General features: G+C 36.2%; 2 protein-coding genes across 6 annotated transcripts in view; one reads left to right on the top strand and one right to left on the bottom strand.

The window, feature by feature from the left end:
* Positions 1-20713, bottom strand: part of larp1 (La ribonucleoprotein 1, translational regulator) — a 107099-nt gene extending 86386 nt beyond the window's left edge. For 3 of the 4 annotated variants that reach the window (XM_062049100.1, XM_062049099.1, XM_062049101.1), the window contains exon 1: positions 20098-20713. In XM_062049100.1, coding sequence (XP_061905084.1) covers positions 20098-20389 — 292 coding nt within the window. In that variant the 5' untranslated portion in view covers positions 20390-20713. The remainder of the gene's footprint in view (positions 1-20097) is intronic. The other variant, XM_062049098.1, reaches the window with a different exon arrangement.
* A 12048-nt stretch (positions 20714-32761) lies between these two features.
* On the top strand, positions 32762-63890 carry LOC133651133 (15-hydroxyprostaglandin dehydrogenase [NAD(+)]-like). 2 transcript variants are annotated; one of them, XM_062049095.1, is made up of 7 exons: positions 32762-34054; positions 41001-41124; positions 54333-54439; positions 54526-54618; positions 61331-61407; positions 61482-61639; positions 63422-63890. In XM_062049095.1, the coding sequence occupies exons 1-6, from the start codon at positions 33962-33964 to the stop codon at positions 61636-61638; spliced, it is 651 nt and encodes a 216-aa protein (XP_061905079.1). In that variant the 5' UTR covers positions 32762-33961; the 3' UTR covers position 61639; positions 63422-63890. The 2 variants fall into 2 exon arrangements, with proteins under 2 accessions (XP_061905079.1, XP_061905078.1); XM_062049094.1 differs by having other exon boundaries at positions 32766-34054; positions 54526-54622.
* Positions 63891-72089: the final 8199 nt, after the last annotated feature.

Below are 72089 nucleotides of genomic sequence, written 5' to 3'. Positions count from 1 at the left end.
TGTGTTTGCCATAAAGAGAACAATTTTCTTTGACAAAAAGAGCAGAAAACGAACAAACAAAAAAACAACATAAAAAAAAAAAAAAAAACTAGGAATTGACGAATAGATCTGAAGTTCATGTAGACTGGAGATTTAAGCGTTAAATAAATAATGTATGTATGCCCTGGCACACGATTATCATACTTTCATGACCGAAGCAAAACACTTTTTACACTTTTATACTGAAATAAATAAACCTACAACCTATTAAATAAAAATATAGAAAAAAATACTGGCAGCGGTAAAGTTTAGATCCATGAAGGAAAGAAGAAAGTGAATGAATGTTTTATAACTGAATACATTTACATATGCATACAAATTTGTTTTCTTTTGTATATATTTTTTTATGAATTAAGTAACATTTATGACAACCTTTTTCTTAACACAATATAGAATGTGAGATCTAACAGGATAATGCATACATTTATCATTGGTTTTCAAAACGCTTACAATCAATCAATCAATCAATCAATGTTTATTTATATAGCCCTAAATCACAAGTGTCTCAAAGGGCTGTACAAGCCACAACGACATCCTCGGTACAGAGCCCACATACGGGCAAGGAAAACTCACCCCAGTGGGACGTCAATGTGGATGACTATGAGAAACCTTGGAGAGGACCGCATATGTGGGTAACCCCCCCCCAAAAAGAGGGACCCCAAAAATTTACTGTGGGACCCCATTTTTATGACTTGATTGTGATGACCCATTTTGAAAATTTCTAGCGCCAACATTGCAGACAATATACTTTGTTGGCAGAAGAAACAATGTTCTGGCTTCTTATGAGCCATATTATTTTTGAGTCTTTGTATACATTTACCTTCTTCCATTTTGATTTGTAAAGGTTTTAAAGTGTTTATTAATAATTAAGGCAAAAACGCGTGTTGCATGTCTGATTGATGTGACATCACTTCCTGTTGTAGACGCCTTTGTGTCATATTTCTCCAAGTATAGATATGTGGTAAGAGAGCACAGTCTGTAGGTTCAATGTACACAATTGAATATTTTAGTTGTTTAGTCAGTAATGTGGTTGTACAACTTTAGATTGTGGTATGTGGTTCAACAGGGAAAGTGAAGTGAAGTGAAGTGAATTACATTTATATAGCGCTTTTTCTCAAGTGACTCAAAGCGCTTTACATAGTGAAACCCAATATCTAAGTTACATTCAAACCAGTGTGGGTGGCACTGGGAGCAGGTGGGTAAAGTGTCTTGCCCAAGGACACAACGGCAGTGACTAGGATGGCGGAAGCGGGGATCGAACCTGCAACCCTCAAGTTGCTGGCACGGCCGCTCTACCAACCGAGCTATACCGCCCCACAAAGACAATGCTCTTGTATAATGTTAGCATTCTAGCTACCTCGCCAGCCATTAGCTTGCTGACTTTTTTTCTCCAGTAAATGAGCAGTATCATTGGTCTACGAGTTTATCGAAGGGTGGTTATCAATCACGGTTTTACGATTGTTTTAATTTAAAACGGTAATATTAACTGTTGGGAGTTTTACCGCGGTTTATCATTAATACTGTTAACAGGGCTGGGCGATATATCGAATATACTCGATATATCGCAGGTTTGTTTCTGTGCCATATAGAAATTGACCATATCGTGATATTCGAGTGTACGTTCTCACGCAGTTGCTTTTAGCTGCGGGCATTACACTACAGGCTCTTCTCACTCTTTCTTGTCTATGCTTCTCACAGTGACATAAAACAAGCGCACCTTCTTACATACGTCACATACGTATACGCCCTCACGGAGCAGAGAGGTAGCAGCATGGATAACGTTAGCTGTGGTGCGAGTGGTAATACAAGAGAAAGAAGGTGCGAATCTGGTAACAAATGAAGGAAGAATTAATTCCCAAGAAAAACAGCAGGGGGTCCAACGTCTGGCGGTGGTTTGGCTTCAAGCGGGAATATGTCGAACAGACAACCGTAATTTGTCAAGTGTGGGGCAAAAGCGTTGCTACAAAAAGTAGAATTACTGCTAATATGTAGCATCATTTGAAAAGTCACCCGCTAGAGAATGAAGAGTGCTTGAAACTCCGCATGTCAACATCTCCGGTCGGTGCCACACCAACAACATGCCAAGGCAACCATTTCCACATCAACATCGTATGAAAAAACTAGTCAACAACAGAAGGAGATAATGTCCGCAGGAACCTACCACATAGCGAAGGACATACACTATTTGATTTCCTATTATGCAGCTCATTTTTATTTGACACTTATTGAAATATCTTGTGTGACATCATGCACAAAAGTGCACTTTATTTGTTTTAAAACATTGTAGTGTGTACAAAAAAAGTGTACTTTAATTTAGTGTTGTTTTGATATGTCATCTTAGTGACATCATGCACAAAAGTGCACTAATAGCTTGTTTTTAAATGTCTCTGACAATCTTGCACTTTCTGTTTTGAAATGACATGAATGTTTTTGCCACTGCTTAATAACATACAGTTTTGGTCAATTGACTTAGTTGTGATTTCCCTCTCTGCATGAAAGTTTTAATGAGCATATATTAATGCAGTATGAACAAGAATGTTTTAATGTAGACACATAGAATCCTCATACTGCTGTGATTATATGCATCAAGTGTTCATTCAAGACTAAGGCAAAATATCGAGATATATATCGTGTATCGTGACATGGCCTAAAAATATTGCGGAATTAAAAAGAGGCCATATCGCCCAGCCCTAACTGTTAATCATTACATCCTAACTTCAAAAAGACTCAAACACGGCAGAGATTGGATGGTTTGGTGAGCTCATTGAGAACTACAGACGACCTGTGTACAAGTTTCTTGTGCTCCGTTCCTTTCCTAGCGGAAAAAAAAGACGTGTATTTCACTGAGCAGGCAGTGTAAATGACGATTGTGAGATTCTAGTGAGAAGTGAAGAAAGGAGGGGGAGCCTGTCCGCAAAACCCAAATATGGAGGGAACAGTCGATGAGCAACTGCAGATGGTGGAGTCACACGATCACGTGACCATACCACAGACGTTGTTAGTTTTCAGCTGCAAAGTGTGACTGCAGTGTATCCCCTATGTCACGGGTGTCAAACTCAAGGCCCGGGGGCCAGATGTGGTCCGCCACTCCGTTTTATTTGGCCCTAAAACGTCTGGAAATAATATGTATCAAAGTACTGTAACTTTTCTTACTAAATGTATTCTTTCTGTTTTTGGAGGGGAAAAAAAAATATGCGTAACTAAATATTGTCTAGTTTATGCAAAAATATAATATCGAACTTTCAAACAATTTAAAAAAAAATAGAAATAAATACCAATAATGATTTCAAAGCAAGATATCCATCAAATTGTGCAATGTAAAAGTAGCAATAGATTTCATGGTAAAAATGTGAATTGTGGTTTTTACAGCATTTTTCTCTAAATGAAAAAAACTTTTTTTTACTGTAATAAACTGTGGTGCCGTTTTGGCATTTACAGTAATACACCGAAAAAATTTACAGTTGTTGATTTGGGGTTGGAAAAAAAAAAAACAATTGAGGTTTTTATTATTTTACAGTAAAATAACTACTTTTCGGACTATAAGTCGCAGTTTTTTTTCATAGTTTGGCCGGGGCTGCGACTTATAGTCAGGAGCGACTTATGTGTGAAATTATTAACACATTACCGTAAAATATCAAATAATATTATTTAGCTCATTCACGTAAGAGACTAGACGTATAAGATTTCATGGGATTTAGGAGTGACAGATTGTTTGGTAAACGTATAGCATGTTCTATATGTTATAGTTATTTGAATGACTTACCATAATATGTTACGTTAACATACCAGGCACGTTCTCAGTTGGTTATTTATGCCTCGTATAACGTACACTTATTCAGCCTGTTGTTCACTATTCTTTATTTATTTTAAATTGTCTTTCAAATGTCTATTCTTGGTGTTGGCTTTTATCAAATAAATTTCCCCCAAAAATGCGACTTATACTCCAGTGCGACTTATATATGTTTATCCCTTCTTTATTATGCATTTTCGGCCGGTGCGACTTATACTCCGGAGCGACTTATACTCCGGAGCGACTTATAGACCGAAAAATACGGTAAGTAAAATTCTGGCAACTGAGCTGCCTTTTTTCTTTACCATAAAAACAGCAGTATTGTTTTTCCATTTACAGTAATATACACTACATTTTAAGGTGAAATTAATGCAACTTACCATTTTTTTTTTTTTCATTTTAGTTTTGAAAAAAATCTACCAATAAAATGCATAAAAAATTGAGTAATAATAGCATTCATTGTTAGAAGCGGCCCTCTGGGGCCACACATAACTGCGATGTGGCCCTGCGACTTTGACACCTCTGCCCTTTTCAAACTGCCACATCATTTTATACAGCCCATGAAAGCCTCTTTCTTACTAAATGTATTTCTTTTTTGTGTTTTGACTAAATAAAAATAAAAGTACTTGGGATGTAACAGTATCAAAATCTCACGGTACGTTATCAGGGTATTAAGGCCACGGTACGATATTATTTTGGTAAATGGTCGTCTTGGGAAACGCTCGAGAAAAAAGTGGTGCGCTTTGCTTTGCAGAAAGCAGATTTTCTTACCTCCGCCAAAGAGGTGATGTTTTCACCAGGGTTTCTTTGTTAGCAACATAACTCAAACAAACAAGGTTTGATACAATTTTCAAAAAACATCCAAAACACAATTCGTATTATCTACTACGAACATTCACTTGCTGCTCAGGGTGATTAGATGCCAGGATTTTGTTGTTTACGTGCAGCGCAGATGTAGTTTATTTTAAAACCCCTAAAGCAAGTTTGTTTGATACAGTCTCACCATTATTGTGAAAACTTTGAAACCGCAATACTGCGGTATCTACAATACTGTTACAAAACCTAAAATGAAACTGCCTGCAATTGCATAGCTTTTAAACGTTATTATCCAACACTGCCACAATTTGTTACGTTCTGGTGTATTTCTAGATCCGGGGATGCAGAGACGGCAGGCAGGTGCATGGAAAACGCAGAAAACACAAAAAAACCCCAAAGACATGCAGCTATGATGTGAAAAAAAAAAAAGCAAACAGGTGTGAAGTGCAACTCCGCCCACAGAACAGAGCTGGCATAGAAATCATCCTGATTGCCAATCAGGGACATGTGCGAGCCAGTGTCCAGACCAGAGGAGTGGTAGTAAATAGAAGCAAACAGGAAGTGGAAACAAAAATGAAAAGAGCGCTGGACAAGAAATTATATAAAATACAAGAAACTAAGTATTACCAATGATATTATATTATCATACATTACAAACATTCTTTCTTGTTAAAGTAAAAATAAATACTTGAATACCTGCTTAACTTATGATTTCAAAGCAAGTTATCGGTTTAACTGAATATATTTTACAGTAAAAAAAAACTGGCAGCTCAGTCGGCAGAATTTTACCGTAAAAAACATCTTTCCATGTAAAAACTAGAGATGTCCGATAATATCGGACTGCCGATATTATCGGCCGATAAATGCTTTAAAATGTGATATCGGAAATTATCGGTATCGGTTTCAAAAAGTAAAATTTATGGCTTTTTAAAACACTGCTGTACGGAGTGGTACACGGACGTAGGGAGAAGTACAGAGCGCCAATAAACCTTAAAGGCACTGCCTTCGCGTGCCGGCCCAGTCACATAACTTCTACGGCTTTTCACACACACAACTGAATGCAAGGCATACTTGGTCAACAGCCATACAGGTCACACTGAGGGTGGCCGTATAAACAACTTTCACGCTGTTACAAATATGCGCCACACTGTGAACCCGCACCAAACAAGAATGACAAACACATTTTGGGAGAACATCCGCACCGTAACACAACATAAACCCAACAGAACAAATACCCAGAACCCCTTGCAGCACTAACTCTTCCGGGACACTACAATATACACCCCCGCTATATATCGGTATCGGTTGATTTCGGAATCGGTAATCAAGAGTTGGACAATATCGGATATCAGCAAAAAAGCCATTATCGGACATCGCTAGTAAAAACCAAAGTACATTTAACGCTAAATTCTGGCGTTTTTTACCACTACATCCGCTTCAGTGTTTCCCACACATTCATTTATTTGTGGCGGCCCGCCACGAAAGAATTAAGGCCGCCACAAAAAAAATATATATATATATTTTATTTTTTGGGTCCTGTCAAGCTTCTCAGGCAAATCATATAGTTGATGTAGATGCCCATATCGGCTGTTCAGATTTACTTTACAAAAGAGAAGTGTAGGATCAAGATTTTTGGAGCTCTATGTTCAGACGTTTGATGAAGCTTTGTGTCTATCTACCACCACTACTGTTTTCTGTTTATTAGTTACTGACTGTGGCAGGACACCTCTGCCTCTGTTTCACTTTATGTTGCTGGTAAATAATATGGTTGTAGTAGTAGGCTAAAGTTAAATGATTTAGTATGCAGTAATTAAAGGGGCAGAGCTTTAAGACACATTTTAGCTTTTATATTTTTATAAGATATATTTTTTGTAAGAACCACAATGAATAAATATATTTCAGTGAATAACTTATTGTTCAAATCTGTATATAAATATGTACATAAAGTGTTGTAATTATATTGTAAAATGGATGGATGGATGGACGTTTAAAACAAAACTGTTATTATTAATTAGTAAGTATACATTTTTTGAGCCTTTTTAGAGAAAATCATATCAGTGTAGTAAATTATGCAAATTACTCGATGATGTCATGGTGACCACGTCCATAGCCACGCCCCCACTGCCACAAGTATCATGGCAGTTTATGGGAAACACTGCGCTTCTTTTTTTTTTTTTTTTTACAGTATGTAAAATAAATGTATAGTAATAAAATGCATCAGTAATTGTGTGGTCAAATCCTGAGGTGAATCAATTTGAAACATTTATATTTGTTTATATTTCACTTTCAAGCCAAAACTGTGACGAGACACCAGTTTGACCACCTTGATTGATTGATTGAGACTTTTATTAGTAGGTTGCACAGTGAAGTACATATTCCGTACAATTGACCACTAAATGGTAACACCCGAATAAGTTTTTCAACTTGTTTAAGTCGGGGTCCACTTAAATTGATTCATGATACAGATATATACTATCAGATATACTATCATCATAATACAGTCATAATAACTGAGAACTGCAGTGGACATTTGTAGGGACGGCAAATAAACTGAGGCCATTCAGTTTAAAAGTACAAGGTACACAACCTGCCACATTTCCAAAAAGGCCGCACATTGAACAGACTGAAGAGGACGACGGTGTTTGTAGAGCGACACACTAGCACGCTATTTATTGACAATGACTCACTAATCCAATCAGCTCGGAGGTCTTTCAAAACAACAACAACCCCCGTGCAAGCTCTTCTCAAGGTTTTCACTGCACTAGGAAAAACCTGTTTTGAGACCTTAATGAAGTCTCGGGCCCTGGAAGCTCAACGGCATCGATACAGAGACCCACTGGACATGTCGTCAGTGGGAGCGGTCCACACCCTCTCGAGCTCTATCACTGGGTGCAGACGCGACCCCGGGCCAGATAAAGCAGTCCGAGCCGGATCACTCGGAAGACAAGAGCTCATCTCAAACAGCTGATGGTGGGTGTGTCGGGTGTGCATGCTGAGGTGGAGCAGAGGACATTTTTACTCTGGAATGAAAGTGTCTGGTCGCAGGAATGCACCCACAGGGTTACAGTTAAATATTTATATACAAAAACATGTTTAAATGTTAATAAAGTATAATAATGCAATACAATTGTTGTTGTACTTGCCATTAACACAGGAGTGACACCATTTCGGGAACCTTTACAAGTTGTACCAATGAAAACAGACGAATGTGTACACTACCAAACCGGTTTGGTTTAAATGCATTGCTATGTTTGGAAATTTTGAAGGGGGACTGGAATTTTGCCTTTTGTTCACAATCATTATGAGAGACAATTTCTTAGGATTCTAAAGTTCAGAACAATATGTTAAATGTTCAATATTTACCGTATTTTGGTCATTTTATGCATTACCGGAACGTCTTTCCACAGCGCATTTATTTGCGTTTCCAAAGCGGCGCACTTCCTACTTACGAAAGCAAACGCGAGTGTATTCTAATCACGGCAGACTTGGTAATAAACAACGAAGACGACTATTTTTGGACAAATGAGGATTCACAACCTTATCTTTTTGAAGCTGAATATACGGAGGATGAAATGTGAGTGAAACTTTGGAGCATACGGAAGCCGAGTGAGTGATGAGGTCGGCGTGACTTGACAGTGTAAATGTGGAACTTGGAGCCAAGCTATACCAACATAAATGGATTGCTTACCCAAAGTCAACTTGAAAAAACTTCCCCAGCCAGCTGGACCAGACAGACAACTGTCCATGGAGTGAGTCACAATAACATTTCTCATGATACATGCATCACACTGTCGAGCTCGCTGTGTACACACAAAACATGAAACGTGAGCTAACACTTCCCAGACATTGTAATATGACGGTTCATGTTTTTAAGTCAGTACAGATTGGTGTCCTATCGCATTGTGTTGTGTATTACAAACTCAAAAGACATTTAAGCAATATCTGCTGTAAAACACTTCCATCTACACTTCCTAAACTTTATTTAAAGTGTTTCAAGCTAGCTTAGCAGCTCGCTTAGCGTGTAGCATGTCGTCTTGTCTGCTCTTGCTCGTTTTTACTCAGCGTGTAAACATGTTTAGCATCGTCCTCCAGTGATAATGAAACATGTAAGAAATGTAGTTTATTTTCAGCAATGGAAAATGGAGTTGATGATTATTAATTTACGGGACTACAACATTAGCTGCTAGTCACCTGTCAGCTGGGGGACCAAAATTAAAAGGTCCACTGGAAAGGCAGGGCTCTAATGTAACCATGGCAACTGCGGCAAAAGCTGCGACCGCCCTGTCATTTGCCGCCGTAATGCCCTAAAAAATGTACCACCATCCGCGGAAAGAACATGCCGTGACCGCCCATGACTTTTTACTTGTTAATGGACGAGGGATGTAACAATAAACGGTACAATGATCATTTGCAATAAAATTTCCGACGGTTAGTAATAAGTAAAAAATTTTAATTACCGAAACCCCGTCATTTATTAATGCATTTTAGGCAACACCCAGTCAGGCGCATGCGCACTAGCGTCGTTTGGCTTTATAATCATGGCGGACCAACGACACAGACTTTGCTCGGGAGATTTCCCCTCGGAGTAAACAGAGCCAAGCGCTTGGTTTAACGTAATTTCCCCTCGCTTCCCGGCGTGCGGTTAAGAGCGCACTGCTGTGTTTGGATGGCGACAGGTGTGGACAATATTGGAGACGGACGCACTTGTCCCCACACTTAAAGTATAAAGCGAAGTAGAAAACTATTTGATGCTACTTCTATTTTGTAAATACAGCGTCCATCAGCTGCTGTGACTGAGAGTTAATGATGCAGACGAAGTGTCGTGAACATAGTCACAACTTGTTTATAAAGTCCTTACTTTGTTTACTGGGATGTTCACTCCTTTAACTGCAAACTGTATCAGTGGTCAAATAACATCAATACTAGCTCAAATGTTTTGTCATCTCATCGAATTGAACGGAGGCTGTGAAGATTGTGTATTCAATGTGTGAGGTGTCACTCCTCTTGATTTTTGTTGACCAAACTGTTGTACTGAACCAAGAGAAAAACAAAGCTTGTTTATTACAATTCATATTCATTAGCCAAACTGCTTTGTGTTTCATTTTGATATCTAAAAGTAAACAGGTTTTTTTTTACATTACTTGTGTTTTTTTCATGACAAAGGTGTTACTTCAAAAAACATTCATGTTGACCTTAAAAAGTTAAAATTCGAGGCCTGGAAAGGTATCAATCGGTATTGGCCGATCACGTACATTTTCACAGAAACCGTCTGATACTGATTGGTGGCATAACCATTATAGCACCTCTGGAAATGTTTGTCACCACAGAAAATAACTCTCTTCAATGTGATGACCTAATGCGTACCTGTGTAGCACTGTGACTGATTATAGAAAATGCTGATCTCCTCATGGCAGAATTCACCCAGGCCTTGTCTTGTGTTCCACTTTTAGAAAATAAGATATATATCTAATCTTTGTATTTAGGGCTTATCGGACAAGTAGTGCTCCCGAGTTAAGTGTAGGTCACATTTTCACAAAAAGCATCTTTGTATGTTGGACTTATTTATTTCTCCAGGCTATTCTTCCATTTTACATTGATGTTGAAATACTGTACATTTCCACTCTTTAGACTGCTCTTATCCGCGACTGGATTTCTTCCAAGGACACACAGAGTACACACTGGTGATAAGAGTTAAACACAACCTTTCGCAAAGATTCAACTCCCAAACTTGTGTTGGTCTTTATAGTATTTTTTTAAACGCAACATTAGGGTTTTCTTTGGCGGCTAATCCTTTCCATATGTTGTCCCACTGACAAAACAGTTGCTTCGACTACATCTGTCCATTTGGGACACCGCTTATGTGGTGACGGGTGGTTGTGAGAACATGTGGTGTATTCAGCTGACACCAGGTCAATTCATATCACCATGACCTAATTAATCCGGGTGGCTTTCTACCTGAAATATATTCACTTGAAATGGGCTTGGCGACAAAATAATATCAATACATATTAGGGCTGGGGGATATGGATGAAAAAGTATACCTCGATATCTTTTTACTTACCAACTCGATATTCGATATATATCTCGATATATTTTCGGTGAAAGTATACATATAAAGATATTAATTTTTGAGCGATATTTAGTGAAATTGAAGTGAATGACAACTGTACTGTAAGCTGTCAGTGGCACTTTTATTAACCCAGTTAGTCTATATGGGTATTAACAGCACAGAAAAACTGTTTAAGTCAGAATCACATAACATAAATAAAATAGAAAAATAGTATTCCTATGTAAAATAAATAACATAGCCGTGCAAATAATACAACATTTATCAAACTCATAAAAAAATACATTTGCAGGCAGGCACTTTTTGATTTCCCTTACTGGTTCGATGACCCGCCCTATCTTGCCTCTGATTGGCCTGTCCCTAACCAATCGTGACTCATCATAGTAAACAACCAACCAACCAATCATGGATGTTCTTATATATGCAAGCACGTCTTGGAAGGAGGAAGGGGAGGGGTTTAGTAGCTCATGGAGGGGGAGCGGGGGAGAACAAGGAACACAACAAATAAGCGGCGTTTGGTCATTTTAACGTGAAATCAATTATATCGATATTATGATATTTTCTTAATTCATATCTTGTATGAAAATATACTGATATATCTTACAAACTCGATATATCGCCCAGCCCTAATACATATCGCGATAGAGACGTAGTCGATATCTGTAAAAAAATGTGTTCAATAAAACCATTCCATTTTTTTTTATATCGGAAGAAACGAAGTTGCCAGGCAAGGTTGTTTGCATGAACAAAAGCACTCGCGCTCTGGTAAATCAGTTAACAGTATCGACGATCAGGTTTGGTTGCACCATGTCGTTGACTTGCGGTTGATTCTTTGCGTGGAGTGAGAGGAGAAACTCAAACTAAGTGCTGCACAGAGCGAAGAACAGGATGGTCAGGATGGTTTTTTTGGATGTTTTAAAAACGAAAACGCAGTCAGACCAATGTGGTCTGTAAATGATGCAAGACCGGCAATACCACATCAACTTAGCCGCGCTCACCCTTTAGAGCATAGCAGTAACTTCCTGGCACTAAACCTGCAGAAAGTACTTATTCTCAGATTTATCTGTTGACATTTACACACTTTCACTATTTTCTTACATTTTATTAAGCATTTCTTAGACTTTCCTAATTTTTGCACCTTTACTTTAAGAGATTATTGTTAAGTGTTGGAATTTTGTATACATTGAGTGTTTTCCATGCTTGTGATGACATTTCCTTTCCTTTATTTGCCTTGATAGCTGAGGGGATTTTAATCAGTGGAAGGATACCATTTAAATAAATATATTTACATTTAATATATATTTTTCTCCTGGTCCTTATTTTTAATAGGCCATAAAAATAATAATTATTGATATCGACCGATATAAAACACTTATAACGTGATACAGTTTTCTGCCATATCGCCCAGCCCTAACATGAAACCACATACACCGTAAAATCCTACGTTCTGGCCAATTGTTTGCATGACGATATAATTTTTGGTCCTTTGGGACATGCTTAAAAAATTTGCTACTAAGGAAGACATTTTTGAAAGTTGTTGCATTTCTATTTCCATATGAATAAAACAATGGTGAAAGTCAGCTTTTTAGCGTACAAATTCCTTGAATAAAGTGTAACTGTAATACACGGCCACCATTTTACTTGCCATAGTATTAATTTACATATCACATGTTCACTAAAGAGGATAATTTTTAAAGGACATTATGGTCACTGCAGTCTCTATACAACACAACATTACCAACTACTGGCCTGGCATGCATATTAATCAATCAATCAATGTTTATTTATATAGCCCTAAATCACAAGTGTCTCAAAGGGCTTACAACTTTTCAGTTGTATTCTTGTGAATTTGTTTTAAAACCTAAAAGGAGGTCTCATGTTTCCCACTTGTTTTTGTGAACTTTTTGTATCTGCACTGCACCCACATAATTTCCCCATTGTGGGATGACTAAAGTCTATCATATCTCACCAGTCATTCTGAGGACAAGGGGTGTAGAAAAAAAATGGATGTTTCAGTGTTAGTAAAGGGTCACAAAACATGTACTGTATGATCTGCTTCGACAACCGTATTGACAACAATAAAACATGCTAATGTTGGATCAATTCAATAGGTCCTTTTCCACCGTAAGAACTTTCCCATAAGTTCCCCCTGTGTTTCCACCAAAAACTACTTCTTCAAGAACCCTATCTTAATTCCTGCATGCTAGGTGGCACTTTTGGAATGTACCCAGAACCTTTTCAGGGACGGGCTGTGCTGTACTAAGCTGATTGGTTGAACACAGTTGGGGGCGTTCCTAAGACGTATTTTTCAAACACACATTTGTTTTGTTTTATTCTTTTGTCCATGGTATGTGCTTATGGTATGCTTGTAATGTGTAATGACTTGTGATGTATGTATTCTGTTGTATTATCACCTGTTGAAAGTTTACTGTATTAACCTGCCTTAGGACAACAGATGAAATCTAGCTATTGTGCTAACTCCAGCATATTTACATTGATGTTCTATGTATGAATATGCATTGTCCTAATCCAAATAAATAAATAAAACCACCATCAGGATATACAGGGAGACTTGTTTATTTCTTGTGTATTTCTATTACAAAATACTTAACTGAGAGAAAGTAGAACCACAGGAGCTTTTGCGGGGAATCGTTGTGCCGAAGAACGCTGATCATTAAAAATATCTTGCAGTGTTAGTCGTAGTCTTTAAACTACATGCAAGTTTATTGTTGTTATTTTTACAAACTTAATTTCGATTCACGAAGCTACGAGAAGTCGACAGACTCTTTTAAACGTATTTACGATGGCGTATGAAGCCGGACTCTAGGCAACGACCTCAGCTGCTTACTACTCTGACTTCGTTGGATAAATGTGAAATATAGGAGACAGTACACAAGTGCCTCAAAAGTAAATAACATCAAATATTAACCATTTACTTTATTGCATATGGTAAAAGTAGTCAGTGACACTACATTTGTGTAGCTATTAGCCACAACCCGAGTGAACAGAACGCTAATGCTAACAAGCTAGAGTGATGCGTTCGTGTTGTCGGCGGGAGATAAACACTGACATTTATTATTTATATATTGTTATTTACAGCTGAAATGGACGCTCATGAATTCGTCATTTACCGAGAGGACAACTTTCTGACTGTTGGACATTGCGGACAAAAATCCAGATTTTTTTAATGAACAATTCAGTACACTTTATTTTTTAAATCATATCAATTTGTATCTTATTGCTTTATATTTCATTTACTTAGACTTAAGTGAAATAACTGCGACTTAATGTTGTTTATTTACATGGTGAAATATGCTAAACCACTCCTCCATACGCCGTCAGCCTGATTTGTATAAACTACCCTGGAAGTGAGAAACGCTGTGGAAACACAAACCGCACACTTCCACGGAAACCTATAGTTCTAGAAACTACAACTACAAAGTTAATACAGTTTGCTTCTCTTTCCTTCCCTCCCATTTATCCGCTTTCTTTTTTTTATTCCAAGTAGGGATGTCCGATAATATCGGACTGCCGATATTATCGGCCGATAAATGCTTTAAAATGTAATATCGGATATTATCGGTTTCAAAATTATCGGTATCGGTTTCAACAAGCAAAATGTATGACTTTAAAACGCCGCTGTGTACACGGACGTAGGGAGAAGTACAGAGCGCCAATAAAGCTTAAAGGCACTGCCTTTGCACAGTACAGTACATATTCCGTACAATTGACCACTAAATGGTAACACCCGAATACATTTTTCAACTTGTTTAAGTCGGGGTCCACGTTAATCAATTCAAGGTAGAGGTCAAAACACACCCGACTCATGTAAATACAAACTTCTCCCTATCGGTGTATTACGGATATGGCAACAGCAGAAGTCAGACTGATTTGCAGGTGTGTAATTTGTGGTGAGTTTATGCACTGTGTTGGTTTTGTTGTTTGAACAAGGTGACGTTCATGCACGGTTCATTTTGTGTATGGGGAACATATTCACCATTAATTAGTTGCTTATTAACATGCAAATTAGTAACATATTGGCTCTTAAAGGCCTACTGAAAGCCACTACTACCGACCACGCAGTCTGATATTTTATATATCAATTATGAAATTTTAACATTGCAACACATGCCAATACGGCAGGGTTAACTTATAAAGTGCAATTTTAAATTTCCCGGGAAATATCCGGCTGAAAACGTCTCTGTATGATGAAGTTTGCGCATGATGTCACGGATTGTGCGGAAGTATTGGGACACCATTGTGTCCCAATACAAACAGCTCTGTTTTCATCGCAAAATTCCACAGTATTCTGGACATCTGTGTTGGTGAATCTTTTGCAATTTGTTTAATGGACAATGAAGACTGCAAAGAAGAAAGCTGTAGGTGGGATCGGTGTATTAGCGGCAGGCTACAGCAACACAACCAGGAGGACTTTGAGTTGGATAGCAGACACGCTACCGTGAGTAAGGAAGCTTTCTTCCAAACATTTGATCGCTTGCCCGTCCGTGCGTGCCGCTATGTGCATGTCACGTACGTAATTTTGGGGAAATATATGTGCTGTATGAACTTTACGGAGGTGAACGGTACTTTGGGCTGTGGGATTGAGTGTTTTGTGCGGGTGTTTGAGTTGTATTGGCGGGTTATATGGACGGGAGGGGGGAGGTGTTTGTTATGCGGATTAATTTGTGGCATATTAAATATAAGCCTGGTTGTGTTGTGGCTAATAGAGTATATATATATGTCTTGTGTTTATTTACTGTTGTAGTCATTCCCAGCTGAATATCAGGTCCCACCCGCCTCTCACAGCATCTTCCCTATCTGAATCGCTTCCACTGCCCTCTAATCCTTCACTTTCACTTTCCTCATTCACAAATCTTTCATCCTCGCTCAAATTAATGGGGTAATCGTCTCTTTCTCGGTCCGAATCGCTCACGCTGCTGGCGTCCATGATTGAAAACAATGTGCAGATGTGAGGAGCTCTTCAACCTGTGACGTCACGCTACTTCCGGTACAGGCAAGGCTTTTTTTATCAGCGACCAAAAGTTGCAAACTTTATCGTCGATGTTCTCTACTAAATCCTTTCAGCAAAAATATGGCAATATCGCGAAATGATCAAGTATGACACATAGAATGGATCTGCTATCCCTGTTTAAATTTAAAAAATTAATTTCAGTAGGCCTTTAATATTGAGTTATATAAACAAGTTAAACAGTTTACTTACAGACTTATCTTTTCCAAGGCTTGTAGGAGCTAACACAACTTGTCTACTTCTCAATTGTCTCATGAACTGAACTTACTCGCCAACCCGGAAGTGCCCAAACTAATGACGCATAGTATTTTCATATCGCCACAAAGTGTCAGTAAGAGTCTACAATCAAATGGGCATAACATTGCGTCCCACAGGGCATTTCCTGTGGGAAGGGATTCCTTCTCAGGGATTCGAATAAGGAAACAACTCTTTTTCTTTACTGTAGTGGTCTCTATAACAGGTACCTGTTCTCAAAAACGGATTTGAGTCCGAGGACTCTGTTCTTTTCTTATCGAACAACCGGGAAAACTAGTTTCGAGCATCATCTCTAATTATAAGTCACAGTTTTTTTTCATAGTTTGGCCGTGGGTGCGACATATACTCCGGAGCGACTTATGTGTGAAATTATTATTATATCGCGAAATGATCAAGCATGACACATAGAATGGATCTGCTATCCCCGTTTAAATTAAAAAAATTCATTTCAGTAGGCCTTTAAGTACTTATTAATGCCTTATTCGGCATGGCCTTATTATAACCCTAACCCTCAAACCCTGACCCTAACCAAATAACTCTATATTAAGTCTTTATTACTTAGAATATGTTCCCCTAGTGTCCAAATAACTCTAAATGAAGTCTTTGTTACTTAGAATATGTTCCCTAGTGTCCAAAAAACTCTAAATTAAGTCTGTGTTACTTAGAATATGTTCCCCATACTAAAGTGTTACCAAAAACATATAACTTTGTCTTGAATTTGGAAAAAAAACATTTTATTTTTATTATAACCCTAACCAAATAACTCTAAATTAAGTCTTTATTACTTAGAATATGTTCCCCTAGTGTCCAAATAACTCTAAATGAAGTCTTTGTTACTTAGAATATGTTCCCTAGTGTCCAAAAAACTCTAAATTAAGTCTGTGTTACTTAGAATATGTTCCCCATACTAAAGTGTTACCAAAAACATATAACTTTGTCTTGAATTTGGAAAAAAAAACATTGTATTTTTATTATAACCCTAACCCTCTAACCCTGACCCTAACCAAATAACTCTAAATTAAGTCTTTATTACTTAGAATATGTTCCCCTAGTGTCCAAATAACTCTAAATTAAGTATTTTTTACTTAAAATATGTTCCCCTAGTGTCCAAATAACTCTAAATTAAGTCTTTGTTACTTAGAATATGTTCCCCTAGTGTCCAAAAAACTCTAAATTAAGTCTGTGCTACTTAGAATATGTTCCCCATACTAAAGTGTTACCAAAAACATAACTGTCTTGAATTTGGGAAAAAAAACATTTTATTTTTATTATAACCCTAACCCTCTAACCCTGACCCTAACCAAATAACTCTAAATTAAGTCTTTGTTACTTAGAATATGTTCCCCTAGTGTTCAAATAACTCTAAATTAAGTCTTTGTTACTTAGAATATGTTCCCTAGTGTCCAAAAAACTCTAAATTAAGTCTGTGTTACTTAGAATATGCTCCCCATACTAAAGTGTTACCAAAAACATATAACTTTGTCTTGAATTTGGAAAAAAAACATTGTATTTTTATTATAACCCTAACCCTCTAACCCTGACCCTAACCAAATAACTCAAAATTAAGTCTTTATTACTTAGAATATGTTCCCCTAGTGTCCAATTAACTCTAAATGAAGTCTTTGTTACTTAGAATATGTTCCCTAGTGTCCAAAAAACTCTAAATTAAGTCTGTGCTACTTAGAATATGTTCCCCATACTAAAGTGTTACCAAAAACATATAACTGTCTTGAATTTGGAAAAAAAACATTTTATTTTTATTATAACCCTAACCCTCTAACCCTGACCCTAACCAAATATCTCTAAATTAAGTCTTTATTACTTAGAATATGTTCCCCTAGTGTCCAAATAACTCTAAATGAAGTCTTTGTTACTTAGAATATGTTCCCTAGTGTCCAAAAAACTCTAAATTAAGTCTGTGTTACTTAGAATATGTTCCCCATACTAAAGTGTTACCAAAAACATATAACTGTCTTGAATTTGGGAAAAAAAACATTTTATTTTTATTATAACCCTAACCCTCTAACCCTGACCCTAACCAAATAACTCTAAATTAAGTCTTTATTACTTAGAATATGTTCCCCTAGTGTCCAAATAACTCTAAATTAAGTCTGTGTTACTTAGAATATGTTCCCCTAGTGTCCAAATAACTCTAAATTAAGTCTGTGTTACTTAGAATATGTTTCCTAGTGTCCAAAAAACTCTAAATTAAGTCTTTGTTACTTAGAATATATGTTCCCCTAGTGTCCAAATAACTCTAAATGAAGTCTGTGTTACTTAGAATATGTTCCCTAGTGTCCAAAAAACTCTAAATTAAGTCTGTGTTACTTAGAATATGTTCCCCATACTAAAGTGTTACCAAAAACATATAACTGTCTTGAATTTGGGAAAAAAAAACATTTTATTTGTATAATAACCTAACCCTCTAACCCTGACCCTAACCAAATAACTCTAAATTAAGTCTTTATTACTTAGAATATGTTCCCCTAGTGTCCAAATAACTCTAAATGAAGTCTTTGTTACTTAGAATATATGTTCCCCTAGTGTCCAAATAACTCTAAATTAAGTCTGTGTTACTTAGAATATGTTCCCCATACTAAAGTGTTACCAAAAACATATAACTTTGTCTTGAATTTGGAAAAAAAACATTGTATTTTTATTATAACCCTAACCCTGTAACCCTGACTCTAACCAAATAACTCTAAATTAAGTCTTTATTACTTAGAATATGTTCCCCTAGTGTCCAAATAACTCTAAATGAAGTCTGTGTTACTTAGAATATGTTCCCTACTGTCCAAAAAACTCTAAATTAAGTCTGTGTTACTTAGAATATGTTCCCCATACTAAAGTGTTACCAAAAACATATAACTTTGTCTTGAATTTGGAAAAAAAAACATTTTATTTTTCACTAAATAAGGGTTCGGTGAATGCGCATATGAAACTGGTGGGGTTCGGTACCTCCAACAAGGTTAAGAACCACTGAACTAGAGGTTCCAGGAACTTAAAGTTCCTGAACTTTTGGTCGTACACACTGCTGCCGTAAGCCAGCCATGCAATTTAAATACAGCCAGCAAAATGGGGGTTGGGGGACAAATGGCTGAGAGACACGTTGTCTTTGCAACGATGACCGCCAGTCTACTTAACACCTTATTAAACAAAAATAAATATATTGCGAACAGATAACCGTTTAAATAGTGTACACTGTCGCCAGTGTTGTGTTCCCCCTCGTTAGGTTTCGCTTATGCAACAACCACCATGACTTGCACACACGCGATAGCTTAGCTAACACTAGCTAACCGGTAACACTAGGCGGCGGTTACCGAACACGCGAGAACCGGCTCGACCAACCGGTAATAAACAAAAGAAAAGTCACCAACACTGGGCGTGGGATTTTTGTTTTTTTTTGGTCGAGTGGAGCTAGCCGGGCTAAGTGCTATAGCACGCCATGCCTTTTCTCCTCTGCGGGAACACGTGGAGGGAACACGTGACGTCTCATAAATAAAACTTGCTCTTTTTTTGTTTTGTTTTTAACGGGAAACTGTCGGGTTTGGTATGGCGATGGGCGCCGCTCCCCGGAACCGGGGGTACGCGTCCACGCAACCCGGGGGGGGGGGGCACTAGGAAGGGCCCCGGCGTCGCGCTAGGCCGACGAGGCGTTAGCTATTGTTAGCATTAGCATTAGCTTGTGCGAGTTGGGGCTTTTTTGCATGGGTGTTTGTTTAATTCAATGCAAAACAGCGGCGGACAGACATTTTGTGTGTTTGAGGGTGTGTCTACTCGGGTTTAAAAATGTCTTTCCAGGGACATTTTGTAAGTCTTTTTGACGTCTGCCACCTTTGATCGTTTAAGTCACTTAAAAGTGTGCAAAATAAAAGTTCCATTTTAAACGCACAAAAAAGGGTGTGAGCATGTCTTGTGCAACGAGACACTACTGGGTTCCAGGAATAGCCTCCAGCAGGGTCCAAATATAAACCAGCATGCGGGGGGCCACAAGCCGGACCGGGCTTGACATTTTGATCGGTGCCGGTGCCTGACCCCCCCCTCCACCCCCACCCAGCCTGAGTGACAGCTGCTGGCGAACATAAAGGAAGGCTGACCCACCGTGATGTGCCTGCCCGTTCACGCTGACCACCGTCACCGCGTTCATCTTCCTCGTCCACGGGTTCACCTTGGGCGGGGGGGCCTCGGTAAACTCCTTGCTGCCTTCCGCGCTGTCCTCGCCCGGCCGGGCCTCGCTGTCAGAGCCCCCCTCGCCCGCCTCCGGATCGCGGCTCCCTCGCTCCAGCCCGGCGACGTCGTCGTCCTCCTCCGGCTCGCCGCGGATTACCTTGCCGTGCTCCTCGGCTTTAACGAGCGGGTTGCCCGGCAGGAGAGCCTCCACCTGAGCGGCCATTTCCCCCAACCAGCGTCTTCCTTTCCTTCCTTCCTCCCTCCCCCCCCGCCGCCGCTTCGGGATTACCAGTCCACCTTCCCCTCCCCGTGACCGAGTAGGTTTCTCGGGGGGAAAAAAGTGAAGCGTGTCGCTACTCCGTCGCTCTTAGACCAAAATGTTTTCAGTCTAAGACGCAGAGAGGTTCACGCTCGGTTAAAACATGTAAAAAAAAAATGGCTAAATCCGCGTCCGGAGATGTATCGAGGGGGACAACAAGCCTTCCTCAGCCACTAGCAGCAATATGGTCGCTCTGCTCCACCACGCGATACCAGGAGCGCGCACGTACGCTGGACGGGGGGGAAGGAGTCACGTACGGGCGGGAGCGCGCGTCTGCCTCACGTCATAGTAATGCTGCCTTCAGGGTCTTTAGATACAACACGACAGCGCGAACGTTCTACTATTAACAACGGTTGCATTTCAAATTATTAATTAAATCTTCACTGTACAAACATACATATACACATACTGTACATACACATTCACTGTACAAACATGCATACACAGTCCAGGGATGTCCAAAGGGCGGCCCGGGGGCCGTTTGCGGCCCGCAGCTAATTGTTTACCGGCCCGCCACACATTCTGGAAATACTATTGTAAAAATAAAAAAAGAACATTAAAAAAAATGTGGAACGAGGTGAAATCTAACGCAAAAAAGTTGCAATGTTGACACAAAAGTCTGCCTCACGTCATAGTAATGCTGCCTTCAGGGTCTTTAGATACAACACGACAGCGCGAACGTTCTACTATTAACAACGGTTGCATTTCAAATTATTAATTAAATCTTCACTGTACAAACATACATATACACATACTGTACATACACATTCACTGTACAAACATACATATACACATACTGTACATACACATTCACTGTACAAACATGCATATACACATACTGTACATACACATTCACTGTACAAACATACATATGCACATACTGTACATACACATTCACTGTACAAACATACATATGCACATACTGTACATACACATTCACTGTACAAACATACATATGCACATACTGTACATACACATTCACTGTACAAACATGCATATACACATACTGTACATACACATTCACTGTACAAACATACATATGCACATACTGTACATACACATTCACTGTACAAACATACATATGCACATACTGTACATACACATTCACTGTACAAACATGCATATACAGTCCAGGGATGTCCAAAGGGCGGCCCGGGGGCCGTTTGCAGCCCGCAGCTAATTGTTTACCGGCCCGCCACACATTCTGGAAATACTATTGTAAAAATAAAAAAAGAACATTAAAAAAAATGTGGAAAGAGGTGAAATCTAATGAGAAAAAAGTTGCAATGTTGACACAAAAGCTGCCATGCAGGCTGTTTTTTTTCCCCTTTTGTCTTTCTTTGTTTTTCTTTTTTTTGCCATTGCTCAAAAAAATAATAATAATGACAAAAAATCCATGTTGTAATGAATTATTTTCAGCGCTCCAATTACTTCAAATATTTCACTTTAAAATGTTTTATGTGGTAAATATTGCATGTATTGTGTAGTAGCATACTTGCCAACCTTGAGACCTCCAATATCGGGAGGTGGGGGGGGGGGGGGGGGGGGGGCTTGGTCGGGTGTGGGAGGGGGTTGTTTGGGGGCGGGGGGCGTGGTTATTTACAGCTAGAATTCACCAACTCGAGTATTTCATATAGATTTCGTATATATATATATATATATATATATATATATATATATATATATATATATATATATATATATATATATATATATATATATATATATATATATATATATATATATATATATATATATATAACTTGAAGTTGATATAGAGATTTACTGTAAGCGTTAAATAATTTAAAAAATGATAATAATCTGACTTATTTTTAACATTTTAATGACTGAGACCCTTTATGGTTCCCGGGACCCCTAAAGGTAAAATAAATAAAAAAATACATATATTTTGTTATGGTTTGAAAATGAAAAATATCAAAATGGCCCCCACATGCTTTAATTTTTCCGTGTGCGGCCCTCAGTGGAAAAAGTTTGGACACCCCTGATATACACATACTGTACATACACATTCACTGTACAAACATACATATACACATACTGTACATATACATTCACTGTACAAACATACATACACACATACTGTACATACACATTCACTGTACAAACATACATATACACATACTGTACATATGCATTCACTGTACAAACATACATATACACATACGGTACATATACATTCACTGTACAAACATACACATACTGTACATACACATTCACTGTACAAACATACATACACACGTACTGTACATACACATTCACTGTACAAACATACATATACACATACATGTACATACACATTCACTGTACAAACATACATATACACATACTGTACATATGAACATATACATTCACTGTACAAACATACATATACACATACTGTACATACACATTCACTGTACAAACATACATATACACATACTGTACATACACATTCACTGTACAAACATACATATATACGTACTGTACATACACATTCACTGTACAAACATACATATACACATACTGTACATATGAACATACACATTCACTGTACAAACATACATATACACGTACTGTACATACACATTCACTGTACAAACATACATATACACATGCTGTACATACACATTCACTGTACAAACATACATATACACGTACTGTACATACACATTCACTGTACAAATATACATATATACATTCACTGTACAAACATATATACACGTACTGTATATACACATTCACTGTACAAACATACATATAAACATACTGTACATACACATTCACTGTACAAACATACATATACACATACTGTACATACACATTCACTGTACACACATACATATACACATACTGTACATACACATTCACTGTACAAACATACATATACACATAGAATAGTATAGAATAGAATATAATAGCATGGACTTTATTGTCATTATATCTGCAAATAACGAGATTAAGGACTCCAATTTAAGGTGCGGTAGTGGGAACAAATATGGGGTAAAAATAAATTACACAAGAGGTAATAAAGAAAAAACTAACAATTGAAATAAACAGACTACCATCCAATAAAAATAATAAGCAACCCTGTACAATATACAAAACACTATAAAAATACAAAATACTCTACAATATACAGAACAAGTCACGGATCGGTGCGGCGACTTCAGTAATGTGGACGCTGTATCGATCCGTTGTGGTGAAGAAGGAGTTGAGCCGGAAGGCAAAGCTCTCAATTTACCGGTCGATCTACGTTCCCATCCTCACCAATGGACACGTTGGGAAGACTATGTCTCCCGGCTGGCCTGGGAACGCCTCGGGATCCCCCGGGAGGAGCTGGAGGAAGTGGCTGGGGAGAGGGAAGTCTGGGCTTCCCTGCTTAGGCTGCTTCCCCCGCGACCCGACCTCGGATAAGCGGAAGAAGATGGATGGATGGATGGATGGTATTCATTCATTTTCTTCTTTGTTTTATTTTCTTTATTACATTTTTTAAAATGTATTTATTTATCTTAAATTTTTTACTTTTATGTATTTATGAAAATGTTTTCGTTTGTCTTTTTTTTGGTATGACTTTTTAAAAAAATTAATTATTTTTTAAAAATTATTCGTTTGTCTTTAATTATCTTTTTAAAATATTTGATTTATTTTAAATTTTTTACTTATATGTATTTATTTTAGCTTCCTTTGTTCTGTTTTTTTTAAATTAAATGTTTAAAAATGTATACATTTTTAATTCTTTACTTTTATGTATTTATAAAAAAATATATATACTTTGTCTTTTTTACTGTATTACTTTTTTATAAAATGTATGTATTTTTTATTTTTTACTTTTATTTATTAGGGTAAAAGTGTATGTTTATCAATATCTGTATTATATTTTCCCTATCAAATGAATAAATAATATTAAAAAAAGCACAACATATGTCTATATTTAAATTTAAATGTCTATATTTAAATTTTTTACTTTTATGTATTTATGAAAAATTTTTCCTTTGTCTTTTTTTTGGTATGACTTTTTAAAAAAATTTAATTATTTTTTAAAAATTATTCGTTTGTCTTTAATTGTCTTTTTAAAAATATTTGATTTATTTTAAATTTTTTACTTATATGTATTTATTTTAGTTTCCTTTGTTCTGTTTTTTTAAATTAAATGTTTAAAAATGTATACATTTTTGATGCTTTACTTTTATGTATTTATAAAAAATATATATCCTTTGTCTTTTTTACTGTATTACTTTTTTATAAAATGTATGTATTTTTTATTTTTTACTTTTATTTATTAGGGTAAAAGTGTATGTTTATCAATATCTGTATTATATTTTCCCTATCAAATGAATAAATAATATTAAAAAAAAGCACAACACGTGTAATACAGTATGTAATAATCATGTTACACTCACACACACACACACACACACACGCTTTGTTGCTTCTCTTTATTAACCTGCCCACTGTACCAATCAATGGCGGCGTGTTCTTCTTTGTGCAAATCTCTGCAGCATTGTCCAACTCTTTGGCAGCATAATCGCCAGTCAAACCCAAAATGGGCCAGCGGTGGGGGCAAACGCAACATGTCAGCAGCTGGTCAGCAAGTCACAGTTGAACGCTGCTCAATGACAAATTTGCAAAGTCAGCAGGGTGGACGTGGAGAGGGGGGCTGAGGGGTCAGGGTGCTACATGTGGACCCCAATTCATGAGCAAGAATGTTAGTGGGAAAAGTTCTACTGTACTCTTTTAGCATTCGTGTCCATTTCTGGCACAACGCTTCATTTGACTTTTATTTGCGGCATATTTCTTTGACGCGTTTTTAAAAAATCATATTAACTTGGCTTTTTGTTTATTCCAATAATAAAATTAAAAATGTTATTTGTAGATTTGTTTTCATAATAATAATTATCCTAAAAATGTAATCAAACATGTTATTTGTATTTTTCTTTTTAAAACTAAATGTATTAATTTGAGCAGCGGCCCTGCGATGAGGATAGGCTCCAGCACCCCCCGCCACCCCAAGAGGGACAAGCGGTAGAAAATGGACGGCTGCACTTTTAGTGGCTGCAGCATATTGCTCTACAAAATGGAATTAAACATGATATTTACAAATATATTTTCAGCATGTTTATTTGAAAATAAAAATAATAATTTTTTTTTATGACTCCAGCATATTTCTTTTAAAAATAAAATAAAAAAGTTGAATTCTCAGATTTATTTACAGCGTAAAAAAATCAAACTATTTTTAGAACATTTATTTAAAAAAAAAAATTAAACATTGTGACGATCTGTCACTTCATTTCTGTTTGTTTCCTTGTTTCGTATTTACTTCCCAGCAGTGCTCTTATTTTGTTTCCATTTCCTGTTTGTCCCGCTGAACACTGTGGTTCTTCCCTCACCTGCTGTTGATTGGCAACCGGTCCACACCTGCTGCCAATCAGCATGTCTCTATTTATGCCTGTCTCGAGCACTCCTCAGTGCTCGAAGATTGCTTTTTGTTTGGTACTATTATATGCACGACTGCTTCATTTTCTGTTTAGTGAGTTTGAAACTCATCCTACCTGCTCTCTGTTCTCCTGGTTCCTGCATCTTGGGGTCACTAATACGGCAGCCACGCGAGTCCCTCACAAACATGTTATTTTGTAGTGCCCATTGCATGATTAACAAAAAAAAGGTTTTAATTTTAGTTGCAAAAGCAAATTTTTAGTTTTACTTCCAGCATATTTCTTTAAAAATAAGATACAACTTTTTATTTTAAGCAGTTGCAGCATATTATAAAAATATCAGTACATACGTTTTTTTTTTAAATTAAACTTATCTTTAGTGACTGAAGCATATTTAAAAAAAAAAAGGCAATACAAGTAATAATTTTAGTGTCTGCAGCATATTTCTTTGAAAACTATAATTTAACGTCTTATTTTTAGTGGTTGAGGCAATTAAAAAAAACAAAAAACATTTTAGTGGCTGCTGTATATTTAAAAAAAATTAATAAATGTTTACAAATTTATTTTCAGCATGTTTATTTGAAAATAAAAGTAATCTTTTTTTTTTTTAAAGCTGCAGCACATTTCTTTAAAAAATACAATTAAAAAGTATTATTCTTAGATTTATTTACAGTGTATTTCTTTAAAAATAAAAAAAATATAACATGTTATTTATAGATTTATTTTCAGATTTATTATTTTAAAACAAAAAATTAAACATGTTATTTTGTAGTGCCCATTTCATAATAAAAAAAACATGTTTTTGTTATTTTTAGATGCAACCGAATTTTAAAAATTTATTTTCAGCATATTTGTTTGAGAAATAAAGTTAATTTTGTAACTTTTTTTCCACAACGTATTTATTTGAAAACTAAAGTTAATTATTTTTTGTATTAAACATTTTATTTTTCCAACATATTTTACTAATAAATATAATTGATTATTTTTATTTTCAGTATATTTCTTTGAAAAAGTAAAATTAAACTTGTTATTGTTAGTTTTACTTCAGCATATTTCTTAAAAAATTAGATACAACTTTCTATTTTTAGCAGTTGTAACATATTTCATAAAAAAAACAAACAAATTAAACGTCATATGGCTGAAGCATATTTTTAAAAAAAGGCAATAAAAGTAATAATTTTTAGTAACTTCCGCATATTTCTTTAAAAACTAAATTAAAAGTCTTATTTTCAGTGGTTTAGGCACTTTCCAAAAATATATATTTTAGTGGCTGCAGCATATTTCTTAAAAAAAATTAAACATGATGTTTACAAATTTATTTTCAGCATTTGTTTATTTGAAAATAAAATATATATTTTTTATGGCTAAAGCATATTTCTTTTAAAAAAAGCATTAAAAAGTATTATTCTCAGATTTATTTACAGCGTATTTCTTAAAAAAAAAAATCAAACATGTTTTTTATAGATTTATTTTCAGAATATTTATTTAAAAAAAATAAATGAAACATTTTACTTTGTAGTGCACATTGCATAATAAAAATTTTTTTTTATTATTTTTAATTGCAACAGCCAATATTTTGATAATTTAAAAAAACTAAATTGCTTTAAAAAATGTTATTTTTAGATTAAATTGAAAAATATTAATTAGAAAATTTTACTTAAACAAGTTATTTTTAGTTCCCGCAGCATATATTTCTTTTAAAAACACAATTCATTATTTTTAGCAATAGATAAAATAAAACTTGTTGTTTTTTATTTCATTTTTAGAATATGTTTTTAAAATAAAATTTGAAGAGTTATTCTTAGTGGCCGCATCATATTTATTTCATAAAATAAACTAAACATGTTATTTTTATATTCAGCGTGTTAAAAAAAAAATTAATGAAATATGGTATTTTTTCTGTTATTTCTAGCATTTTTCTTTGAAAAATAAAATTTTACGTGGCATGCCTTATCATTGAAAATAAATAAAAAAAGTAAAAGGTTGCAAGATATTTTTTTTCTTTTGACATTCAGGAGCAATCAAATTAAAATCACAGATTATGCAACCTAAATTGAACTTGTAAACATCATATTTAATATAGTAATAATCAGAAAATATTTAATATTTGGAATAAAATACAAACCTAAATAACCGCACAAATTTCAAAGATAACGCCTCCCAACAAAAACAAACAAAAAAACAACAACAAACCAACACTAGAAATGATTGGGAAATAATTATTACAGAAATCCCACAATGATTTAGATTTTTCCATCTTATTTTTGAAAAACATAGTTACATTTTAAAGTTTTATTCTCATTATAATTCTTAGAAAAATGAAATGAAACATATTTTCCATTCCATTTTCAGCATATATTGTCAAATACAACTTGGAAGGTTATTTTCAGCATTCTTTGATCAAATAATTGAAGCATGGTAATTTCATATGTATTTTTTTTTTAGCATTTTTTATTCAATACATCAATTATTATGGGCCTGCTGCAATGCCAGCGCCCATCCACATGCTGCCGAGCAGCAGTGAATGGGCGCTTGCAATGCAAGCAGCCCATATTATTATTGCTCATACTTCAAACTTTATTATAGTTCCGCACGTTTCTCTTACGCTTAATACGAGACGAACCGGCCAACGAACCCCCCACATATGTTATACCTTCGGAAAGGTCTCGTTTGCGCCGATGGGGGTACTCTAAATTGGGAACATTTAGTGTTACCATGGCATATATATGTATATATATAATATATATATTTTTATATATATATATACCGTATATATATATATGTATATACAGTCGCGATCAAAAGTTGACATACACTTGTAAAGAACATAATATCATGGCTGTCTTGAGTTTCCAATAATTTCTACAACTCTTATTTTTTTTGTGATAGAGTGATTGGAGCACATACTTGTTGGTCACAAAAAACATTCATGAAGTTTGGTTCTTTTATGAATTTATTATGGGTCTACTGAAAATGTGAGCAAATGTGCTGGGTCAAAAGTATACATACAGCAATGTTAATATTTGCTTACATGTCCCTTGGCAAGTTTCACTGCAATAAGGCGCTTTTGGTAGCCATCCACAAGTTTCTGGTGGAATTTTTGACTACTCCTCTTGACAAAATTGGTGCAGTTCAGCTAAATGTGTTGCTTTTCTGACATGGACTTGTTTCTTCGGCATTGTCCACATGTTTAAGTCAGGACTTTTGGGAAGGCCATTCTAAAACCTTCATTCTAGCCTGATTTAGCCATTCCTTTACCACTTTTGACGTGTGTTCGGGGTCATTGTCCTGTTGGAACACCCAACTGCGCCCAAGACCCAACCTCCGGGCTGAGGATTTTAGCTTGTCCTGAAGAATTTGGAGGTACTCCTCCTTTTTCATTGTCCCATTTACTCTCTGTAAAGCACCAGTTCCATTGGCAGCAAAACAGGCCCAGAGCATAATACTACCACCACCATGCTTGACGGTTGGCGTGGTGTTCCTGGGATTAAAGGCCTCACCTTTTCTCTTCCAAACATATTGCTGGGTATTGTGGCCAAACAGCTCAATTTTTTGTTTCATCTGACCACAGAACTTTCCTCCAGAAGGTCTTATCTTTGTCCATGTGATGTCAGATGAAACAAAAATGTAGCTGTTTGGTGAAACAGGCTTGTAGGGATGCTATAGCCTCTGTGTTTTAACGTATATTCCACTCGACCCCGGTATTGAGCTCTGTATAATGGATAAACTACAGAAACCTCGGCTATGTATAAATATACACTACCGTTCAAAAGTTTGGGGTCACATTGAAATGTCCTTATTTTTGAAGGAAAAGCACTGTACTTTTCAATGAAGATAACTTTAAACTAGTCTTAACTTGAAAGAAATACACTCTATACATTGCTAATGTGGTAAATGACTATTCTAGCTGCAAATATCTGGTTTTTGGTGCAATATCTACATAGGTGTATCGAGGCCCATTTCCAGCAACTATCACTCCAGTGTTCTAATGGTACAATGTGTTTGCTCATTGGCTCAGAAGGCTAATGGATGATTAGAAAACCCTTGTGCAATCATGTTCACACATCTGAAAACAGTTGAGCTCGTTACAGAAGCTACAAAACTGACCTTCCTTTGAGCAGATTGAGTTTCTGGAGCATCACATTTGTGGGGTCAATTAAACGCTCAAAATGGCCAGAAAAAGAGAACTTTCATCTATGTCTTAATTAGATTATCCAAAAATCAATCAATCAATCAATGTTTATTTATATAGCCCTGAATCACAAGTGTCTCAAAGGGCTGTACAAGCCACAACGACATCCTCGGTACAGAGCCCACATGATTAAATCTCCTGAGGATTGAGGAAAACCCCTCATGAAACAGGCCTGTAGAGATGAAATAGTCTTGTGATTTTTTTCCCACACATACACATACATATATATATATATATATATATATATATATATATATATATATATATATATATATATATATATATATATATATATATATATATATATATATATATATATATATATATATATATATATATATATATATATATATATATATATATATATATAAACACAGCCCGGCCCCCGGCTGTTTGGGGACCCCTGATTTACAGTAATACCATTTTAAATGTAACAGAAATAAATAGTTCATTATTTTGTGTTCATTGCGTTCATCTTGGAATGACAACAAACTCTATCGGCGGTCACTCGAACGAGTATGACGATCCTCCTGGTAGGGGTGTATCCCTTTATGGAGGATGCCTGTGCGTGACTTAGTTTAACGTGGGTAGAACTGGTGTACAGTCAGTCACCACACGATCCTTGACAGAAATCGGGTCAGGGTCCAGTGGCACGGAGTCCAAGACGACCGGGGGACCCTTTTCTGCTGCGGCCTTCCTCCGCCATCGCGGCCGTTGTGGTAGTTCTTAAAAATCTACCGTCTTCCGCCTTTGAGGTCTTCACCGTATCCCTGGCTAGGGGGCAGTCAGGTACTGGGCCTTTGCCAAGGGCCACATGGGGTAATAGTAGTAAAGGGGTTAACCTCCTAGTGCCCCAAGACCCCAACACACTTCACAACAACAACAACAAACACACCACGCATGTTATTTTATGCAGAATACTGTTTGCAGACGCGATCTCTGACCTTTACGGCTGTGCCCTAAATGTTTTGGCAGCGCTCCCACAACGTCAACGCGCTCCAGGGGCGTGTCCGGTCCCGCCAAGGAAGCCCTGAAGAAGATTGAGAGGAGTTTTTTTTTGTCAGCTGGGTGTGTCCCACATGAAGGCAGCTGATAGGCAAACATTCCTCTCAGAGACCTTCAATTAACACTAAATACCGATTCAAAATGTGTATACTGTATAGCAGGGGTCACCAACCTTTTTGAAAGCAAGAGCTACTTCTTGGGTAGTGATTAATGCGAAGGGCTACCAGTTTTATACACACTTAAATAAATTGCCAGAAATAGCCAATTTGCTCAATTTACCTTTAACTCTATGTTATTATTAATAATTAATGATATTTACACTTAATTGAACGGTTTAAAAGAGGACAAAACACGAAACAAATGACAATTAAATTTTGAAACATAGTTTATCTTCAATTTCGACTCTTTAAAATTCAAAATTCTACCGAGAAAAAAAAAGAAGAGAAAAACTAGCTAAATCGACTCTTTTTGAAAAAATTAAAAATATAATTTATGGAACATCATTAGTAATTTTTCCTGATTAAGATTAATTTTAGAATTTTGATGACATGTTTTAAATAGGTTAAAATCCAATCTGCACTTTGTTAGAATATATAACAAATTGGACCAAGCTATATTTCTAACAAACAAAAATCATTATTTCTTCTATATTTTCCAGAACAAAATTTTTAAAAGAAATTCAAAAGACTTTGAAATAAGATTTAAATTTGATTTTACAGATTTTCTAGATTTGCCAGAATAATTTTTTTGAATTTTAATCATAATAAGTTTGAAGAAATATTTCACAAATATTCTTCGTCGAAAAAACAGAAGCTAAAATGAAGAATTAAATTAAAATGTATTTATTATTCTTTACAATAAAAAAAATTAATTTCCTTGAACTTTGATTTAAATTGTCAGGAAAGAAGAGGAAGGAATTTAAAAGGTAAAAAGGTATATGTGTTTAAAAATCCTTAAATCATTCTTAAGGTTGTATTTTTTTCTCTAAAATTGTCTTTCTGAAAGTTATAAGAAGCAAAGTAAAAAAAAAAAAGAATTTATTTAAACAAGTGAAGTTTCAAATTCTATTTGAGTTTTGTCTCTCTTAGAATTAAAAATGTCGGGCAAAGCGAGACCAGCTTGCTAGTAAATAAATACAATTTAAAAAATAGAGGCAGGTCACTGGTAAGTGCTGCTATTTGAGCTATTTTTAGAACAGGCCAGCGGGCTACTCATCTGGTCCTTACGGGCTACCTGGTGCCCGCGGGCACCGCGTTGCTGACCCCTGCTGTATAGTACATGCACAGTCATATAGTGTGTATATATACAGTATACTGTATTGGAAGCTATAGACAGGCTGTAAAGGGCTTGTTGCAGCGCTCTGGTTCCCTCTAGTGGCCACGCACGGAACATGCAGGTGTTTAGGACAACATTTCAACCAAACTTCATTGCAAAAATGTTGTTTTTCGACATGTTTTGTGACAGCAGCGTGCAATTAGTGCAACCTCGGAGTCGGCTCCGCACGCGTGACGTTCATTTCACTCCCTTTTAAAACACATTCCCACCTCTGGTCCACTCCCTCGAAGCCCGCGTGGACGTCGACACGACACGTGACGCAACGTTGGCCACAGAATGTACCCTCGGAGGCCAAAGATGGACGTATGAATGTGCATGGAAGTGAGACACCGAGTCGGGGTCGGAGATCCTTTTAGCTCGGTGGTTGTGGGTTTCATTTGCTTTCAGAAAAAAGTCTGCCTTGCCAGCAAGTCGTTGGAAAATGGCTGAAAAGTTGGAAAAACAACGAGGACGTTTGCCAACTTGATGAAGCAACCTTCCTGCGACCATGTTTAGACTTGCTGGGGGAAGTGCCTCGCATGCTTCTTCCTCTACTGCAGCCACACTTCCACATCATTCGGCACACTTTCACACTCTCTAGCACACTTCAGTGCTATCTGACACACTCTAGCGCGCTTTCAACAAAACCTAACACACATTAGCACTCTTTAACTCTCTCCAGACCTCTTCTTCAGCACACTTTAGCACTCTTTAAGGCTCTCTAGCACTTTTTCAGCATACTTTAAAACACTTTAGCACTCTTTAGCACTCTTTTTTTTTTTTTTAGCACATTCTAACACCCTTTAGCACACGTTAACATTCTTCAACAAAACCTAACACACATTAGCACTCTTTAGCTCTCCCCAGACCTCTTCTTCAGCACACTTTATCACTCTTTAGCGCACTTGAACAAAATCGAGCACACTATAGCACTCTTTAAGACTCTCTAACACTCTTCTTCAGCACACCTTAGCACTCTTTAGCACACTTGAACCCCTCTTTAACACACTTTAGTACTCTTTAACACTCTTTAGCACACTTTAGCCCTTTTAGACCCACATTTTTTTTAAACACTCTTTAGTGCACTCTAGCACACTAACACACTTCTGCAGTCTTTTGCACTCTTTAACACTCTTTAGCACACTTTAGCAGTCTTACACTCTTTGACAAATCTTTTTTTAAACACTCTTTAGTGCACTTTACCACACTTTAACACACTTCCATAGTCTTTTGCACTATTTAACACTCTCTAACACACTTCAGCACTCTTTAATACACTTTAGCAGTCTTTAGCTCTATTTAACACAATTTAGCACTCTTTAACAATATTGAGCACTTTTTAACACACTTTAACACTGTTTAACACACTTTAGCCCTATATAACACACTTTAGCACACTTTACCAGTCCTTAGCACTTCAACACACTTAGGGGCTCTTTAACCCACTTTAACCCACTTCAGCAGTCTTTAGCACTCTTTTGCACACTTTAAGACACGTTAGCAGTCTTTTAGCACACTTGCGAGCACACAGCCATGCCTGTGAGCGGGAAAGTGTGCGTGGTGACAGGAGCAGCAGCAGGGATCGGCAAAGCGATCAGCGAGGTGCTTTTTAAAAACGGAGCGAAGGTAAGTCCAAGAAAAATGTCCTTGTGTGTCATGTTTGGTCCACTTTTACACTTTCACACTCTCTAGCACACTTTACCATTCTTACATACATTAGCACTCTCTCTAACTCTCTCCAGACCTCTTCCTCAGCACACTTAAACACCCTTTAGCACACTTAAACAAAATCTAGCACACTTTAGCACTCTTTAAGACTTTCTAACGCTCTTTTTCAGCACACCTTAGCACTCTTTAGCACACTTGAACCACTCTTTAACACGCTTTAGTACTCTTTAACACTCTTAAGCACACTTTAGCACTTTTACACTCTTTGACAAAACATTTTTAAACACTCTTTAGGGCAATTTACCACACTTCAGCAGTCTTTTGCACTCTTTAACACTTTTTAACACACATTAGCAGTCTTTAGTACTTTTTAACACACTTTAGCACTCTTTAACACTCTTTAATACACTTTAGCACTCTTTAACACTATTTAGCACTTTTTAACACTATTTAGCACTTTTTAACACACTAACACTGGACCCGACTTAAACAAGTTGAAAAACTTATTGGGGTGTTACCATTTAGTGGTCAATTGTACGGAATATGTACTTCACTGTGCAATCTACTAATAAAAGTCTCAATCAATCAATCAAAAACACCCATTTAGCACACTTTAGCACTTTTCCACTCTTTGAAAAAACTTTTTAAACACTCTTTAGTGCACTTTGCAACACTTATTTTCCACTCTTTAACACTTTTTAACACACGTTAGCAATCTTTAGCACTTTTTAACACACTTTAGCACTCTTTAACACTCTTTAATACACTTTAGCACTATTTAACACAATTTAGCACTCTTTAACACCATTTGGCACTTTTTAACACTCTTTAACACACTTAAGCCCTATTTAACACTCTTTAGCACACTTTACCAGTCTTTAGCACTTTTTAACACACTTAGGCGCTCTTTAACCCACTTTAACCCACTTCAGCAGTCTTTAGCAGTCTTTAGCACACTTGAACCCCTCTTTAACACACTTTAGTACTCTTTAACACTCTTTAGCACACTTTAGCACTTTTACACTCTTTGACAAAACATTTTTAAACACTCTTTAGGGCAATTTACCACACTTCAGCAGTCTTTTGCACTCTTTAACACTTTTTAACACACGTTAGAAGAATATGTACTTCACTGTGCAATCTACTAATAAAAGTCTCAATCAATCAATCAAAAACACCCATTTAGCACACTTTAGCACTTTTCCACTCTTTGAAAAAACTTTTTAAACACTCTTTAGTGCACTTTGCAACACTTATTTTCCACTCTTTAACACTTTTTAACACACGTTAGCAGTCTTTAGCACTTTTTAACACACTTTAGCACTCTTTAACACTCTTTAATACACTTTAGCACTATTTAACACAATTTAGCACTCTTTAACACCATTTGGCACTTTTTAACACTCTTTAACACACTTAAGCCCTATTTAACACTCTTTAGCACACTTTACCAGTCTTTAGCACTTTTTAACACACTTAGGCGCTCTTTAACCCACTTTAACCCACTTCAGCAGTCTTTAGCAGTCTTTAGCACACTTGAACCCCTCTTTAACACACTTTAGTACTCTTTAACACTCTTTAGCACACTTTAGCACTTTTACACTCTTTGACAAAACTTTTTAAACACTCTTTAGTGCACTTTACAACACATCTTTTCCACTCTTTAACACTCTTTAACACACTTCAGCAATGTTGTGCACTCTTTAACACTTTTTAACACACGTTAGCAGTCTTTAGCACTTTCTAACACACTTTAGCCCTCTTTAACACTCTTTAACACACTTGAGCACTCTTTAACACTCTTTAACACACTTTAACACTATTTAACACAATTTAGCACTCTTTAGCACTTCTAACACACTTTAGCACTCTTTAACACACTTGAGCACTCTTTAACACTCTTTAATACACTTTAGCACTATTTAACACAATTTAGCACTCTTTAACACCATTTGGCACTTTTTAACACTCTTTAACACACTTTAGCCCTCTTTAACACTCTTTAGCACACTTTACCAGTCTTTAGTCATTTTTAACACACTTAGGCACTCTTTAACCCACTTCAGCAGTCTTTAGCACTCTTTAGCACATTTGAACCCCTCTTTAACACACTTTAGTACTCTTTAACACTCTTTAGCACACTTTATCACTTTTACACTCTTTGACAAAACTTTGTTAAACACTCTTTAGTGCACTTTACAACACATCTTTTCCACTCTTTAACACTCTTTAACACACTTCAGCAGTCTTGTGCACTCTTTAACACTTTTTAACACACGTTAGCAGTCTTTAGCACTTTCTAACACACTTTAGCACTCTTTAACACACTTGAGCACTCTTTACTGTAACAATCTTTAATACACTTTAGCACTATTTAACACAATTTAGCACTCTTTAACACACTTTAGCACTCTTTAACACTCTTTAATACACTTTAGCACTCTTTAACACTCTTTAACACACTTGACCACTCTTTAACACTCTTTAATACACTTTAGCACTATTTAACACAATTTAGCACTCTTTAACACCATTTGGCACTTTTTAACACTCTTTAACACACTTGAGCCCTATTTAACACTCTGTAGCACACTTTACCAGTCCTTAGCACTTTTTTTTACACACTTAGGCGCTCTTTAACCCACTTCAGCAGTCTTTAGCACTCTTTAACACTCTTTTGCACACTTTAAGACACGTTAGCAGTCTTCTACAGTTTTTTCCATTTACTTACACACAATTTGACTAACTGTGTGTCTTTTTTCAAAAGGATTTACACACTTTTCCAAACACAACATTCCATTTTCTTTTCAATTGTGTGTATTACAACCCTAGTGTGTGTGTAAAGTGTGATAAAGTGTGTATCACAATCCTTATCTGTGTGCAAGATGCGTGTGAAGCAATATTTCGCAAAAACTGTGAAACAGAGTCCATGCCTGATATCAGACATAGACTCTGTTTGTTTACTGTGTGAACATTTAAAATGTAGTGTGTAAGCAATTGGAAAAAACTGTAACTACTTTAACACTCTTTAGCACACTTTAGCACTCTTTAACGCTCTCTAGCACTTTTTAGCATACTTTAAAGCACTTTAGCACTCTTTAACACTCTCCAGTACTCTTTTTTTTTAGCACAATTTAACACTCTTTAGCACACTTTAGCACTATTTAACGCTCTCTAGCACTTTTTAGCATACTTTAAAGCACTTTAGCACTCTTTAACACTCTCCAGTACTCTTTTTTTTAGCACAATTTAACACTCTTTAGCACACTTGACCATTCTTCAACAAAACGTAACACACATTAGCACTCTTTAACTCTCTCCAGGTCTCTTCTTCAGCACACTTTAACACTCTTTAGCACACTTAAACAAAATCTAGCAAACTTTAGCACTCTTGAATAAATGATCAATGGGTTATACTTGTATAGCGCTTTTCTACCTTCAAGGTACTCAAAGCGCTTTGACACTATTTCCACATTCACCCATTCACACACACATTCACACACTGATGGAGGGAGCTGCCATGCAAGGCGCTCACCAGCAGCCATCAGGAGCAAGGGTGAAGTGTCTTGCCCAAGGACACAACGGACGTGACTAGGATGGTAGAAGGTGGGGATTGAACCCCTCTTTAACGCGCTTTAGTACTCTTTAACACTCTTTAGCACACTTAAACAAAATCTAGCACACTTTAGCACTCTTTAACACTCTCTAACACTTTTCTTTGGCACCCCTTAGCACTCTTTAGCACACTTGAACCCCTTTTTAGCACACTTTTGCACTCTTTAGCAGTCTTTAGCACACTTGAGCACTCTTTAACACACTTCAGCAGTCTTGTGCACTCTTTAACACACTTTAGCAGTCTTTAGCACTCTTTAACACACTTCAGCAGTCTTGTGCACTCTTTAACACACTTTAGCAGTCTTTAACACTCTAGCACAATTTAGCCGTCTTGAGCACTTTTTAACACACTTTAGCACTCTTTAACACTCTTAAACACAATTTAACAGACTTTAGCACTCTTTAACACTCTTCAACACAATTTAACAGACTTTAGCACTCTTTAACACTCTCCAGCACTCGTTTTTAGCACAATCTAACACTCTTTAGCACACTTTAACATTCTTCAACCAAACCTAACACACATTAGCACTCATTAACTCTCTCTAGACCTCTTCTTCGGCACACTTAAACACTCTTTAGCACACTTAAACAAAATCTAGCAGACTTTAGCACTCTTTAGCACACTTGAACCCCTCTTTAACACGCTTTAGTACTCTTTAACACTCTTTAGCACACTTAAACAAAATCTAGCAGACTTTAGCACTCTTTAGCACACTTGAACCCCTCTTTAACACGCTTTAGTACTCTTTAACACTCTTTAGCACATTAAACAAAATCTAGCACACTTTAGCACTCTTTAACACTCTCTAACACTTTTCTTTGGCACCCCTTAGCACTCTTTAGCACACTTGAACCCCTTTTTAGCACACTTTTGCACTCTTTAGCAGTCTTTAGCACACTTGAGCACTCTTTAACACACTTCAGCAGTCTTGTGCACTCTTTAACACACTTTAGCAGACTTTAGCACTCTTTAGCACACTTGAACCCCTCTTTAACACGCTTTAGAACTCTTTAACACTCTTTAGCACACTTGAACCCCTCTTTAACACGCTTTAGAACTCTTTAACACTCTTTAGCACACTTAAACAAAATCTAGTACACTTTAGCACTCTTTAACACTCTCCAACACTCTTCTTCGGCACACCTTAGCGCTCTTTAGCACACTTGAACCCCTTTTTAGCACACTTTAGCACTCTTTAACACCCTTTTTAACACACTTCAGAAGTCTTGTGCACTCTTTAACACACTTTAGCACTATTCAACACTCTTTAGCACAATTTAGCAGTCTTTTGCACTTTTTAACACTCTTCAACAATATTTAACAGACTTTAGCACTCTTTAACACAACCATAAATCAACAATACCAATTGTTGGTACTTTTGTGTGCATTAAAGTGTGTGCGTGCATGCGTGTGTGTGTGTGTGTGTGTGTGTGTGTGTGTGTGTGTGTGTGTGTGTGTGTCTTACAGTTTTATTATATATATATGTATATATATGTATATATACATATATATATATATATATATATATATATATATATATATATATATATATATATATATATATATATATATATATATATATATATATATATATATATATATAAATATATATATATATATATATATATATATATTAGGGATGTCCGATAATGGCTTTTTGCCGATATCCGATATTCCGATATTGTCCAACTCTTTAATTACCGATACCAATATCAACCGATACCGATATCAACCGATACCGATAACCGATATATGCAGTAGTGGAATTAACACATTATTATGCCTAAATTGGACAACCAGGTATGGTGAAGATAAGGTACTTTTTAAAAAAATTAGTAAAATAAGATAAATAAATTAAAAACATTTTCTTGAATAAAAAAGAAAGTACAACAATATAAAAACAGTTACATAGAAACTAGTAATGAATGAAAATGAGTAAAATTAACTGTTAAAGGTTAGTACTATTAATGGACCAGCAGCACGCACAATCATGTGTGCTTACGGACTGTATCCCTTGCAGACTGTATTGATATATATTGATATATAATGTAGGAAGCAGAATATTAATAACAGAAAGAAACAACCCTTTTGTGTGAATGAGTGTAAATGGGGGAGGGAGGTTTTTTGGGTTGGTGCACTAATTGTAAGTGTATCTTGTGTTTTTTATGTTGATTTAATTAAAAAAAAACAAAAAAAAAACGATACCGATAATAAAAAACCGATACAGATAATTTCCGATATTACATTTTAACGCATATATCGGCCGATAATATTGGCAGGCCGATATTATCGGACATCTCTAATATATATATATATATATATATATATATATATATATATATATATATATATATATATATATATTTTTTTTTTATATATATATATATATATATATATATATATATATATATATATATATATATATATATATATATATATATATATATATATATATATATATATATATATATATATATATCTCAACAGCTCCAGTTAGACACAATATATGACTACTAATAAAATGCAAATGTGTTGATGCTGGTGATATCGCCCCGTCTCTGCTTTGTCTGCGTCCCGGTACTCGATGTTCGGCCTTGGCAGTCAGCAGTCCAAGTCTGAACACAACACTGATACGCGACGACTTGCAATCTTTTGGATTGCCAGCTTCAGCACAATTGATAATAACTATAGCAACGGCCCTTAAGCATCAAGTTGTGTGATAATATATACATGATTATTCTATAAAAAGAATAGCGCTTTTATTTTGAAGCCGGACAAGTGTGATTGGTTTGAGAAGGTGCGTTGACATGTTTTGAAGATAGACCTGACTTTTGGCATCGAAAAGTCCTAGTTCTGTTTCAGCACCTCCGGGTTTGTGTTTTCTTGGTTGCCATGGGTGCTGATTATTTTCATTTGTTAGGTGTATTTTCCTGCAATTTTGTATTCTGGACTGATTTATGAAGAATAAATCATTGTCTTAACCTGTATCTCGGGGAAACAATCCACGCATTAACATGCGACCCCGCCGTAACAATCCCCCCACGCTACGGAACAGCCCGAGGGTCAAAAAGGAGTCAGGAAGCATGCGCTTTAATACAATTATTTCCGTTAAAAATTGTGCCCATCTTTGGCAATCATTCTGAGGACAGTATATAGACAGACGCAGTGATACTATATATAGACGTTTATGTAGATATATATATAAATATATATATATATATATATATATATATATATATATATATATATATATATATATATATATATACTGTCTTTGTGCTGCAGGTGGTTCTGTTGGACGTGGATGAAAGTGCCGGAAGGATCCTCATGGACGCTCTGAACAAGGAGGACGGTAAAGACCGAGCTTTGTTCCTGAGATGTGACGTCCAATCAGAGGAGCAGATGAAAGGTAAATGTTGCTGACGCAATATTGTGGCTTTTTTTCTAGTGAAAAAACAAGGAAATTAGCCAAAAACAAACCCAGTAGGCTAGCGCGTCACAGGTGCCCGGTGGCAGTCTTCGGTACTGCACACGCTCGTAGTTGCTGAGTTTGTTGTTATTGCTAGCATTGAACAAAGAGAGCATAGTCTGCCAAGTCACATTCCTTGTGTGCTAAACATACGTGGCCATTGAAGCGGATTCCGGGTTTAAGTGTCCCGTTGCATCCTGGGATATCTGCTAAACAAAACCCTGACTCAAACTAGTCATGCATTTAGCAGCCTTTAAATACTATCCATACCTCCATGTAATCATTTCTATGTAATATTTATCTTTGGAGTATATGTGCTTAATGGAGCCATTTTTCCGAACTAACTCATTTTGTTTGGAAAAAATAAATCATCTTTCTAAAACACACACTATAAATAGTACCTGCTCCTCAAAACACAGTATAAACAGTACCTGCTAGTACCTGCTCCCTAAAACACACATTATAAATAGTACCTGCTCGTATCTGCCCCCTAAAACACACATTATAAATAGTATCTGCAAGTACCTGCTCCTTAAAACACACATTATAAATAGTATCAGCTAGTACCTGCTCCTTAAAACACACTATAAATAGTATCTGCTAGTACATGTTCCCTAAAACACACATTATAAATAGTACCTACTCGTATCTGCCCCCTAAAACACACATTATAAATAGTACCTGCTAGTACCTGCTCCCCATAACACACATTATAAATAGTATCAGCTAGTACCTGCTCCTTAAAACACACTATAAATAGTATCTGCTAGTACCTTCTCCCTAAAACACTTTATAAATAGTACCTGCTAGTAACTGCTCCTTGAACCACACATAGATAGTACCTGCTAGTACCTGCTCCCTGAAACACATATTATAAATAGTACCTGCTAGTAACTGCTCCCTAAAACCCAAATTATAAATAGTACCTGCTAGTACCGACTTCCTAAAACACACATTATAAATAGCACCTGCTAGTAACTGCTCCTTAAAACACACTATAAATAGTATCTGCTAGTACCTTCTCCCTAAAACACTTCATAAATAGTACCTGCTAGTAACTGCTCCTTGAACCACACATAGATAGTACCTGCTAGTACCTGCTCCCTGAAACACATATTATAAATAGTACCTGCTAGTAACTGCTCCCTAAAACACACATTATAAATAGTATCAGCTAGTATCTTCTCCCTAAAACACAAATTATAAATAGTACCTGCTAGTACCGACTTCCTAAAACACACATTATAAATAGTACCTGCTAGTAACTGCTCCTTAAAACACACTATAAATAGTATCTGCTAGTACCTGCTCCCTAAAACACACATTATAAATAGTACCTGCTAGTAACTGATCCTTGAACCACACATAAATAGTACCTGCTAGTACCTGCACCGTGAAACACGCAATATGAAAGTGTATGCTAGCACCTGCTCCCTGAAACACATATTATAAATAGTATCAGCTAGTACCTGCTCCCTAAAACACACATTATAAATGGTACCTGCTAATAACTGCTAAAACCCACATGATAAATAGTACCTGCTAGTACCTACTACCCATAACACACATTAGCAATAGTATCTGCTAGTACCTGTTCCATAAAACACACTTTATAAACACCCTTTATAAACACCCTATAAATAGTACCCGCTCACCGAAACACACTATAAACAGTACCCGCTAGTACCTGCCTACTGAAATAAACACTACAAGTAGTACCCGCTAGTACCTGATTCCTGAAGTAAACCCCATAAATAGTACCCTATAGTACCTGCGTCTTGAAATAAACTCTAGAAATAGTACCTGCTAGTACTTGCTTTTTGAAATAAACACTATAAATCATCAATCAATCAATCAATCAATGTTTATTTATATAGCCCTAAATCACAAGTGTCTCAAAGGGCTGCACAAGCCACAACGACATCCTCGGTACAGAGCCCACATACGGGCAAGGAAAAACTCACCCCAGTGGGACGTCAATGTGAATGACTATGAGAAACCTTGGAGAGGACCGCATATGTGGGTAACCCCCCCCTCTAGGGGAGACCGAAAGCAATGGATGTCGAGTGGGTCTGACATAATATTGTGAGAGTCCAGTCAGTACCTGTTTCCTGAAATAAACACTAAACAGTACGTGCTTCCTGAAACACACACTATAAATAGTACCTGCTTCCTGAAACACACATTATAAATAGTACCTGCTAATACCTTAAAATTACGGAGCCCCTAAAGGGACATGGGGGAATTTTTTTTAGACATGTATCTTTCTCGTGCGCACGAGATACATGTCTAAAAAATAAATAAATAAAAAATAATAATAATTTAAAAGACATTTTTTTATAACTATATAAAAAGTTTCTTGTGCGCACGAGAAAGTTTCTCGTGTGCAAGAGATACATGTCTAAAAAAAAAAAAATAAATAAATAAAAATAATTTTTGATTTTTTTTTTAATAACTTTATAAAAAGTTTCTCGTGTGCAAGAGATACATGTCTATTTGTTTTACATTTTTTTATAACTTCATAAAAAGTTTCTCGTGCACACGAGATACATGTCTAAAAAATAAATAAATAAAAAATAATATTTTTTTAAATATTTTTTTTTATAACTTTATAAAAAGTTTCTCGTGTGCAGGAGATACATGTCGGGACGGCATGGCGAAGTTGGTAGAGTGGCTGTGCCAGCAATCGGAGTGTTGCTGGTTACTGGGGTTCAATTCCCACCTTCTACCATCCTAGTCACGTCCGTTGTGTCCTTGGGCAAGACACTTCACCCTTGCCCCTGATGGGTCGTGGTTAGCGCCTTGCATGGCAGCTCCCTCCATCAGTGTGTGAATGTGTGTGTGAATGTGGAAATAGTGTCAAAGCGCTTTGAGTACCTTGAAGGTAGAAAAGCGCTATACAAGTATAACCCATTTATCATTTATGTCTAAAAATAAAAAATTATAATTTTTAAAATTTTTTCATAACTTTATAAAAGGTTTCTCGTGCGCACGAGATACATGTCTAAAAAATAAATAAATAAAAAGAAATAATATTTTTTAAAATTTATTTTATAACTTTATAAAAAGTTTTGCGTGTGCACGAGATACATGTCTAAAAAATAAATAAACAAAAAATATTAATTAATTTTTTTATTTATTTTTTATAACTTTATAAAAAGTTTCTCGTGCGCACGAGAAAGTTTCTCGTGTGCAAGAGATATATGTCTAAAAAAATATATATATATATTTTTTAATATTTTTTTATAACTTTATAAAAAGTTTCTCGTGCGCACTAGATACATGTCTAAAAAATAAATAAATAAAAAGAAATAATATTTTTTTAAATTTATTTTATAACTTTATAAAAAGTTTTGCGTGTGCACGAGATACATGTCTAAAAAATAAATAAACAAAAAATATTAATTAATTTTTTTATTTATTTTTTATAACTTTATAAAAAGTTTCTCGTGCGCACGAGAAAGTTTCTCGTGTGCAAGAGATATATGTCTAAAAAAATATATATATATATTTTTTAATATTTTTTTATAACTTTATAAAAAGTTTCTCGTGCGCACGAGATACATGTCTAAAAAATAAATAAATAAAAAGAAATAATATTTTTTTAAATTTATTTTATAACTTTATAAAAAGTTTTGCGTGTGCACGAGATACATGTCTAAAAAATAAATAAACAAAAAATATTAATTAATTTTTTTATTTATTTTTTATAACTTTATAAAAAGTTTCTCGTGCGCACGAGAAAGTTTCTCGTGTGCAAGAGATATATGTCTAAAAAAAAATATATATATATTTTTTAATATTTTTTTATAACTTTATAAAAAGTTTCTCGTGCGCACGAGATACATGTCTAAAAAATAAATAAATAAAAAGTAATAATAATTTAAAATTTTTATTTTTTATAACTTTATAAAAAGTTTCTCGTGTGCACGAGATACATGTCTAAAAAAAAAAAAAAAAAAATTATAATTTTAAATTTTTTTTCATAACTTTATAAAAAGTTTCTCGTGCGCACGAGATAAATGTCTAAAAAATAAATAAATAAAAAGAAATAATATTTTTTTGATTTTTTTTATAACTTTATAAAAAGTTTCGCGTGTGCACGAGATACATGTCTAAAAAATAAATAAATAAAAAATAATTATTATTATTATTTTTTTTTTTTTATAACTTTATAAAAAGTTTCTCGTGCGCACAAGAAAGTTTCTCGTGTGCAAGAGATACATGTCTAAAATAAAAAAAAATATATATATTTTTTTATATTTTTTTATAACTTTATAAAAAGTTTCTCGTGAGATACATGTCTAAAAAATAAATAAATAAAAAGTAATAATAATTAAAAAAAATTTTTTTTTATAACTTTATAAAAAGTTTCTCGTGTGCACGAGATACATGTCTAAAAAAATATATATATATATAATTTTTAAAAATGTTTCATAACTTTATAAAAAGTTTCTCGTGCACACGAGATACATGTCTAAAAAATAAATAAATAAAAAAAAAATTTTTTTTTTAATTTCTTTTTTATAACTTTATAAAAAGTTTCTCTTGCGCACGAGATACATGTCTAAAAAATAAATAAATAAAAAATAATAATTTTTTTATTTATTTCTTTTTTAAAACTTTATAAAAAGTTTCTCTTGCGCACGAGAAAGTTTCTCATGTGCACGCGATACATGTCTAAAAAAAAAATATAAAAAAAAAAATTCCCCCATGTCCCTTTAGGGGCTCCGTACAAAATAAATCAGCAGAAATGGTTTTATTTATTTTAGTTTTGTAGGGTTTTTTTTCTGTATTGTGCTACCGAGTTAATATCGTTGATCAATATGAATGTATTATCATTTATTTATTTATACATTTTTTTCAGTATCAAAAATATCTACATGAAGTAGGGATGTTTTTATTGATTTCAGGCAAATTGATGCATTTTCAATATTTTCTGTTAAAGGATAAAAAACAATGTTAATAAAGTTTTTCTCTTTTTCTTGGGTTTTCTTTAATAAGGATACAATGTTATGCAGAGGTGTACTTATAACACGTTTTTAAACAAATTAAGACTGGGTGGGGGGGGGGGGCGCAAAATGTTTTCTTCTTCCTAAGGAGGAGGTAAGATCAAATAATTGATAAGATCTAAAGTGGCGTAACGACAGTTCAATAACGATGGCGTGGAGTAGTTTTCGCCGCCAGGCTCCGCCCACTATGATCGGGTACAAACAGGTACTGACGCATACGGCACCTTCGGGTGTCATCGTCATCTTTTGTACCGATTATGATCGAGATCTGACTTTGTCAAAGACAAATTGTCCAAAAGTTTTGTGTTGTGTGGAATATTGTGGCGAGCCGTGGGATCAAGGTGTGTCTCCAAGCCACGCCCACATCATGTGACGTAGGCAACATTCCTTCACCTTTTATTATCGCCCATTTGTCTCGTATCTCTCGTTTGACCCGCGGCTCATTTGGTCAAAGTCCCTTGAAGGAGTTGATGAATATACGAGCCTGAAACTTGCTGACGGAAACCAAGATGGCCGACTTCCTGTTTATATTCAAATAATATTTGACTAATGATGAATGACTTTTGTCCCTCAGTGACTCACAACACTGACTCTCCTTCTCTTGTTCAAACCTGCCTTGCTAAATATTGCCTGAGGAATGAAACCCACAACCAGTTTGTGCTGTGAGTCACCACATTTGTTCTTCTTTCTCTGCGGTGGGAAACTTTTTCATGCTCCTGAAATAACAACTTTGGTCAAGTTGACCAAAACTATTTCAGCTTTATTCCAAAACAATAATAATACTTTTTGTTTTGTCTTGTAAGTTGTCCTGAAAATACACATTATATATAGTACCTGCTAGTACCTGCTCCCTGAAACACACATTATATATAGTACCTGCTAGTACCTGCTCCCTGAAACACACATTATACATAGTACCTGCTAGTAACTGCTCCCTGAAACACACATTATATATAGTACCTGCTAGTAACTGCTCCCTGAAACACACATTATACATAGTACCTGCTAGTAACTGCTCCCTGAAACACACATTATATATAGTACCTGCTAGTACCTGCTCCCTGAAACACACATTATATATAGTACCTGCTAGTAACTGCTCCCTGAAACACACATTATATATAGTACCTGCTAGTACCTGCTCCCTGAAACACACATTATATATAGTACCTGCTAGTACCTGCTCCCTGAAACACACATTATATATAGTACCTGCTAGTAACTGCTCCCTGAAACACACATTATATATAGTACCTGCTAGTACCTGCTCCCTGAAACACACATTATACATAGTACCTGCTAGTAACTGCTCCCTGAAACACACATTATATATAGTACCTGCTAGTAACTTCTCCCTGAAACACACATTATATATAGTACCTGCTAGTACCTGCTCCCTGAAACACACATGATATATAGTACCTGCTAGTAACTGCTCCCTGAAACACACATTATATATAGTACCTGCTAGTAACTGCTCCCTGAAACACACATTATACATAGTACCTGCTAGTACCTGCTCCCTGAAACACACATTATATATAGTACCTGCTAGTACCTGCTCCCTGAAACACACATTATATATAGTACCTGCTAGTACCTGCTCCCTGAAACACACATTATATATAGTACCTGCTAGTACCTGCTCCCTGAAACACACATTATATATAGTACCTGCTAGTACCTGCTCCCTGAAACACACATGATATATAGTACCTGCTAGTAACTGCTCCCTGAAACACACATTATATATAGTACCTGCTAGTACCTGCTCCCTGAAACACACATTATATATAGTACCTGCTAGTACCTGCTCCCTGAAACACACATTATATATAGTACCTGCTAGTACCTGCTCCCTGAAACACACATTATATATAGTACCTGCTAGTACCTGCTCCCTGAAACACACATTATATATAGTACCTGCTAGTACCTGCTCCCTGAAACACACATTATATATAGTACCTGCTAGTAACTGCTCCCTGAAACACACATTATATATAGTACCTGCTAGTACCTGCTCCCTGAAACACACATTATATATAGTACCTGCTAGTACCTGCTCCCTGAAACACACATTATACATAGTACCTGCTAGTAACTGCTCCCTGAAACACACATTATACATAGTACCTGCTAGTACCTGCTCCATGAAACACACATTATATATAGTACCTGCTAGTACCTGCTCCCTAAAACACACATTATATATAGTACCTGCTAGTACCTGCTCTCTGAAACACACATTATATATAGTACCTGCTAGTACGTGCTCCCTGAAACACACATTATATATAGTACCTGCTAGTAACTGCTCCCTAAAACACACATTATATATAGTACCTGCTAGTAACTGCTCCCTGAAACACACATTATACATAGTACCTGCTAGTACCTGCTCCCTGAAACACACATTATATATAGTACCTGCTAGTACCTGCTCCCTGAAACACACATTATATATAGTACCTGCTAGTAACTGCTCCCTGAAACACACATTATAAATAGTACCTGCTAGTACCTGCTCCCTGAAACACACATTATATATAGTACCTGCTAGTACCTGCTCCATGAAACACACATTATACATAGTACCTGCTAGTAACTGCTCCCTGAAACACACATTATATATAGTACCTGCTAGTACCTGCTCCCTGAAACACACATTATATATAGTACCTGCTAGTAACTGCTCCCTGAAACACACATTATATATAGTACCTGCTAGTACCTGCTCCCTGAAACACACATTATACATAGTACCTGCTAGTAAATGCTCCATGAAACACACATTATATATAGTACCTGCTAGTAACTGCTCCCTGAAACACACATTATATATAGTACCTGCTAGTACCTGCTCCCTGAAACACACATTATACATAGTACCTGCTAGTAACTGCTCCCTGAAACACACATTATATATAGTACCTGCTAGTAACTGCTCCCTGAAACACACATTATATATAGTACCTGCTAGTAACTGCTCCCTGAAACACACATTATATATAGTACCTGCTAGTAACTGCTCCATGAAACACACATTATATACAGTACCTGCTAGTAACTGCTCCCTGAAACACATATTATATATAGTACCTGCTAGTAACTGCTCCCTGAAACACACATTATATATAGTACCTGCTAGTAACTGCTCCCTGAAACACACATTATATATAGTACCTGCTAGTAACTGCTCCCTGAAACACATATTATATATAGTACCTGCTAGTAACTGCTCCCTGAAACACACATTATATATAGTACCTGCTAGTAACTGCTCCATGAAACACACATTATATATAGTACCTGCTAGTAACTGCTCCCTGAAACACACATTATATATAGTACCTGCTAGTAACTGCTCCATGAAACACACATTATATATAGTACCTGCTAGTACCTGCTCCATGAAACACACATTATATATAGTACCTGCTAGTAACTGCTCCCTGAAACACACATTATATATAGTACCTGCTAGTAACTGCTCCTTGAAACACACATGATATATAGTACCTGCTAGTAACTGCTCCCTGAAACACACATTATATATAGTACCTGCTAGTAACTGCTCCATGAAACACACATTATATATAGTACCTGCTAGTACCTGCTCCATGAAACACACATTATATATAGTACCTGCTAGTAACTGCTCCCTGAAACACACATTATATATAGTACCTGCTAGTAACTGCTCCATGAAACACACATTATATATAGTACCTGCTAGTACCTGCTCCATGAAACACACATTATATATAGTACCTGCTAGTAACTGCTCCCTGAAACACACATTATATATAGTACCTGCTAGTAACTGCTCCTTGAAACACACATGATATATAGTACCTGCTAGTAACTGCTCCCTGAAACACACATTATATATAGTACCTGCTAGTAACTGCTCCCTGAAACACACATTATATATAGTACCTGCTAGTACCTGCTCCCTGAAACACACATTATATATAGTACCTGCTAGTAACTGCTCCCTGAAACACACATTATATATAGTACCTGCTAGTAACTGCTCCATGAAACACACATTATAAATAGTATCAGCTACAACCTGCTCCTTAAAACACACTATAAATAGTACCTGCTAGTAACTGCTCCTTGAAACACACATACATAGTACCTACTAGTACCTGCTCCCTGAAACACATATTATAAATAGTGTCAGCTAGTACCTTCTCCCTCAAACACACATTATAAATAGTATCAGGTAGTACCTGCTCCCTAAAACACACATTATAAATAGTGCCTGCTAGTAACTGCTCCCTAAAACACACATAAATAGTATCTGCTAGTACCTGCTCCAAGAAACCCACATTACACATAGTACCTGCTAGTACCTGCTCCATGAAACACACATTATGAAAGTTTCTGCTAGTACCTGCGCCCTGAAACCCACATTATGAATAGTATCTGCAAGTACCTGCTCCCTAAAACATACACTATAAATAGTATCTGCTTGTACATGCTCCCTGAAACAAACAGTATCAATAGTATCAGCTAGTACCTGTTCCATAAAACACACATTATAAATAGTACCTGCTAGTAACTGCTCCCTGAAACACACATTATAAATAGTATCAGCTAGTACCTGCTCCCTGAAACACACATTATAAATAGTACCTGCTAGTAACTGCTCCCTGAAACACACATTATAAATAGTATCAGCTAGTACCTGCTCCCTGAAACACACATTATATATAGTACCTGCTAGTAACTGCTCCCTGAAACACACATTATAAATAGTATCAGCTAGTAACTGCTCCATGAAACACACATTATATATAGTACCTGCTAGTAACTGCTCCATGAAACACACATTACATATAGTACCTGCTAGTAACTGCTCCATGAAACACACATTATAAATAGTACCTGCTAGTAACTGCTCCCTGAAACACACATTATATATAGTACTTGCTAGTAACTGCTCCATGAAACACACATTATATATAGTACCTGCTAGTAACTGCTCCCTGAAACACACATTATATATAGTACCTGCTAGTAACTGCTCCCTGAAACACACATTATATATAGTACCTGCTAGTAACTGCTCCCTGAAACACACATTATATATAGTACCTGCTAGTAACTGCTCCCTGAAACACACATTATAAATAGTACCTTCTAGGAACTGCTCCTTAAAACACACACTGTAAATAGTATCTGCTAGTACCTTCTCCCTAAAACACACATTATAAATAGTACCTTCTAGGAACTGCTCCTTAAAACACACACTGTAAATAGTATCTGCAAGTACCTACTCCCTAAAACACACACTATAAATAGTACCAGCTAGTACCTGCTCCCTAAAACACACATTAAAATAGTACCTGCTAGTACCTACTCCCTAAACCACACATTATAAATAGTATCTGATAGTACCTGTTCCATGAAGACACATTATATATAGTACCTGCTCCCTAAAAAAAACACTATAAATAGTACCAGCTTGTACCTTCTTCCTGATTTAAACACTATAAATAGTACCTGCTCACTGAAACACACTATAAATAGTACCTGTTAGTACCTGTCTACTCAAATAAACAATATAAATAGTACCAGCTAGTATCTGCTACCTGAAGTGAACTCTATAAATAGTACCTGATAGTACCTGCTCCCCGAAACTCACTATAAATAGTACCTGCTTCCTGAAATAAACACTACAAATAGTACCTGCTAGTATCTGCTTTTGGAATTCAAAACTATAAATAGTACCTGCTTCCTAAAATAAACACTATAAATAGTACCAGCTAGTACCTTCTTCCTGATTTAAACACTATAAATAGTACCTGCTCACTGAAACACACTATAAATAGTACCTGTTAGTACCTGCCTACTGAAATAAACAATATAAATAGTACCAGCTAGTATCTGCTACCTGAAGTGAACTCTATAAATAGTACCTGATAGTACCTGCTCCCCGAAACTCACTATAAATAGTACCTGCTTCCTGAAATAAACACTACAAATAGTACCTGCTAGTATCTGCTTTTGGAATTCAACACTATAGATAGTACCTGCTTCCTGAAACAAACACACTATAAATAGTACCTGTTTGTACCTGCCTACTGAAATAAACAATATAAATAGTACCAGCTAGTATCTGCTACCTGAAGTAAACTCTATAAATAGTACCTGATAGTACCTGCTCCCCGAAAAATTTTCATAATCATCATAATAATCAAAATAATCATAATCATAATCATAATAATAATGATTATAATTATAATCATAATGATCGTAGGATGTAGATAATGGGGTTCACTATATAAAGTGCTTTGAGTCTCTATGGAAAATGTGCTATATAAATATACATTTGCATTCACTTCCTGTCCAAGAGGAAGAAGGCAGTGTCACTCACATTAAATGTGGTCATATGTGAGTGCTGCACACTGACTACTCTAAAGTTGACTCCCGCTAAGTGTCGTCACATGTGAGTGCTGCACACAGACTACTCTAAAGTTGACTCCCGCTAAATGTGGTCATATGTGAGTGCTGCACACTGACTACTCTAAAGTTGACTCCCGCTAAATGTGGTCATATGTGAGTGCTGCACACTGACTACTCTAAAGTTGACTCCCGCTAAGTGTCGTCACATGTGAGTGCTGCACACAGACTACTCTAAAGTTGACTCCCGCTAAGTGTCGTCACATGTGAGTGCTGCACACAGACTACTCTAAAGTTGACTCCCGCTAAGTGTCGTCACATGTGAGTGCTGCACACAGACTACTCTAAAGTTGACTCCCGCTAAATGTCGTCACATGTGAGTGCTGCACACTGACTACTCTAAAGTTGACTCCCGCTAAGTGTCGTCACATGTGAGTGCTGCACACAGACTACTCTAAAGTTGACTCCCGCTAAGTGTCGTCACATGTGAGTGCTGCACACTGACTACTCTAAAGTTGACTCCCGCTAAATGTGGTCATATGTGAGTGCTGCACACTGACTACTCTAAAGTTGACTCCCGCTAAATGTGGTCACATGTGAGTGCTGCACACTGACTACTCTAAAGTTGACTCCCGCTAAATGTGGTCACATGTGAGTGCTGCACACTGACTACTCTAAAGTTGACGTGAGTGCTGCACACTGACTACTCTAAAGTTGACGTGTGTGCTGCACACTGACTACTCTAAAGTTGACGTGAGTGCTGCACACTGACTACTCTAAAGTTGACGTGTGTGCTGCACACTGACTACTCTAAAGTTGACGTGAGTGCTGCACACTGACTACTCTAAAGTTGACGTGAGTGCTGCACACTGACTACTCTAAAGTTGACGTGAGTGCTGCACACTGACTACTCTAAAGTTGACGTGAGTGCTGCACACTGACTACTCTAAAGTTGACGTGAGTGCTGCACACTGACTACTCTAAAGTTGACGTGAGTGCTGCACACTGACTACTCTAAAGTTGACGTGAGTGCTGCACACTGACTACTCTAAAGTTGACGTGAGTGCTGCACACTGACTACTCTAAAGTTGACGTGAGTGCTGCACACTGACTACTCTAAAGTTGAGGTGAGTGCTGCACACTGACTACTCTAAAGTTGACGTGAGTGCTGCACACTGACTACTCTAAAGTTGACGTGAGTGCTGCACACTGACTACTCTAAAGTTGACGTGAGTGCTGCACACTGACTACTCTAAAGTTGACGTGAGTGCTGCACACTGACTACTCTAAAGTTGACGTGAGTGCTGCACACTGACTACTCTAAAGTTGACGTGAGTGCTGCACACTGACTACTCTAAAGTTGACGTGAGTGCTGCACACTGACTACTCTAAAGTTGACGTGAGTGCTGCACACTGACTACTCTAAAGTTGAGGTGAGTGCTGCACACTGACTACTCTAAAGTTGAGGTGAGTGCTGCACACTGACTACTCTAAAGTTGACGTGAGTGCTGCACACTGACTACTCTAAAGTTGACGTGAGTGCTGCACACTGACTACTCTAAAGTTGAGGTGAGTGCTGCACACTGACTACTCTAAAGTTGAGGTGAGTGCTGCACACTGACTACTCTAAAGTTGAGGTGAGTGCTGCACACTGACTACTCTAAAGTTGACGTGAGTGCTGCACACTGACTACTCTAAAGTTGAGGTGTGTGCTGCCAGCTGCCCTGGAGACGACCATGAAGAAGTTTGGCAGGCTGGACGTGCTGTGCAACAACGCAGGTGTTCTAAACGAGGACGACTTTGAGAAGACTGTGGCCATCAACTTGGTAAGATTCTTTCTGACGAGTTGACTTCATCTTCATCTTCATCTTCATCTTCTTGGAACGCAACAAGTCCTGCTCCCACCCTGCAGGTGGCAGTGATCAGAGGAACTTACCTGGCACTGCAGCACATGAACAAGATGACTGGAGGACAGGGAGGTGTCATTGTCAACATTTCATCCATGGCAGGTCAACTACTTCTTATTATTATTATTATTACTGTATCCACTATTCATATTATTATTATTACTATATCAACTATTCACATTATTATTATTACTATATCAACTATTCATATAATTATTATTACTGTATCCACTATTCATATTATTATTATTATTATATCCACTATTCATATTATTATTATTACTATATCAACTATTCATATAATTATTATTACTATATCAACTATTCATATAATTATTATTACTATATCCACTATTCATATAATTATTATTACTATATCAACTATTAACATTATTATTATATCAACTATTCATATTATTATTATTACTATATCAACTATTCACATTATTATTATTACTATATCAACTATTAACATTATTATTATTACTATATCAACTATTCATATAATTATTATTACTATATCCACTATTCATATAATTATTATTACTATATCAACTATTCATATAATTATTATTACTATATCAACTATTAACATTATTATTATTACTATATCAACTATTCATATTATTATTATTACTATATCCACTATTCATATAATTATTATTACTACATCAACTATTCATATAATTATTATTACTATATCAACTATTCATATTATTATTATTACTATATCAACTATTCATATAATTATTATTACTATATCAACTATTCATATTATTATTATTACTATATCTACTATTCATATAACTATTATTACTATATCAACTATTCATATAACTATTATTACTATATCAACTATTCATATAATTATTATTACTATATCTACTATTCACATTATTATTATTACTATATCAACTATTCATATAATTATTATTACTATATCAACTATTCATATAACTATTATTACTATATCTACTATTCATATAATTATTATTACTATATCAACTATTCATATATTTGACGCTAATAATAATTGTAGTAGTGGGCGTAATTATGGGCGTGCTCACAATTAATAACCTACTAATCCTGGATTTTGTTACTTGCCACCATGTTAGAAGTTTGTTACATGTTAGCATAAAATGTGAGCATGCCCACATTTTATGCTAACATTTGAGCTCTTCAAGTACCAAAATGAGCCGGAAGGCAAAGCTCTCAATTTACCGGTCGATCTATGTTCCCATCCTCACCTATGGTCATGAGCTTTGGGTTATGACTGAAAGGACAAGATCACGGGTACAAGCGGCCCAAATGAGTTTCCTCCACCGGGAGGCGGGTCTCTCCCTTAGAGATAGGGTGAGAAGCTGTCATCCGGGGGGAGCTCAAAGTAAAGCCGCCACATGGAGAGGAGCCAGATGAGGTGGTTCGGGCATCTGGTCAGGATGCCACCTGAACGCCTCCCTAGGGAGGTGTTTAGGGCACGTCCGACCGGTAGGAGGCCACGGGGAAGACCCAGGACACGCTGGGAGGACTATGTCTCCCGGCTGGCCTGGGAACGCCTCGGGATCCCCCGGGAAGAGCTGGATGAAGTGGCTGGGGAGAGGGAAGTCTGGGCTTCCCTGCTTAGGCTGCTGCCCCCGCGACCCGACCTCGGATAAGCGGAAGAGGATGTATGGATGGAAGTACCAAAATGTGACTCAAGTGTATACCTACAATATTAGCTTAAAAAAAGGCAGCTTACTTACGTTAGCATGCATCAAGTACCAAAATATGACTGAAGTGTATACCTACAAAACTAGCTAAAAGAATAAAAGCAGCTTACTTACGTTAGCATGCATCAAGTACCAAAATATGACTGAGGTGTATACATACAAAAGTAGCTAAAAAACAACAACAAAAAACCCCCAGCTTACTTACGTTAGCATGCATCAGGTGCCAAAATATAGCTAAGGTTTATACATACAAAATTAGCTAAAAAAATAAAATAAAATAAAAAGCCAGATTACTTACGTTAGCATGCATCAAGTGCCAAAATATGACTGAAGTGTATACATACAAAATTAGCTAAACAAATAAAGCCATCTTACGTACGTTAGCATGCATCAAGTACCAAAATATGACTGAGGTGTATACATACAAAACTAGCTAAAAAACAACAACAAAAAACCCCCAGCTTACTTACGTTAGCATGCATCAAGTGCCAATATATAACTAAGGTTTATACATACAAAATTAGCTAAAAATAAAAAAAAATAAAAAAAGCCAAATTACTTACGTTAGCATGCATCAAGTGCCAACATATGACTAAAGTGTATACATAAAAAATTAGCTAAAAAATAAAATAAAAAAAAAGCCAGATTACTTACGTTAGCATGCATCAAGTACCAAAACATAACTAAGGTGTATACATACAAAATTAGCTAAAAAAATAAAATAAAATAAAAAGCCAGATTACGTACGTTAGCATGCATCAAGTACCAAAATATGACGGACGTGATACCTACAAAATTAGCTAAAATAATAAAGCCATCTTACGTACGTTAGCATGCATCAAGTACCAAAATATGACTGAGGTGTATACATACAAAACTAGCTAAAAAACCAAAACAAAAAAACCCCAGCTTACTTACGTTAGCATGCATCAAGTACCAAAATATAGCTAACGTTTATACATACAAAATTAGCTAAAAAAAAAAAAAAAAAAAAAAAGCCAGATTACTTACGTTAGCATGCATCAAGTGCCAAAATATAACTAAGGTGTATACATACAAAATTAGCTAAAAAAATAAAATAAAATAAAAAGCCAGATTACTTACGTTAGCATGCATCACGTGCCAAAATATGACGGAAGTGATACCTACAAAATTAGCTAAAATAATAAAGCCATCTTACGTACGTTAGCATGCATCAAGTACCAAAATATGACTGAGGTGTATACATACAAAACTAGCTAAAAAACCAAAACAAAAAACCCCCAGCTTACTTACGTTAGCATGCATCAAGTACCAAAATATAGCTAAGGTTTATACATACAAAATTAGCTAAAAAAAAAAAAAAAAAAAAAAAAGCCAGATTACTTACGTTAGCATGCATCAAGTGCCAAAATATAGCTAAGGTTTATACATACAAAATTAGCTAAAAAAAAAAAAAAAAAAAAAAAGACAGATTACTTACGTTAGCATGCATCAAGTACCAACATATAACTAAGGTGTATACATACAAAATTAGCTAAAAAATAAAATAACAAAAAAGACAGATTACTTACGTTAGCATGCATCAAGTGCCAAAATACAACTAGCTAAAAAAAAACAAAAAAAAAACCCCCATCTTACTTACGTTAGCATGCATCAAGTACCAAAATATAACTGAGGAGTATACATACAAAATTAGCTAAAAAAAATAAAAAAAATAAAAAGCCAGAATACTTACGTTAGCATGCATCAAGTACCAAAATATAACTAAGGTTTATACACACAAAATTAGCTAAAAAATAAAATTAAAAAAAAGCCAGATTACTTACGTTAGCATGCATCAAGTGCCAAAATACAACTAAGGTTTATACATACAAAATTAGCTAAAAAAAAAAAAAAAAAAAAAGCCAGATTACTTACGTTAGCATGCATCAAGTACCAACATATAACTAAGGTGTATACATACAAAATTAGCTAAAAAATAAAATAAAATAAAAAGACAGATTACTTACGTTAGCATGCATCAAGTGCCAAAATACAACTAGCTAAAAAAACCAAAACAAAAAACCCCCATCTGACTTACGTTAGCATGCATCAAGTACCAAAATATAACTGAGGTGTATACATACAAAATTAGCTAAAAAAAATAAAAAAAATAAAAAGCCAGAATACTTACGTTAGCATGCATCAAGTACCAAAATATAACTAAGGTTTATACATACAAAATTAGCTAAAAAATAAAATTTAAAAAAAGCCAGATTACTTACGTTAGCATGCATCAAGTGCCAAAATACAACTAAGGTTTATACATACAAAATTAGCTAAAAAAATAAATTTAAAAAAAACACAGATTACTTACGTTAGCATGCATCAAGTACCAAAATATGACTGAAGTGTATACCTACAAAATTAGCTAAAATAATAAAGCCAGCTTACGTACGTTAGCATGCATCAAGTACCAAAATATGACTGAAGTGTATACCTACAAAATTAGCTAAAATAATAGAGCCAGCTTACGTACGTTAGCATGCATCAAGTACCAAAATATGACTGAGGTGTATACATACAAAACTAGCTAAAAAACAAAAACAAAAAACCCCCAGCTTACTTACGTTAGCATGCATCAGGTGCCAAAATATAACTGAGGTGTGTACATACAAAATTAGCTAAAAAAAATAAAAAAAATAAAAAGACAGATTACTTACGTTAGCATGCATCAAGTACCAAAATATAACTAAGGTGTATACATACAAAATTAGCTAAAAAATGAAATAAAAAAAAAGCCAGATTACTTATGTTAGCATGCATCAAGTGCCAAAATACAACTAAGGTTTATACATACAAAATTAGCTAAAAAAAAAAAAATCAAATAAAAAGCCAGATTACGTACGTTAGCATGCATCAAATGCCAAAATATGACTGAAGTGTATACATACAAAATTAGCTAAACAAATAAAGCCAGTTTACGTACGTTAGCATGCATCAAGTACCAAAATATGACTGAGGTGTATACATACAAAACTAGCTAAAAAACAACAACAAAAAACCCCAGCTTACTTACGTTAGCATGCATCAAGTGCCAAAATTTTACTGAGGTGTGTACATACAAAATTAGCTAAAAAAAAATAAAAAGCCAGATTACTTACGTTAGCATGCATCAAGTACCAAAATATAACTAAGGTTTATACATACAAAATTAGCTAAAAAATAAAATAAAAAAAAAGACAGATTACTTACGTTAGCATGCATCAAGTACCAAAACATAACTAAGGTGTATACATACACAATTAGCTAAAAAAAATAAAATAAAATAAAAAGCTAGACTTCTTACGTTAGCATGCATCAAGTACCAAAATATGACTGAGGTGTATACATACAAAACTAGCTAAAAAACAAAAACAAAAAACCCCCAGCTTACTTATGTTAGCATGCATCAAGTGCCAAAATAGAACTAAGGTGTGTACATACAAAATTAGCTAAAAAATAAAATTGAAAAAAACCCAGATTACTTACGTTAGCATGCATCAAGTACCAACATATGACTGAGGTGTATATATACAAAACTAGCTAAAAAATAAAATAAAAAACAAAAACAAAAAAACAAAAACAAAAAAACCCCAGCTTACTTATGTTAGCATGCATCAAGTGCCAAAATATAGCTAAGGTTTATACATACAAAATTAGCTAAAAAATAAAATTTAAAAAAAGACAGATTACTTACGTTAGCATGCATCAAGTACCAAAATATAATTAAGGTGTATACATACAAAATTAGCTAAAACAATTAAATAAAATAAAAAGCCAGATTACTTATGTTAGCATGCATCAAGTGCCAAAATATAACTAAGGTTTATACATACAAAATTTGCTAAAAAATAAAAAAATAAAAAAACCCAGATTACTTACGTTAGCATGCATCAAGTGCCAAAATATGACTGAGGTGTATATATACAAAACTAGCTAAAAAATAAAATAAAAAACAAAAACAAAAAAACAAAAACAAAAAAACCCCAGCTTACTTATGTTAGCATGCATCAAGTGCCAAAATATAGCTAAGGTTTATACATACAAAATTAGCTAAAAAAAAAAATAAAAAAAAAAGACAGATTACTTACGTTAGCATGCATCAAGTACCAAAATATAATTAAGGTGTATACATACAAAATTAGCTAAAAAAATTAAATAAAATAAAAAGCCAGATTACTTACGTTAGCATGCATCAAGTGCCAAAATATAACTAAGGTTTATACATACAAAATTTGCTAAAAAATAAAATAAAAAAACCCCCAGATTACTTACGTTAGCATGCATCAAGTACCAAAATATGACTGAGGTGTATACATACAAAACTAGCTAAAAAACAAAAACAAAAAACCCCCATCTTACTTATGTTAGCATGCATCAAGTGCCAAAATATAGCTAAGGTTTATACATACAAAATTAGCTAAAAAAAAAAAAAAAAAAAAACACAGATTACTTACGTTAGCATGCATCAAGTACCAAAATATAATTAAGGTGTATACATACAAAATTAGCTAAACAAATAAAATAAAATAAAAAGCCAGATTACTTACGTTAGCATGCATCAAGTGCCAAAATATGACTGAGGTGTGTACATACAAAATTAGCTAAAAAAAATAAAAATAAAACGTTAGCATGCTAACAGGTAGCATTCGTCAAAAAACAAAATATTTGATGCTGAGGTGTATAACTGCAAAATTAGCATAAAAGCTAACATGCTAATATTCGAATGCTAACAATTGTGCCGTGGGCTGTTAAAAAAAATTAGCTTACGATCCGCAAGTGGCTGGAGATCTAGTTCCACAAGTGCACACAGTGACTTCCTGTGCGGCGCAAAGTGAGCTTCAAAATAAAAGCATGGCAGTATTAACCTGGGTTGTAGCACAGCAACGACGGAGAAAAACAGTTGACAAAACGTTTACTATCTCTCATTCTCCTTCTAAGCTAGTGCACAAGTGTGGCCCGGAAGTAGGAACTACGCCCTTATTTGGTCGTTTTGACGCTTCAACCAAGCAGTGACTTGCCAGCTCGCTACTGCTCTTTACTGCCCCCTGAAGGACAGAAGAGGGAGAGTTGTTCAATGTTCTCTCTCGCCCTGCAGCTTTCAAACCTCTGCCAGGCCTGCCCGTCTACAGCGCCACCAAGAGCGCCGTCAACGTCTTCACACGAGCCATGGCGGTGAGCGCCAAACGTCCCCCACGCCTGGGCCCAGTGGAAGTGTAACCATGGTGATAAAACTGCTGTGTCGCCAGGATATCTCCGACAGGTTGGGCTACGGCGTGCGCTTCAACGCCCTTTGCCCCGCCTTGGTCCAGACCGACATCTTCACCGGGCTGCGGGCCAAGATGGGTCCGTTCTGCCAACTGGAGGGACCCACGCGGGAGGTGGGCGACAGGCTCGGCGTGCTGAGGCGAGTGTTTGACCAACCCAGGAAGTCAAAGTAGCAAACACTTCTCACAAATTATTGTTTCACACACAAAGTGCTTGACAACTATTTAAAAGGGAAAAAAGAAAATAAAACACACACACACACATTCTTGTATTACTTACCTTCTTGAGACCTCTGAAAAAAGCCTACCTCTTTAGCAGTGGTCCCCAACCACCGGGCCGCGGACCGATTGGTACCGGGCCGCACAAGAAATAAAAAAATAAAAAATTTTTTTTTTTTAAAAATGAAATCAACATAAAAATCACAATATATACATTATATATCAATATAGATCAATACAGTCTGCAGGGATACAGTCCGTAAACACACATGATTGTATTTATTTATGTAAAAAAAATAAAATAAAATAAAAAAAATAAAAATAATTTTTTTTTTTTTTTTAATGAAATCAACATAAAAATCACAATATATACATTATATATCAATATAGATCAATACAGTCTGCAGGGATACAGTCCGTAAACACACATGATTGTATTTATTTATGTTAAAAAAAAAAAAAAAAAAAAAAAAAAAAAAATTATTATTATTTTTTTTTTTAATGAAATCAACATAAAAATCACAATATATACATTATATATCAATATAGATCAATACAGCCTGCAGGGATACAGTCCGTAAACACACATGACTCTAGTATTTGGCTCTCTATTAAATGCAATGGTTTACCGTATTGGGACCATGATTTCGGTAACATGCACGCACGCACGCACGCACACACACACACACACACACACACACACACACACACACACACACACACACACACACACACACACACACACACACACACACACACACACACACACACACACACACACACACACACACACACACACACATTCTTGTATTTCTTACCTTCTTGAGATCTGAGAAAAAAGCCTACCTCTTTAGGACCAGCCTTTCTAGATATATAAAGATTTGTAATTACAACATTAATAATATGTACATAATATGCACATATAAAAAAGGTAAGCTTTTAGTAAATGTTTTTTTTTTGTTTGTTTGCAATTGGTTTTTCAACTTCATTATTTACTTCAAGTTATTATGCACATTAAATCAACAAAAATCCTGACTTTGGAGCAATGTTCACAGACTCTAATATTTGGCTCTCTATTAGATGCAATGGTTTACCGTATTGGGACCATGATTTCGGTTACACGCACGCACACATGCACACACACACGCGCACACAAAAAACACACAAACACATTCTTGTATTTCTTACCTTCTTGAGACCTCCGAAAAATGCCTACCTCTTTAGGACCACCCTTTCTAGAAATATAAAGATTTGTATTTACAACATTAACAATATGTACATACTATGCAAATATAAAAAAGGTAAGCTTTTAGTAAAAAAAAAATTGTTTCGTTTGCAATTAGTTTTTAATCTTCATTATTTACGTCAAATTATTATGCAGATTAAATCAACAAAAAAATCCTGATTTTGGAGCAATGTTCACGGACTCTAGTATTTGGCTCCCTATTAGATGCAATGGTTTACCGTATCGGGACCATGATTTTGGTTACACGCATGCACGCACACACGCACGTACACACACATTCTTGTATTTCTTACCTTCTTGAGACCTCCAAAAAAATGGTACTTTTCAAAAAGAGTATAGTACCGTTTTTTGATTCATTAGTACCGCGATACTATACTAGTACCGGTACACCGTACAACCCTAGCTCACACAAACGTCGGCCCCTTTATTGCCGTGACTGACGTCCTGTCCCTTGCAGCGTCTCCCAGGTGGCCGAGAGCTTTCTCCAGCTGGTGACAAACGAGTCCAAGAACGGGGAAGTCGACCTGTTGGCCGCCAACGGAATGACGAGCGACCAGAAGCCTCAGGAGTCAAAATGATGTGACACAGTGGACCCAATTCAGGAACCAATTAAGTTCAGAAATGGAGAAGAGTAAAGCAAATTTCCCCATAAGAAACAAAGCAAATATCAATAATGGCTTTCAGCGTCCACAAAAGTCCACATTTTAGTGAAGGTGTGTACACGTTGAACACAATATCAAGTGCTACACACTACTGTGTATCTAACAAACATAACAAGGGGGTCATGGATCAACTATCTCCTTATTAACAAGCTAAAACAGCAAAAACGACAAGCTCAACTATGCAACTGTCCTTTTGGTGCCCTCACAAACGATCAGAAATCACCAAAAACTATATTGCTACAATAATAAACATAAATTTTTTTTTTTTTAAAAAGGATAAGCTCACGATAGGAGACGGGGAAAGGGTGTGTATGCGTGTGTGTCCTCTTGGAGGAGGCACAGCCGAGTAAAAAAGGTCGTCTTCTATCTTGCAGCGATACAAGTCCGCTCTGGCATCTTTTTCCATTGATTGATTGATTTAAACTTTTATTAGTAGATTGCACAGTACAGTACATATTCAGGACAATTGACCACTAAATGGTAACACCCAAATACGTTTTTCAACTTGTTTAAGTCGGGGGTCCACGTTAATCAATTCATGGCACACTCCATGGGACACTAAATGAATGAGTGAACAAAGAGCTGGCAAATAGAGGGGGTTTGTAAATCGAGCTTCTTAAAGGCCTACTGAAATTAAATTGTTTCATTTAAACGGGAATAGCAGATCCATTCTATGTGTCATACTTGATCATTTTGCCATATTGCCATATTTTTGCTGAAAGGATTTAGTATAGAACAACGTCGATAAAGTTCGCAACTTTTGGTCTCTGATTAAAAAAAAACCTTGCCCCTACCGGAAGTAGCGTGACGTTGTCAGTTGTTCACGCCCTCATATTTTCCTATTTTTTTCAACGCAGCTAGAGCGATTCGGACCATTACCCCATTAATTTGAGCGAGGATGAAAGATTCGTGGACGAGGAACGTTAGAGTGACGGACTAGAATGCAGTGAAATACATATTTTTTTTCGCTCTGACCGTAACTTAGGTACAAGCTGGCTCATTGGATTCCACACTCTCTCCTTTTTCTATTGTGGATCACGGATTTGTATTTTAAACCACCTGGGATACTATATCCTCTTGAAAATGAGAGTCGAGAACGCGAAATGGACATTCAGTGCCTTTTATCTCCACGACAATACATCGGCAAAATGCTTTAGCTACGAGCTAACGTGATAGCATCGTGCTTTAACTGCATATAGAAACAAAAAAAATAAACCCCTGACTGGAAGGATAGATAGAAAATCAACAATACTATTAAACCGTGGACATGTAAATACACGGTTAATGCTTTCCAGCCTGGCGAAGGTTAACAATGCTGTGCTAACGACGCCATTGAAGCTAACTTAGCAACCGGACCGCACAGAGCTATGCTAAAAACATTAGCTCTCCACCTACGCCAGCCAGCCCTCATCTGCTCATCAACACCCGTGCTCACCTGCGTTCCAGCGATCGGCGGAAGGACAAAGGACTTCACCCGATGCGTTTGGCGGCCCGGAGACGTAGGAAGTCAAGGTGAGGTCGGCGGCTAGCGCGTCTGCTCTCCAACAAAGTCCTCCTGGTTGTGTTGCTGTAGTCCGCTGCTAATACACCGATCCCACCTACAACTGTCTTCTTTGCAGCCTTCATTGTTCATTAAACAAATTGCAAAAGATGTCCAGAATACTGTGGAATTATGAAATGAAAACAGAGCTTTTTGTATAGGATTCTACGGGGTACCATAACTTCCGTTAAACTGACTTCGTCACGCGCATACGTCATCATACCGCGACGTTTCAGCCGGATATTTCCCGGGAAATTTTAAATGTCACTTTATAAGTTAACCCGGCCGTATTGGCATGTGTTGCAATGTTAAGATTTCATCATTGATATATAAACTATCAGACTGCGTGGTCGCTAGTAGTGGCTTTCAGTAGGCCTTTAATGGTATTTAGTGTACCGATTGTTCCAAATGAGCAAATTCAATTTAAAAAGCATGTGATTATCTTTCCTTCTGAAGCCACCGCAACCCAGAAAGATGCACGTTTCTGCAATTTAATCATCAACAATGTCCTTTGCAGAGGACAATGGTAATTATGTGTGTCAAATGTATTGTCAGTTATGAGGACTTTGCAGAAGTGTGTTGTTGTCAGTGTCTTCAAGACAACTGTTTCTCAGCTGTGTCCAGATAAGCCACGCCCCCTTTTAGCCGCGTGCCTACGGCGAGTCTGAGCCAGTGGGGTCAAAACATTCCATTGTTGTAGACGGCACGGACAGGAAGCCATAAAGAATGTTGACACAGGATGGAAATACGATGCAAACAGGGACACTAGCGATAAGATTTTTTTTCAAACAAAAATAAAATGTGTATTAATAGCAAATGTTTTTGCATTGTCAATAAAGTAAATTGAGGAAAAAAAGCAAGTTGGGATTTATTTTCAACACAATGTATTGCATTACCTTAAATGGGAACGTGTCCCCCACTTAGATGGCCGCCACGTAGACACGTTGTTTATCTTGTCTGCTGTATTTATTCATATCTATGGTCTCTTACAAAAACCACTTCAAACTATTGCTGAAACCAAGGTTGTGTTACATTACATCGTTTTACAAATAGTTTCTAAGATAGTTTTTAGATAGTTTTACAAAGAGATAGTTGATTATTAACAAGCTAAAACATCAACAACGACAAGCTGAACTGTGCAACTGTCCCTTTGGAGCCCTCACAAACGATCAGAAATCCCACAAAAAACGACATTGTTATATTACTATAACACAATGACAAAATAAAGGATGCAGGGGTCCATTTTGAAAATAATTTTCCCAAGCCATGCAATACAGTACATACTCACACTTCACTTCCCCCACATTTTGTTATGTTACGGCCTCATTCCAAAATGAAATGGATTCATTTTTGTCCGCAAAATTATACGCACAATACCCCATAATGACAATATAAACAAGTTGTTAGAATTTTTGGCTAATTTATTAAACCAAAACATTTCAGGAAGATCGGAGCATGTGTAAGGAAGTTAACACTGTCATTTTTCACCACAAGGGGGCGATATTATATATATATATAAATATATATATATATTAGGGATGTCCGATAATGGCTTTTTGCCGATATCCGATATGCCGATATTGTCCAACTCTTTAATTACCGATACCGATATCAACCGATATATACAGTCGTGGAATTAACACATTATTACGCCTAATTTGGACAACCAGGTATGGTGAAGATAAGGTCCTTTTTTTAAAATGAAATCAAATAAAATAAGATAAATAAATTAAAAACATTTTCTTGAATAAAAAAGAAAGTAAAACAATATAAAAACAGTTACATAGAAACCAGTAATTAATGAAAATGAGTAAAATTAACTGTTAAAGGTTAGTACTATTAGTGGACCAGCAGCACGCACAATTATGTGTGCTTACGGACTGTATCCCTTGCAGACTGTATTGATATATATTGATATATAATGTAGGAACCAGAATATTAATAACAGAAAGAAACAACCCTTTTGTGTGAATGTGTGTCAATGGGGGAGGGAGGTTTTTTGGGTTGGTGCACTAATTGTAAGTGTATCTTCTGTTTTTTATGTGGATTTAATAAAAAAACAAACAAACAAAAAAAACAAACAAAAAAAACGATACTGATAATAAAAAAAACGATACCAATAATTTCTGATATTACATTTTAACGCATTTATCGGCCGATAATATCGGCAGACCGATATTATCGGACATCTCTAATATATATATATATATATATATATATATATATATATATATATATATATATATATATATATATATATATATATATATATATATATATATATATATATACAAAATAATACATATATATATATATACAAAATAATAATAATCAAGAGAATGGAGTGTGACAAAAATCCAAAAGTGTGTATAGTGTGCGACTAAGTGTGGGAATTAATTGTTGTGTGTTACCGGGAGTGTTGAGCGAGAGGCGAAAGTCCCGGAGAGGAAAGGCAGGCTCGAATGTCCGTGAGACAAGCAGGAAGTCGTGGGGCTATAGCAGGGCGTAGGAGGTCCGTGTCCAAGCGGGAGGTGGAGATCCTAAGAGGCAGTCCGGGAAGCAGAGGAACAAGGAATGACGAGACACACAGCTCGTCAACGTGGGAACAGAGGTCTGCAGTTGGAGCGACAAGGAGGACACGAGACAATCAATAACACGGGGAAGAACACACAGAGAGAGCAAGGTTGCATGGAGCTAGATCGCTTATGGTACAGGAACAGATGATTACGTTCTGGCACGGAACGCTGGTCTGCATTGGTTTAAGAAACCCAGGAAGCTCATCAATTACAGGTGCGCCGAATGCAGATTGATTGCAGCTGCTTGCTGCCGCCGGAGAGACGCGGGCAGGAGATGAGCGTCCGTGGGCGTGTCCCGAGGTGCGCTCCGTGGGGCTCATAGATGAATGCACATTGGCATGCGCCCGGGGCCGTGACATGATTAATTTGATTATTAGATTTTTTTACGTGTAACTTGATTTGAAATCATAAATAAAGGTGACTAAAATAGTTTTGCAATACGTTATAGTATATTATAATTGGCATGATCAGATAATATTCAGGTTTAAAATATGCATTTTTTTCTGTTAAAATTGAAAGAACAAATGCATTTAGTAAAAAAAAAATTATAATAATAATTTTAAAAAAGTATTTTATTCAAACAAATTTTTTCCATGCTGTCGCGGGCCACATAAAATGATGCAGCGGGCCAAAATTGGCCCCCGGGCCTTGAGTTCAGGCCTGGCCCTAACCAATCTGGCGCCCTAGGCAAGATTTTAGGTGGCGCCCCCCCACATCGGCAGTGAAGTGTATATACTCATAAGAAACCGAATAGCTTTGTCTTTGACCTTTTTTTTTTACTTAAAGAAAGCAAATTAACATATTATATGAGAATGTTATGTTATGATTATCTTTAAGCGAATCACAGCAGTGCTCAAATTAAAAAAACACCTGCTTAAAAGATCTAATACAAATGTCCCTGAGGAATGTAAGGTGGGAGTACTGTAATTACCTAACGTTACATTATTATTTTCCATAACAATTTAGCCCCCTCCACAATATTAACCCGACGTTAAAACAGAACTAGCTATTTATTGATTAGCAATTGCCGAATCATGTAACATTAGCTTAATGCTAAAAAGCCAGGTTACTATCACATTCTGTAACAGACAAATAATTGCATGTAGGCTAACGTTACCTACCTGCTACCTCTGTCTTTTTCTCGTTTCTCCTCTTCTTTTCTCTTTTTTCTTCCCTGGGCACCTGACAGTTTTGGCCGTTTTGACATCTTGTGTTGATTTTTTTGATGTGGTTTGACGTCCAAAAAGAGTCATGATACGGGAAGGGAGGGGGCGTTTGGTAACAATCTGGCACATTAGCAATTTTTTATGTCCATTAATGTGCATTGTCCCATGTACTATAACAAAGGAGTTGCAAGATACATCTAATAACAAACCTATTGGTGTGTTTAGTGCAGACCTAGGCAAATTAAGTAAGTAAGTCTTGAACTAATCAAAGTATTTCAATGGTTGGAATCTGCACTTTTGCATGATATACTAGTTACTATGGTAATCTAATTAGTTACTATGGTAATGTAAGTCACAGCAGCTCAGACGAGGCACCAAGCAGTGTGGGTGGGGAGCGTTTCCACAGAGTGTTTCCAGAGCGGCCAGCCTGAAATGCGGGTGTCAGGGACAGTTGCAGAAGGAGATTTTTACAGCAAAGTTCTAAAGTTTAGAGATATATCAGATTGTAGGTGTTTTTTGTTTATTTACATATTTCGCTGTTTGTTGCATTTTTGTTGCGTTTGGCTTGATTATATGTCGATCGAAAGGGGGTGTGACGTTCATATGTTGCCAATATTCAGTGTTTTATCATTCATAGTTAATATTGTAAATCCCACATTCTTTATTTTCATGTACATTCTGGGTGTCTCGTTCAGTGAAAATGTTTTTAATTCCATTCCGTTTTTTAAGGCGGTCTGTCATAACGTTTTCAGCATTCAATCAGACATTATTATGAAGTTTGGTATTAGAGTTCCTAAAAATCTGATATACCGGCCCCCAGACACATTTTTTTGGCCCCCTTGTCAAAATAATTGCCCAGGCCTGGTTTAGTGGGAGAAAATGCGGTAGTTTATAAATTAATAATGTTTCTATGCGGCCCGGTAGCGAATGCGTCACAGACCGGTACCGGTACCCGGAACGGTGGTTGGGGACCACTGCTTTAAAGGCCTACTGAAATGAATTTTTTTTATTTAAACGGGAATAGCAGATCCATTCTATGTGTCATACTTGATCATTTCGCGATATTGCCATATTTTTGCTGAAAGGATTTAGTAGAGAAAATCGACGATAAAGTTCGCAACTTTTGCTCGCTGATAAAAAAAAGCCTTCCCTGGACCGGAAGTAGCGTGACGTCACAGGAGCTAGTATTCCTCACAATTCCCCGTTGTTTACAATGGAGCGAGAGAGATTCGGAGCGACAAAGCGACGGTTACCCCATTAATTTGAGCGAGGATGAAAGATTCGTAGATGAGGAACGTTACAGTGAAGCACTAGAGAGGCAGTGATGGACGTATCTTTTTTCGCTCTGACCGTAACTTAGGTACAAGCTGGCTCATTGGATTCCACACTTTCTCCTTTTTTTATTGTGGATCACGGATTTGTATTTTAAACCACCTCGGATACTATATCCTCTTGAAAATGAGAGTCGAGCACGCGAAATGGACATTTAAAGTGACTTTTATCTCCACGACAATACATCGGTGACCCACTTAGCTACTGAGCTAACGTGATAGCATCGTTCTCAAATGAAGATAGAAACAAAAGAAATAAACCCCTGACTGGAAGGATAGACAGAAGATCAACAATACTATTAAACCATGTACATGTAACTACACGGTTAAAAATTCTCAGCCTGGTAAGGCTTAACAATGCTGTTGCTAACGACGCTAAGGCTAATTTAGCAACTTAGCAACCGGACCTCACAGAACTATGATAAAAACATTAGCGCTCCACCTACGCCAGCCAGCCCTCATCTTCCCATCAACAGCCGTGCTCACCTGCATTCCAGCGATCGAGGGCGCGACGAAGGACTTCATCCGTGGGTTTGGCGGCAAGCATCGGCTAGGCGTAGTAAGTAGTCCTTGTTGTGTTGCTGTAAGTATTGTACTTAGCTGCTAATACACCGATCGATCCCACCTACAACGTTCTTCTTTGCAGCCTCCATTGTTCATTAAACAAATTGCAAAAGATTCACCAACACAGATGTCCAGAATACTGTGGAATTTTGTCAAAGAAAACAAGAGGTTTTTGTATCGGGTCGATGGGGTCCAACCACTTCCGTGGATTTTGTGACGTCACGCGCATAAATCATATCCAAAGGAATTTTCCAACCGGAAGTGTGGCGGGAATTTTTAAATTGCACTTTATAAGTTAACCCGGCCGTATTGGCATGTGTTGCAATGTTAAGATTTCATCATGGATATATAAACTATCAGACTGCGTGGTCGGTAGTAGTGGCTTTCAGTAGGCCTTTAATGTATACTTTTAAAGAGCTTGTTGATTTTTGTTTAAACCTTTGAGCCCCGAATATGATACCACCTTCTATTGTAATACTACCATAAATTGATTTACGTGGACCCCGACTTAAACAAGTTGAAAAACTTATTTGGGTGTTACCATTTAGTGGTCAATTGTACGGAATATGTACTGAACTGTGCAATATACTAATAAAAGTTTCAATCAATCGATCAATATTATGTATATATTCGTATATATGTTGGATTTTTTTATCGCTATATTAGTCTATTTATACCTGCATTGTCCTTTCCATCCTTACACTTTCCATCATTGTAACTGAGCTACTGTGTTGAACAATTTCCCTTGTGGATCATTAAAGTTTGTCTAAGTCTAAGCCAGGGGTCGGCAACCCAAAATGTTGAAAGAGCCATATTGGACCAAAAATACAAAAACAAATCTGTCTGGAGCCGCAAAAAATTAAAAGCCATATTACATGTGTCATGAGATATAAATTTAATTAAGAGGACTTAAAGGAAACTAAATGAGCTCAAATATAGCTACAAATGAGGCATAATGATGCAATATGTACATATCGCTAGCCTAAATAGCATGTTAGCATCGATTAGCTTGCAGTCATGCAGTGACCAAATATGTCTAAATGGCACTCCACACAAGTCAATAACATCAACAAAACTCACCTTTGTGCACTCATGCTCAACGTTAAAAATGTGGTGGACAAAATGAGACAGAAAAAGTGGCATAAAACACGTCCTAGAAAGTCGGAGAAAGCTATACATTGTAAACAAACTATACGGTGAGTTCAAGGACCGCCAAAATAAGTAGGACAAAACGGCGCTCGCCAAATACTCGAATCAGTGAAGCATGTTTAATATAAACAGTGTGA

The sequence above is a fragment of the Entelurus aequoreus genome, linkage group LG05 (assembly GCF_033978785.1).
Source record: "Entelurus aequoreus isolate RoL-2023_Sb linkage group LG05, RoL_Eaeq_v1.1, whole genome shotgun sequence".
NCBI classification, from domain to species: Eukaryota; Metazoa; Chordata; class Actinopteri; order Syngnathiformes; family Syngnathidae; genus Entelurus; species Entelurus aequoreus.
Note: the sequence above shows the minus strand (reverse complement) of the source record. Positions and strands in the feature narration are given on the sequence as shown.

Coding starts and splice junctions, on each gene's coding strand:
- LOC133651133 (XM_062049094.1), top strand. CDS start 33,962: ATGCCTGTGAGCGGGAAAGTGTGCGTGGTGACAGGAGCAGCAGCAGGG. Junction 34,055..41,000: donor TTTTTAAAAACGGAGCGAAG/GTAAGTCCAAGA, acceptor TTTGTGCTGCAG/GTGGTTCTGTTGGACGTGGA. Junction 54,623..61,330: donor CAACATTTCATCCATGGCAG/GTCAACTACTTC, acceptor CTCGCCCTGCAG/CTTTCAAACCTCTGCCAGGC.